The sequence below is a fragment of the Equus asinus genome, chromosome 15 (assembly GCF_041296235.1).
Source record: "Equus asinus isolate D_3611 breed Donkey chromosome 15, EquAss-T2T_v2, whole genome shotgun sequence".
Taxonomy (NCBI): Eukaryota; Metazoa; Chordata; class Mammalia; order Perissodactyla; family Equidae; genus Equus; species Equus asinus.
The window spans coordinates 11,979,707-12,051,795 of NC_091804.1; positions in this window are offsets into that span (position 1 = coordinate 11,979,707).

Genomic DNA, 72,089 nt, shown 5'->3' on the forward strand with positions numbered 1-72,089 from the left:
CAACTGATGCAGCCCGGAAGTTACACGCAGCATTTCCACTCACATTTCATTGGCCAAACAAGTTTCATGGTCATGCCTAACAAGAAGGGGGCAGGAAACTGAGATCATCTCATGTGCCCAGACAGGGAATGGAACTTAAAATATTGGTAAGCTACCATAGTAACAAAGGCAAAGCCTGAATTAAATCAATGAGACTTCACCTGCTTTTAAAGCCATTGCATGAAAAATTACTAATATAAATCCATTATCTGAGAAGGGAAGCTCAGAGATGGTTTAGTTCATTTAAATTTAAGCCCTTCTTTAATAAAATAATCTTGCGGTTACTCCTCATGTAACTCTTGTATATGAATTATGCTTATTGACTCACTTGATTTGCTGATTCTGTTGAGGTCAAATCTCCGTGACAAGAGGTCCTCTGGAAAAGGACTGGGCATTCCCCATCTCCTAGGATGAGGACCATCTGTTAACCTCATTCATGGTGCCTCACCCATTTGACAAAAATAAAACTCTGTTGAAAAATATTCTCAATTTTCTAACTTTCTGGGGCTTTTCTCCAAGGGCATAGCACGTTGTTAATAGTTAACATGCTGTTTTGTTAGGAGCAACAGAAGGTCCCTTCTCCAGTCCCACTCAAGTGAAGTTCTAGAAAAACTGGCCTTGGAGCACTCAGCAAATTTTGTCAGCCTCATAATTCCTTCTTTGAGTGATACCTGAACATCTCATGTTATCTTAGTTCAAGGACAAGCAGCTAATAGGCATAAGTTGATTCAATTTATTTAAAATGAGCTGCATGAATGACCTGAATGGGATGTCCTACTTACTGAAGGAGAAGCTTGCTGCATTTTCCTGCTCCCAGCACTGCCCAGAGAGCTGTTGCCTGCAGGCGGGGGGACAGAACAGGGGAAGCTGGAGAGAAAATGAGTTAATGCCTTCGCTGATGATTCTGAAAGAGCCTCCTGGTCTGAAACTGATAACATGAGGTGAGATCAGTTGAAGGGTTTCAGTACACTGTATAAGGGGGCAGTAAAGAAAGGTCAGGTCAAAGCAATCAGCAGAATTTACTCAAACATCTGTAGCTTCTTAGGGCTTTTAATGAGAATTTCCATATTAACATTTGGTTTTACCAGAGTACTGCATAATTTTCTACTCAATTTACCCCTGACAGGTTACAGACATAACAGCATTCTTATCAAATTGACTTTCCATAATGTAGAAAGACACAGAAGTTTCACGATATTCTTTGTCGAGTAAGGGAGAGAGGATGAGAGAGAAAATAACTTTAAGGCAAGGAAGCCAAAACCAGCTCCTTTGAATATTTATCACACTTTTATTTTTTTCATGAATTTTTAATATTCATCAAAAATACATTAACTGTTCTGTTTCACTTCAGCCTGGGGATCATTTACAAAACAGACAGCAGTGTTCAGATCCAAACAGTAAGTCTCTACCTCAGCAACAGAAATTAATTGGGTTTAGGAAATAAGCCCATTAGCTCACTCATGAACTGAGAGTGCAGATTCAGTTTCTAGAAGTTTTCTTGCCGAAAGAAATTCAAAAGAAATTCAGGAATCATCTGAAGAATGGAGCATTGTAGCATTGTGTCAAAATGGAGGACCTGAGTTCTGGGGTTCTATAGACTAAACACTGTTGATTTTTGGTTACCAAATAATTTATTTTTTATATTATGAAAACTTTGCAGTGGAATCAGGAATGGTCATCTATACCTCCTTCCTAAAGGAAGAGGGAACTATGCTGATAGGCTAGGTCTGAGTTGCATGCGCTACCACTATTACTGGAGATAGAGCTTCATCGAAAATATCCGGATAGAAAATGTTGACGTGCTTCCCCAAGGAACCAGTCCATTGGGCCCCTTATTGCTAGAGCTGGGAAATAATATATTTCAGGTAGGATCTCTACCCGCAATGGTTGTCCTTCTTCTCTCAAGTTGATCTGGTTCAATTTAGTTTTTATTTAGGAATACCTCAGTATGAAATAAGCTGATGCTGGAGCTCCAGCCACAGAAATTCTGAAATAATTGGCCTGAGGAGGGTCCATGAAATTTGGGGCTGAAGTCATCTTATTCTTTTGTCAAGAAGACCCCAAAGAATAAAAGCAGCTGACAACTCAAAGAGACACAAAACAAACAAAAAAATCCACATATAATGTTCATCAAAACATTAAACAAAAATTAGACATGATGGCATACATAATACGAGAATTGGATGAACTTGCCGATTGGTACTTTCTTCCTCAAGTGGTCCAGGAGGTCATCACATTAGACCTGTGGTCCTAGCCACCACCTGGCCCTGCATAGAATCATATTTCGACAGTCAAAGTTAGACAAAAGGTATTTGCTAATTTCTCACTTTTAAAATTAATCTATAGAGAACGTATTGAAGATGTAATTTCGGTTCAAGAAGAGAAAGTAAATAATGCTAAGCTTGACAATATGAAAGCAAATATACATGTGAAAGAAAATGAAACAGAAAAGCAGAAGGAAGAGTGGGCAGATATTGTGCTAAAGCTGACATCAATAAAGGTATGATAAAGGCAAGCAATAGAGCTAAGACAATAAAACTACCATAGATGGGAAATGGGAGTAAAGTGAGTTAAACCCCCATCTTTCATAACAGCGAGTCAACAGACTTCATGTAAAGTTAATAAGTCAAGAAATAATAGATATGTTATGTAAAGTTAAAGAAGTAACCAACAGGGGGACAGAAAATAGAAACAGGAGTTGGGACAAGAGAGGGAAGAAATGTATCATAAGCTCTTAACCATTCTTTCAATTTTAAAGCCACATGCTTGCAATTTTTTGAAAAAGTAAAGAGTAAAGAAAGAAGTAAAGAAACGATTGGGAAACACACATTACATTGATTTACAGCACAGCCAAGAGAGAGAACATCCATTTCTAACTGTGACAGCGCAGAGAGCAGAGGGTAGAAAGCAGGTTCCACAAGCACACACCTGTGGCCCACCCTGGGGGGGCAGAGAAGGGAAGGGAGCAGGGATGGGCAGTGTAGACTAAAGGAGGGTCACAGCCTGGAACTCTGGCTTTGCCACTCGAGTTATGAGCTTCAGCATCCCCCAGGAAGGCATTTACAACACAGACATTTGGAAACCCAGACAGATACACCCAGAGTTGATCTTGGTGCAGCTGTGTTCTATTACAGTTAATTCTGCATAATCAGAAAGACATGAATCACACATGCAGATCAAGTAATCCTCATAATTAAAGAAAAATAAGCTGGGGATAAACAAGAGGGCTGGCCCTCCTGAGGGTGTGAACAAGGGTCCAATGTCAGTGCTTCTCCTTGAGAGAACTGGCTGGGAAGCGCTCAGAAAGGTGAAACCAGCTCAGAAAATATGGAGGTTGGGAAGCCTTCCAAGAACTTTCTCAGCCTGGGGTTCTTAACCTAGATAGAAGGTAGGGGTCCCTGTACTGGGATGGAAAAAAATATCTATTTATGTTCACTAACCTCTATCCGAAATTTAGCATTTCCTTTGGCTATGAATGAAGGCAACCAACCATAAGAGCAGAAGCAGTCTTGAAACCCATACATATTACAGGTAATTATATATTGCTTCCCTGTTGCTGCAGATGTCTCAAAATAGGGTTTGCACTCATTATTTCTTCAATGTTACAGTAGTTCTCAGATCACTGCTAGGTCTTATTATTTAATGCGTTAACAAATAAGTGCATATGTTCCTCTGACCCAGATACATTTTTAATATTTTTACTACTCAGTTTCAATAAATGCGGTTTCTTTTGTAACTGTATGTATTTTATTGTAAGTATTTAAAAATTAATTCTGAGCAGAAGTTTATAGGCTTCACCAGACTTCCCATGGGGTCCATGACACACAAAAGTTAAGACTCTCTGGAGTCCTGCTGTATTAGTTTTCTATTTCTATGCAAAGATATTACCACAAACTCAGAGCCTCAGACACCACAATTTATTATCACCCAGTCTCTGCAGGTCAGGAGTCAGGGCACAGTTTAGCTAGATCCTCTGCTCAGGGTCTCTCAAGACTGAAATCAAGATGTTGACTGAGCTGGAGTTCTCATCTGGAGCTCCGCTCCTCTTCCAAGTTCGTTCAGGCTGTTGGCAGAATTCCATTCTTTGGGACTGTTGTAGGTCTGAGGCTCTCAGCTCCTCAAGGCTGTGTGCTGTTTCCCACCAGGTGTAGTTCTCTCTACAACATGGGAGTTTGTTTCCTTCTAGGCCAGAAGGAGCTAAATTTTCTCTAACTTCTATTTTCAGCCTATAATCCCTCTTTTAAGGCTCAACTGATTAGGTCAGGCCCACCAAAAATAATCTTCCTTTTGATCACTGTAGTGTCAACTAGGGAGAAAATAAGCCTAGCAAGGAGAACTCTTAGGTTTCACTACCTACCACTGGCAGTTCACTTTAAGAATTTTATCCCCTTAAAATCCTTGCTTCTTCCAGCTGATAGCCATCCTCTAATGAAGGTCACATTGACCTGTAAATACTATACTGTGAACAAGTATAGCAGCCACTGGGGAGGGCAAGAGCAGCAGGCAGGCACAGGATGCCGGAGGAAGGGGGACGCTAAAAGGCTAGAGAAACCTTGAAAAGCAGGAGTGGGGTTCATAGTCCCAGATGTTCCCTACTTAGTGGTTGTGCATAAGGCCTGTACGTGACTCTAGTCTGCCCCCCAAAACATGCTGGGGAAATACTGAAGGCCCCAGAGGCTGACTTTGCATTTGGCTCCTCCACACCGTGATGACTCAGCAACAGAGGAAGTCCGTTTCAGATGACACAGGCAGAGCTGCAGGAGAACTGGATGCTGATCTGACAGCTGGCAGGCTTGGGTGGGGTGACAGCACCCATATTCTCCCAGCAAGGAAACCACCCACCACTCCACACTATCCGGGCAGCCAAGAGAAGAATTTCAATGTTTTATTCCTCAATAAACCTTATTTAGACTAAAATTTGAGTGTCATTGCTGCAGTCATAAATCTTCAGACTGAAAAAAATTAAAAGTACAACCACATTTAGCCACCACTGAAGAATCAAGCCAGTGTATTGAAGCCCCTATTTCTTGGGAACCCACTCTAGGCAGGACAAAACCCCCTCGAAACTCTGCAGTGTGCCAGCTGCTCCCTGACCTCAGCTTTGCCCTAACAAGGAGCAAACACAGTAAGTCAGAATGATTCCAATCTATTTTTCATCGAGCAATGACATACTATTTAAACTGGCTTTTGTCCTTCTAAAGGAAGTGAAAAGGTGATTCTAAATTTAGAATCTGTCCTAAAGATGTGGAATTGATAGAGGCCCAAGTAGGGGGTTGCCTTTTTTAGAAGCCTATAGAGTGATCAGACTTTAGGCCATATGTCTTTTTTAAATATCATCTCATTCTAAAATGCAATGACTCTTTTTCAGAGCATCAAGTCAGACCTGGGTGAAGTCTTTCCTCTTTAGAAACCCTTTGCTGAGTTTTGAGTATTATCAGGCATATTAGGACTGTTCAGCAAAGAACTGAAGGCCCTGGAGGGTCGTGTTGAGGAGAGAGAGCTAAGAAGCCTTGGACTGTGGCTAAACAAAAGATACACACACACAAAAAAAGTGGGGGTATTGACAAATAAATAGGTATTTCTCACGTTGTTAATCTTTTCTTTCCCTTGGATCCTGCTGGCCATCTGATGAGCTGATGGACCCTTCTTTAGGTCAATGCTTTTATTTTTTTATTTTTATGTTTTCTTTCTTTTTCTTCTCCCCAAAGCCTCCCTCCCCACCCCCAGTACATAGTTGTATATTCTAATTGTAGGTCCTTCTGTTTGTGCTATGTGGGACGCCGCCTCAGCATGGCTTGATGAGTGGTGCTAGGTCCATGCCCAGGATCCGAACCAGTGAAACCCTGGGTCACAGAAGTGGAGCATGCAAACTTAACCACTTGGCCATGGGGCCGGCCTCTCAGGTCAATGTTTTTACATGCAGAAAGTGAAATGCACAGGAATACGAAGTAAAAACTGAATTATACTGAAATTTAGTAACTTAAATATAAAAAAAATCAATTTGTGATATAGTAATATTTGTGTTTCTTTATTAGCATATTAAATAACAAGAACTAGTGGAAAGTCTAATAATAGAATTTAAAAGTCATGACTAGAATAAATGACATTTTAAGATAGGTGGAACAATTGCATTGTGATATTAAAATAATTATAATTTCTATTGAAGTCAAAGATCCAGGTACTGTTAACACTATTGCAGTTGGCTGCCTATATATATAATTGAAGAGAATGCTAAATTTCAGGGAAATAAAGATATTTGACTTTTTTTTTTCCCCTTACAAATTTATGGGCCTTCCTTCCAACTACCCAATTTGGGTATGTGGACTACAGTCCAAGAACCAATGAAAATTACCTGTAGATTAAATAATTCATGTCAAGAAAATCCAATCTTCTTTTTCATTGACTAGATTAAGCTGATAATTACTAAGCCCCATTATCTTTTCTGCAGTTTCAAAGAGTTTGAGAACAATGAAGAAAAATAGAATCTTTCGTAGAATTTTAAAACCATACTAGACTAGTGAAAGGGTAGAAAACCCTGTTTAATTTTAATTCTGCCTCTATGGAGTCAAGAATGTGCACAAAATGCAAATGTATGCAACTAATTTTCACATTAGCATATTGACCCAGGAGCATTGGCACTGGAAACAAAATACAAATAAGAATCAGAGCATGGTTTTTAAGCATCAGGAGGCATGAGGATGTTGGCTTGCTGCCTGGAGCTCAGAGCGGACCTCTCGCAATTTTGTCTATGACACAAGAGCAGATTTTTTGCCCCCGACCTACTGTTGCTTTCCAGGCAAAGACCTTTTCTCCAGAGAGAAATTCACAGCTAACCTCCATATGGAAGAGATCCAGGTTATATTTCCCTCTGAGTAATTAAGTCCATTTCATCTTATCATACTTGAGAAAATACCCAAATACAAAAATACACATTTATAATCACTTTTGAAGTAGAGTTTATCATTCCCATTAAAGAAGATACTTTGCTTTATGAAATAATTCCCTATAGTGTTATTATTCAAGGAACTCAATGAATGGCCACCTTGTGCCAGGAACTCTGCTAGGTTTTGAAGGTAGAAGCATGAGTAGGGAAGATACTTTGTCCTAGAGGGACTCACTATTTGGTGAAAATTCCTTGAAATTGGACTTCATCTGTGCTCATTATTGTTTTAAAACTCTTTACTCTTGTTAGAGACACTGTGTCCATGGGGCAGGAGAACTTGAAGGCAGAGCTTTGTAAGCCGTGATTAATGGCAGTGACCAGAAATAAAGATTAAGCCTCCTTGAATTCCAAGAGTGGTAGGTAAGAAAGCCAGGTTATTTTCTCTCAAGGCAGCAGTGATACCAGACAGCTAAGACCATGCCCCTATGGTCACTTTTTGAGGACAGGGGTTTTTAGAAGGGACACAGAGCCACAAGGAACTCTAACAGTGGAGAAGAATGAAGCCAGGAAGATAGTGGGCCTCCCTTCCCTCCACATGGGACAGTGAGTCGACACCTTCAGTGCATTTGGTGTGACTGGATTTCTCCTAGAAGCTAGAGAAAGAATGGGATATTGCACTTAGACAAGGAAGGGCCTATAGGGGAGCAGAATTTGCTACCCTAAAAAGAAATGTGCCTCTTTGGCTTGAGTATTTTTAAGAAAAAAAGACCAAGGAAGAAACTTTGACCTTCCCCCAAATGCCTAAAATAATTTGAGATAGAAGGCCTGTTCCAGGAAGGAGCTCTCACCATAGGTAACTACAGTATGATATGAACCAAGTGTGCTAGACAGGTAGGAACTTAGCAAGGCCCATTTGATCAAAGTCCTCTCCACATCTCATTGTCTCTGCAAGGCATGGCAAACATTTGTTCACCAAACATCTGCTTTTCCATCTCCATGTGAATTATCTTCCTTCCCTTCGAAGTCCCAAACCACTGCCCCCAACATCCTCCTTTGTCTTTACCTAAAGATGGTATTTAAGGTGGTGGCTTCAGCCATTCTGGTTCTCAGTTTTCCTGGGTTTCTCCCCTGTATACATGTTATTAAATTTGTTTGATTTTCCCCTGTTGTTCTGTCTCATGTTAATTCTTACACCAGCCAGAAGAACCTGGAAGGGTAGAAGAATATTTCTTTCTCACCTCCAGGCAAAACCAACCTGCTTAAACAGCCACAGGGTGGGAGATACAGAGGGTCACGCCAATGTGAAAAATGCACAGAAGCCACGGGCAGGGGGGTTCAAAACCTCATTTCCTGAATACTTTGGAGGGAAGAGAAGTTTCAGGGAATGTCAGGGTCACATAAGAAGTCGACCCGTGTGCACTTGTTCAGGAACACCACTCTTGTGTAACGTGAAGTTCACCTTGAATGAAGATGTTAAATACATGATCCAGAAATAAACTCTTAACAAAAGGATTGAAACCATAGAATTGACAGTTGTGCAACAGACTGTGAAAGATAGAAACCGATGTGTGAATGTGTGTCTTATATCCTCACACCATGGGAGTATTTGGCTCATCATGTGCTAGGAGTCAGCGACTTTCTTTTCTGATAATATGAATCACTCTGCCAAGTTCTATCCCTAGTGAAATGGCTTGGTTGGGAGGATCTCCCCAAGGAGAAACTGCTGTGGATTTTATGCCCCTAGCAATTTGTGGTAGAAGATAGGCTCTCGGTCTGTGGTCAGTGTCCCAGGTCTCTAGAACCTCAAAGAATATTGCAGAGTTTAAGAGAAGATGCTCATGGATTCAGAGTGCCAAGGTCATAGCCAGGGGACACCTGGGCCACAGAAGTACTTGGACAATTTATAAGGTGGAGAGAGACAGGATGCCTGACCATATCACAAATTTAGTCTGCCTGATGCTGTGAGTTCCAAGTGCCAAAACACATGAGGTCTGCTATATGATATTCATACACACACACACACACACACACACACACATTTCTGACTTTTTCTTTAAACATAAGAAACCCCAGTTAGGCAGAGGAAATCAAAAACTTGTGGGAAAAGAAAATGATGAAGTGTGTTATAGGCCTTAGCAAAGAAGAAAGGAAAAATCTATTTTAAGACCTTGAATTAACATTAACAGAAGGCAGAGGGGGAGAAAATATAAGAGCAGCAGCAGCAGCAGATAAGAACATCGTGGGGGGTGCTTCACAGCCCCTGCTGGTCCTCCCTCCAGATTTCTCCTGATCCTTATGTGAAAGGATGCCTGTATAGGAAGAGACTAGGGAGCAGTGGTTGGGGGCTAGGAATGGGGATTTTAGAATTTTCCTTGAAATTACATGTTCCCAGCACAAATGTTTTCTTTAGATTTTATGTTGCAGATTGTCTTCTCTTGCATCCCCTGGAAACGGACCCTGAGTCAGGGAGTTGCACTCAGAGGGTTTTCTGGGGCGTGCTCTCTCAGGAGATACCCGTAAGGAAGTGGGAAAGGTAGGACTGGACAGAGAGAAAATCTGACCCCCAGTGCAGTTACACCAGCGGCCTTGTCGACCCTACAGGGAGCTCTGGAGCTGGGATGATCTTCTGAGTTGTCCCGATTGAGGCAAAGGGGTCAGGCCCTTGTGTCCCTGTATTAGTAAGTCATTGCAGCAGCTGGCTAGCCTTAAGCAAGGCAGTCTCTTGAGGCCAAGGACAATTTCCAGGGAGGCCCTATTGTGAGCCCTCAAAAGCTGAAATTCCTGACAGCTGAGGTTGGGGGTATTGCCCTGAAGAGGGGATCTAAGTGGTGCTCCATAATATCTACCATACAGATCAATAAAAACAGAAGCATGCTGATGGAAATTATGGAGACTTAAAGGCCCTGCTCACCACCTTCCTCCTCCTCAGATTCTTGGGTAGGGTCCTCACGTGAGCCAGGCTGGAAGCAGTCAGTGCCTGGTTTACCCCCAGCACATCTCCAATGTGATTGACCATCATCACTCCCCTTGGCCATCAGCAGTTACCCAGTTGCATCACCAACTGCTTCTTCCCACTCCTGTATCCGCAGCTAAATGATTCTGATCACCAATTTTCAATGTGTTGAAAGAGGTTTTCCCACACCAACGAGCAATTGTTGGACACCAGCTGGGTGTCCTAAAATTCAACTCAATTCTGATACTATCTACTTGAGATAGCATGTTTCCACAGGTTAAAGGTTCAGTCCTACAAGACTGCCTCCTCCTCTATTTCAGCTGCCAGTGGCAAGTCTAGGTTGTCATGCTTCTGACCAGCTGCCTATAGAAGGCAGGGTCCAGAAAACCCCTCCTTGCATTGGATTAATTTGCTAGAGTGGCTAACAGAACTCAGAGAAACATTTTGCTTAATATATCATCAGTTTATTATAAAAGGATATAACTCAGGAACAGCCAGATGGAAGAGGTGCACACGGCAAGGTATGGGAAAAGGATGCAGAGTTTCCATGCCCTCTCCAGGCACGCCACTCTCCTCCAAATCTCCACATTGATCACCAACTCAGAAGCTCTCCAAACCCCGTCATCATTCTGGGTTTTTATGGAGACTTTATTACGTTGGCACATTAAGTTATTGGCCATTGGCAATTGATCCAACCTCCAGCCCCTCTCCACTTCCTGGAGGTTAGAGAGTAGGACAGAAATTTCCAACCTTCTAATCACATGATTTGTTCTCCTGGCAACCAGCCCCCATCCTTACATGAGATCCAAAAGTCACTTCATTAACATAAAAAGAGACATCTTTATTATTCTTATCATAGGAAATTCCAAGGGTTTTAAGAGTTCTGTGCCAGAAATGAGGACAAAGACCAAACATATATTTCTTATTATGAATCACAATATCACACTAACCCTTAAGGGCATGGCTAGATTCCCTTTTGTTCCAAATGAAACTGTTAGTCTTCTACAATCAGAAGTTTATACCAGAAGGGTCTCAGAGATCTGCTGCATATCCTTAGTTTTTCAGCTTGGAGAGCTGAAGGGAATTGGTAAAGGCCGTTTGCAAGGATTGACGTCAGCTTCCCACCACTGTGGGAAATGAATAGAGAAGAGAAAGCAAGAAAGAACCTTAAGTGGGAACAAAAATTTGGACCCTTTAGAGACTCTGAATACTCTGAGGGGCTGGGGAGGGATGCAGCTCAGCTACTGCTTGAGAAGGTCACACACTCTGACCCTAATTCCTTTCCCTTTAACCCAGTTTTGTGACTTGCGCCCCAGTGGGGAGAAATCTAAAACATTTTTATTATCCACATGTGTGTGAATCAGCCATTTCTTGATTGCTTGTCAGTCAGCTAGAGCTAGAATGACTGCATCCCTGTTTGCCTTAAACAGTCTCATTTAACCCTTGGGATCCTGGCTTCACTATTACAACTATGTCCTTTTACTCCTCAAAGAGGCCTTGCCTGGTCAATATGGTTTCCTGTGCTATAGCCAAGTGGTGTTTTTAAGTACTACAGCTTCCTAGCTCTACTTCCCACACCACTTTTCCCATATTTAGTCTGGGGAGGCTCCTCCACGTTCTCCTCTCCTGCTTGGGCACAGAGCCACATCATATTCGCCAGTCTCCCTTGCACATGTGTCTGAGTTCTGCTTAATGGAATGCAGGTGGAAGTGAGGTCACCACTTCCAGAACAGGCCCATAAAATTTGTCTTAGCACAAGCCTCACTGTCTTTTCCTGGAGTAGAGAGGATGCTGAGGACCTAGAGAAGGGAGGAGCCACAAGACAGAAGGAGTCTGCATCTTTGATTGACTGTCTGATGCCTACAAAACCACAATGGACTTAAGTGAGCATGAAATAATCTTTTATTGTTTTAAGCCACTGACATTTGAGGTTAATTGCTATAGCAATTGGACTTTACAATTCTTACACTTCTCTCTCAGATTCCAATCTTCAATCTTGGCCTGGTTGTCCTAGAAGCAGAGCCTGAGCCAGGCATTCAGGCACACGTGGTTCATTGAGGAAGGGCTCTCAGAAGAGGAGAGGGAAGGAGAAGAGAGCAGGGGAAGGAGCTGAATAAGGATGTGGTCTCCACTGGAGTCTAGCATTGGCCCAATCCATGAAGACTTCTGAAGCGCTATTGAATTGTGCGCTCTTAGAGCATGGGAATTGGCCTTTCTATCCCCCTATCAATTCATCATTGGCTATAAGGTGCCTCCTGGAGGGTTGGGAGGAGAAGACATTAGTGGATGTGAGTGTTGAGGGTAATTCTTCAGTTGGGGCATGAGGGTTTGGGAGCAAATCTATGGGACATTGTTGGTCAATACCTACAGCATCTGAGGATGAGTGCATCTGCCTGGTAAAGGGGATCTGGGCAGGGAATCACTGATATTCACCTACCTGCTTTAAAAAATTATTGTGAACCTATGTCAATGTGGCTTTAATTCTCAGTTTGGTTCCCCCAAAATAAATGTTTTGACTAAGAATTAAGAACACCTGAGGAGAATTAAAGGAAAACATTTTTAAATCAATCAATAGAGTTTTTAGTTGCAAGCAGCCAAAAATGATTCTGATTAACTCAGCAGAATAGGGATTTATTAGCAAGGCAGATTATTGGCAAGATGGATTTTTATTATCAAATACCTCCAAGTTTCTGGGAAGTATGGAGAATGTAGCTTGCAAAAATGGTAGGAATCAAGGAAGGGTGGGCAGAAAGAAACACAGCCCAAGTTCACAACATCTAAACAGGATGCTAGCATGGCACCGTTAACACTGGACACTGTATTGCCATCATCTCTAACATTACCCACTATTTAATGTATGTGGGAAATGCCTTATATGGGGTTCTACCCATTTGATTTTAGGATTGACAATAAGAGACAGTTCAATGCTTAGGAAGTGTTATCCAGAAGCTGGGCAGAGTACTCTGTCCAAAAGCATAAACACTTCTGCCTATTCTTTCACCATCATATCTTTGTGTCTTTGACCCTTGAAGTCTTTGGAACATCAACAGACCCCTCTAAAAATGGAAATACCCTTAACATTTTTTTCGTAACACCTCACCTGTCAGCTAGCTCCTTAGTTACAACTATGTTCAAGTTAGCTGGAGATAAGCCAGTGATGATTTGGGGTATCATGAATCCAGAGGGAAAAAGAAATGCTGATGGAGGAAGACACACTTAACTCCACTCTGTTTTCGGGACCTATTGACCATGTTGGATTTCCCTGCTGGAGTCCTGGTATTACCTCTAAATTGATAACAGATTTTCACAGAAGGTGCTCTCATTTCAGAACTCATAGCCCATCAGCCATCTTTAGAAAGCAGTACATTCATACTGCATAGCAAAACTGGGCCCTACATCTGACTCCAGTACAAAATCCACAGCAGGTTAGGATTCTCAACACCAGGAAACTCAACTGATGGGCTTATTTTGTTCACGTAGAGTTCTTAATAAATTGTATTTTAGCTAGTGTGGTAGATTGCAAAAATGACCTTCCTGTATCCAGGCCCTTTGTCTGGATATGATTTTCCAGCTCCTTCCATTGAGATGCAGAATCTACTTCCCCTCCCTCTGAATCTTGCTGGCTTTGAGACTTGTTCTGATCAATAGTATGCGGCAGAAAAGACAGCATGGCAGTTCCGAGTCTTGGCTTGAAAGGATATGAATGCTTCTACTCTATCCTGGAACTCTGCCCTGGCTTGCCTGCTGGGATAAGAGACATGCAGAGAAAAAAATGAGCTATCCCAGTGAAGATCATTTTGAAATAGCCAGCCTTAGCCAAACTGGTTGCTGACCACAGTCGAATATGTGATCCCAGCCAAGACCAGAAGAACTACCCTGCTGAGCCCAGCCCATCACCAACCTGTAGAATCATGAGCTAACAAAACGATTGTTGTTTAAGCCACTAAGCAAAGGGATGCTTTGTTGAGCCACAAAAAACTGACTACTACAGAGAGTGAATTAGCTGTTGCCAAATGGGCAAGGCCAGAGAATAAAGATATTCAAAGCCTGGGTGATCACACTCCTGTGTGTCTGTCCAGAGACTTTATCCTCTGTTTAATATTCCTTATGCACCAAGGCCGTGGAGAGGCATCTGAGTCTCAATCATTTGGCGTGCACTGATTGTGTGATCATGAATCACTGCCATTTCCAGGAGAACCTGATAATACCCAATGGCTGCTCACTTCCAATTCTGAAAGAGCTAAGAGAAGAAAAAAAAAAATGGGCCTCAAAATATTTGCAGTAATCACTGGCTGCATAATTAAAATAGAAATCTGTCATCTATAGCCAGGGGTGAAGCAGGTAAAATTAAACATAAACTGTCATAAAAATAATTAAAAACTAGACTTTTAAATTAAAAGATGACTTTTAATAATTAGTTAACATTTGCTATTGTTCTAAACAGACATGCTGTTAACCTTTAACATTTTGCTCATGCAGTCCTTTCTAAGAATTTTAATTATGCCTGAGGGGAAGTGAAAAGCTATCCACTTATTAATTTATTAAGTGTCTATTCTATATAAGGTGGGCCTTCATGGGATGCTTCAAAGTATAGTTTTTGCTCTCAAAGATATGATAATTCAGAAGGGGAGATTAGTGCTCCAAAATATCGCATGATTATTGATTTTTAATTAGTTGACATAAGGAAAAGGCTCTCTCAAAGAGGTGGCCTCTGAGCCACTTGAAGATATGGAGCAAGAGACTGGTATTTAGAACCCATGAGGGCCACACAACGTTAAAAGCAAAGCAACTGATGAGAATCTTCAGAACTACATTCTTACCAGTGCATTGGGTTACAGCAACTCTCAAGAAAGAAGGGGAATGTCAATAATCTTGGTTTGGAAAGCAGCCCATATTCACCCCTCTAGAAGTGCAACAGAGTTTCCTCAGGCAAATAAACTTCCTTCTTAGAGCCACAAATTCTAGCAGCCGAAGAATGAGAATCCAAGTACCAGGCAACTCTGATGAGAGAGTGCTTCTACAGGAAGACCAGGAATCTGACTTTTTACAATCCCAGCTGTCCCAAGTCACAAAAGCCTCTGCCAGTCACCTTTGCTATGGATGTCCTTGGCTGTCTCTGTGGGTGCCCATTCTCCCTCCCTGTGTTGAGTATTTCCAATACATTATATGTTTGTTTGGCATTACAGCACCAGCATGGCTTTCAGAGGGTGTTCGATTGGGCTACCTCGTTGGGGTTAAGAACTGGCTTTGGACAATGGACAAATGTTTCCCTCTTCACTGAGAGAATAGAAGCACCCAGCTCCTACCAGCACATCTCCCACCTACCTGCCTCTGTGCTGTTCTAGATCATGTGGATGTGCCTTCCTTCTAGATCATGTGGATGAAAGGTCTATACTCCTAGATAAAGCACACCCCTCCCTTTCTACACAGAACCTATTCTCAACACTCAAGGCCATCAGTTCGGCAACTTTCCCCTTCTCCTGTATTATTACTTTTTCTTGCTGTAATAGGTCTCAGGATTATGTTTCTCCCATTTATAAAGAAAATGATTCTCCCTTAATCTCCCATCAGCTTCCAGCAGATAAACAAGCAAACAAAAATCCTTTACTCTCTCCTTTCATAGAACTCCTTGGAAGAGTGATCTATACTCACTATCATCAGTTTCTCCTGTCCCGTTCTCTATTAAACCCATTTTGACAAGCTTTGCCCCTCATTCAAATTAATCTGTTCTCACAAGGTCATCAAGGACCTGCAAGTTGCTCAACCTAACAATGTGTTCTTATCTTACTCGACACGTTGGCAGCATTGGACACAGTTGAAAACTCCCTCCTCCTTGAGAACATTTCTTCACTTAATTTCCATGGCATCACACTCTCATTGTTTCTTATACTCTAGCCATTTATTCTAAGTCTCTATTGCTAATTCCTCACCTTCTTCTTGGCTATGGAAATTAGAAGTGCCACGGGGCTCAGGCCTTGGCTTTTGTCACTATTTTATCTAAACTCAGTCCTTGGGTGATCTCATCCACTCTCCTGGCCCTGAATAACTTCAGACAGACATACAAGCATACAAAGGAGACTCTAAAATTCATCTTTCCAGCCTGGACCTCTCCTTTCCTCATCTCACTATTTGACAGCCTGCTTGACCTTTCCACTTAAATAGGCGCCTGAAACATAATGGGTCCCAAACAGAGCCCTGATCTTCCTTTTTCACATGCTCCTCACAGAATCTTTCCCGTCTCAGGTAATTGAAATTGTTTTTTTCCAGTTGACTGGGCCAAAATACTTGCCATCGTCCCTAACACTATTTTTCCCATACTGCTAATCTGATCTGTCAGCAAACTTGAGTCAATTTCAAAATATTTCCAGAATCCAACCAATTCAGTGACTTATCACCACATCTACTGCTAAGACCCTGTCTAAGCCACCATTGTCTATCACTTGGAATATTGTGATGGCCTCTTAACTTGTCTCCCCCTACCTCCCACCAGTCCATTCCCAGTAGGTTAGCCAGAGTGACACAGTAAAAAGTGTAAGCAGATCATATCACTCTTTCTGGAAATCTTCCAATGGATGTTCATCTCATTCAGACTTAAACGACTTAAAAGGTTTCACTGGCATCAAACAGTCTGAGCTCACTTCATTGGTCTTCTCTTCCTCACTCACTTGGCTCAGTCACACAGACCCTCTTTCTGTTCTTCGAACATGACAGGTAGAGCCTAACATAAGCCTTTGTAGTTGCTTTTTTCCTCTGCTTTTCCTCAGCTATCTTCATGGATGTCTCTCACATTTCCTTTAAGTAATTTACTCAACCACCATCTTGTTTTTCAAGGTCTTCCTTCCTAGTTGGTCATCTAAAATCTCAACCACTATCTATACCTTTATTCTTTCTAACACCCTTCCTTTACTTTACTTTCTCCTTCGCAGTTATATCCAACTAAAGTCTTACATATTTTATGTATCAATCCTTTTTCTATAGAATTTAAGTTACACAAAGTTGAGGATTTCAGTATGATCACTGCTTGTATTGATTGCATTTATTGTTACCAGTTAATTGCCTTTTTCTGAATCTATGCCCTTTGTTATGTGCTTTGAAGTTTATTCCAAGAAAGGTTGATTATACTTCTCTGCCCTGTTTCTGTTGGGCTTGTCCAAAAGACTTGCTTTGATCAATGAAATGTAGGCAGAAGTGATAGTGTGCTGGTGCCTAGGCTTTAAGAGGCATTGGATGTTTCCACTTGCCCTTCTTGTACTTCTGCCACTGTTATGAGAAGTGAATGCCTCGCATTGCCACTGGTCCCAGGAGGAAATGGGCTATATGTAGTAGACTTATGCAACCTGTACAACCTGTAGGTTGGAATCTCACTCAGCTGAGCCCAAGCTCGATCAGTCAGACCCTAGCCACCTGATACATGCACCAAAGAGAAATAAATACATATTGTGTATGTCACTGAGATTCTGCTATTGTTATGCACCAATAGCTGACTAATATTCTGTTATGTCCACAGATCCTGGCACATACCAAGTACTTAATAAATAATTCAGGAATAAATGACCACATAAAAGAAGTATAAATCATTTTATCTGTGAGAGTCATTAGTGTTTGCCAAATAGTCTGCCTTTGTACCTTCTAGCAGAGAGCATAGGGCTATAGGACTTGTTCTGATCAATAAGTTATGAACTGAAGTGACACTGTGTCACTTCCAGGCTACAGCATCTAATTGCAAGACATTCTAAAGCTCTATTTGTCCCTTTGGCATGGTGAGAAGCAGTGTTGGCAATTGATCCATGTGTAAGAGCAATGAGCAGAACCTGCTGCTGACCTACAATAGACATATAATGTGCATGAGAAGTAAACTGTTGGTGTTGTTAACCACTGAGACTTGGGTTTTGTTTGTTACTGTAGCCTTGCCGATGTCTTATCTCAACAAAACTGTATGCAAATATGACATATGTTTAGAGTCATCTTAAATAATTTTAATTGGCATGGGGTTAATGTCCTTATGTCTTTGTTTTATGAGATAGAAAGTTTCTAACATAAGTTTTCACTCTAGGGGAACTTGGGTTGAGATCTGGAAATACTCACATATTGGATCTGTGACGTTAGATCAATCATTAACCCACTCTGGCCTCATTTCTTTATTTGACAAATAGGACTAATAATATCCCCCTCAGAGGTTATTCTTGTCAGTCATTCACACACCCGGCATTTATTGAGGATTTACTCAGCTCAGATTTTGAGCTGAAGGAGCTTGATGTCCAGGAAGGGACAAGTCATAGACGCATATGGCTGCATTACCAGGCACTGCGTGTGGTAAGTGTGAGGAGAGCCTTAGAACAAGGATATGAGAATGCTGAAGAAGAGAGATGACATCCGGCAGCAGGAGCAGGAAGACACCATGCATGACTCAGTAGCAATTATCTAAGCCAGAGAAAAGCATAACTTGGAGTCTGGTTTCCAGGCAAACTTCATTCTCAATATTTAGCTCTCTGGCCCATTAATCTGCTCTCTTTCACTTCTTTGCAAAAGTTTACTTCTTGTTCATGAGTTTGTTGTTTGTGCTGTTGAGTCAATTCCTACTCCTAGCGCCCCTGTGGACAGCAGAGCAGAACCTGCCTAGTCTTTTTGTACCATCCTCTCACCTTCTGGCACTATAGAAGACAATGCTCTGCTGCTGTTCATACGGTTTTCCTGGCCAATTTTTTTGAAAGTGAGTGGCCAGGTCCTTCCTCCTAGTCTGTCTTAGTCTGGAAGTTCCGCTAAAACCTCTCTGCAGGTGCCCCTGCTGGTATGTGAAATACCAGTGGCATAGCTTTCATCATCACAGCAACATGCAGCTGTCATAGTAGGACAACTGAAAGATGGGTGCTGTGGTCCCCTGACTGGAAAATGAACCAGGGCTGCAGCAGTGAGAGCACTGGATCTAACCACTGGAGAACCAGGGCTGGCTTATTCAAGAGTACCTAACCCTTTAAACACGAGTTTGCTGTCCTGGATAGCACCATGGCCCTAGAAAAGATGATTTTTGTGACTTTTACATTCCTGCAGAACCTTTCCAGGCCATCATAGCTCCCTGAACTCTCCTTCATTGAGGTCATTGCAATCTTCAGTTATTAATTCTGTGCTTATTTCAATAACAATCACCTTACTCAATAAACTGGATGTTCCATGAGAACAAAGTCTGTATTACACACCCAGCACATAGCACACTGTCTTACATGTAGTAAGAGCTCAATAAACAATTGGTGAATGAATGAATAAACGAGTATCAGGTTTCTCATCTCTATTGTGTCACTCTACCCAAATAACCACTAAAGTTAGGTTCAATAATGTTGTTGAATCTGAATGCTTAGAAAGGAAAATGATCCAAGTAAAATGAATTTACTTCAAATATAACCCAAACTTTCCTACTCAGAAGCCTCCACATTTTAAAAGAAGACCCATAAAGAGAAGGCTATTAAGCCAAATGAAAGACTATCTAATGGTGGAATTTCCAACTAGAGGGATATTTAATATAAAAGAGACAGGAGAGTATTTTGAAGCATTTTCACATTCATTGTCATGCTGCTTTTCAAATTACACCATCTGCGTAATTGTTTACTCATAAGGTTGACCAAGAGTAAGAGAATAGGGAAGCAAAGAAGCATTTAAAACAATACATAATTTTTCCTAAGTCAGGATAATTTTTATTCATTCTATGCTCATTAAAAGTAAGGAACTAATTAAATTAAGTGTGTGCTAGAAATTATAATAACTACCCTTTGAAACGTAAATGCTTGGGCTCAGAAGAACTATTAAAAAACAGGGCCAAAAAAGTCTTTAATGCATTCTGATATAGCCAAACATTTTAGGTTGTGCTTTTCATGTCACTTTATTTGGAAATACTTCACCATAATGTGTCATACCAAAATAACTTAGCCAAGAATATCTCTTTTTTTTTCTTTAGCAAGAATGAACTGCAAAACATTATGTGCTTGGATATAAAGCTGAAATCGTAGAACTCAAGAAGCAATTCCTCATCATAAATGCTAACTCTGTAAAGAGTATAAAAGAGTAACAAGTCTGTAAAGAGTGTGGGTTTCCATCTGAATGTTGAGATGCTGAACCAAATTTTATAAATACTTGGTTTGGATTGGAAATCAACTCATTTAGCACTGTGTCAATGGCACTAAAAACTGCATGTTTCTTATTTTATACATATCATCTGCTCAATTTGCCTTTAATTTACTGTATAAGTAGTGTGACCTCATTTCATGGAGTTGAAGACAACCTCAGATTCATTCAGAAGCGATAATTACGGATTGCAAAAGGATAACATAATGAGAAGATCCCGTTTGCATAAAATTGCTATTTGAATGTTGGATGCTCGTGTTGGCTTTATCAGGGTTTGACACTTCTGCCAGACTTAGCTATGGCTTCAGTGGGAAACAAAACTTGATGTGAGTGCTGAAAATGTTGACGCCTATAAGATTCACAAGGACGGGCAGCTCAGCTGACGTAACAACTTATCTTTCTGCGAATATCATTATCACGGGCCTGCCAACGTGCTAAGTGTTTATGAGGATTATTTCAATTCAGTCTTAAAAACATCCCTATGAGGTCAGTATTATTCTTATTATTTCCATTTGACAGAGTAAGAAAGTAACTTGCCCAAAGTCATACAATTAGAACACTGGGTCTGAATAAAGAGCCCAAATTCATCTTGTATTATCTCTTCTCTCTCTTTCATTCTCTTTCATCCATGTATTTATCCATCCATCTGTCCATTTCTCTTCGTCCTCATCCCTCTCTCCATCTGTCCATCCAACCATGTTCTTTCTCTGTATCTTCACATATCTCTGTCATTCTCTGTGTACTCCTTCTAGCTCGTCTTTCTCTGACTTGATCTCAGCCCTGTGAGTTTCTGTCTCTTTCATTCATTTCCTTTCTTTCAATCTCTCTAGCCTTATAAATATTATCCATCACCCATTTATATATCCATGTATATATTTGTCTTTATTTTTCCATCCATCTACCCAGTCATGCTTTCCATATTTCCAAATCCTTTTCTGAATTTGTCATATACTTTCTATTTTTCTGAGTCTTTCTCTTCCTCTCTCTTCCTCTCACTTTCTCTCTATTCTCCCACCACACCTCTCTCCTCTCTCTCTCTCTTACTTCAAAGTTGCTGTTCATCCAGGTACTTTAGGCGTGTCCTTATCCTCTGCCCCATCAAAGATCAGGAAATATGTCCCCACGTGTTAAAGGTATATGCGTTGCTAAGGCAATAAAACTTCTGTGTGTGCCTCAATCAAAAGTCAACCCTGTTGCTACTTGATGAAAGACAAAGTATTGAAGAAAATTATTCATGAGTCTCTCACATTTCTACACATTTTATGAGTGAGGCACTAACTGCCCTTTATTCCAGATTATCTTTTCAAGGATGTTTGTATTCTGAGAAGCCTTAGAAGACAAAGATTGTGTCTCCCTATGAAGCTAAGGATGGGTTTGCTGCCATCCTTGGAAGATAGAGACAGTATCTCTTTCTGGAGGAAAAGGCAAGCATCCTTCCATCCAGGATAAATAAAATAATGTCTCCTGTGAGCAAAGGCAGAGCATACCTGCCCAATATTCAATTCAGTTTTCTGAAGCTTAAGGTTCCTCTCTTGTAATGCAACCTACTACATGTACAAGCATCTATTTGGGCCCATCCGTGTAGCCACTGTTGGATTTGAGGGTTAGGAGAACTGACACAAATGTGCTGATGCTGATGCTGCTTACTGTGCCCTGAGTAATCTAGTCTCCTGTGTCTGACACAGTCTCCTGTATTCTGCAGTCATTCACGAAAGTGTGGCAGGCCAACGCCCTAGCTTCCAAGTGACTAACATCTCAGCCCCTTCACAGTCTTGCCTCAAAGCTGTACCTTTGTTCATCCTATCACATGGCGGCACCACACTGGTCATCAAAAGGTTTTTTATAGCTTGAAAGGAGAATGTTTTAACTAAATTCTTCCAGCCTCCTATTGTCCACTAGAAAATGGCACCTATTTCAAGAGCAAAGGCAGGTATCCCTTGTTCTATCTCCTATTTTAATGAAGAAGAAACCCATTTCCACCCATGCCCTTCACAATGCCTTCCCCTCTACACTTAATTTGGTAGGGTAGTTCGTCTCTTGAGTGGGGCTGGCCATGCTCAAGCTTTGCCATCTTTCCAAAGCCAATGAAACGAAAGGATCACCTCTCTGTGTGCCTGGAAGGGCTGAGTCAGGGGGAGTATGACTGTATTGGGTGCCTTTGGTGCCCCAGCTCACATCCTCTCAGCCTCACCTCTGATCCCAGCTGTGGTTGCAGCCGGCAGGTCCTTCCAGGTCTCAGCTTACTTCACACCCACCGTGTCTCATCTCATTTATGCTCTGTGAGACTTTGCTTTCCTATGCTGCAGCTTCTCGAATGTCCCAAAAGCCAGCAACAGTCCACTTGTCAGGAACAAATTGACTTCCTGGAAGTGCAGGGCTGGCAGTGCCCCAGCGACAGCCCTTAAACATGGGAGCAGGGGGGCTGAGGGATAAATATTTTTTCCAGTTGATTCTTAGGTGGAAAATTCTGACAGACATCTATATGCTGTTTAGAAAGTCCCAGAAAGGATCAAATCCAAGTTGCCAAAAGCAGTGACCTCAACAAAATGCACCTTCATATTGCCTTTTTCTTCCTTTCTTCACTCTCCTTTGTTTCTCCTTTCTCATGTCTGGGATCATCTCACGAATAAACTACCTGTACACAAGTCCTCGCCTCAGGTTCTACTTCCGGGGGAAATGCAAGCTAATCTAATGGTAGAGCAGAAAGACCAAGGCCTCTGGAGCCGGATGGACTTGAGTCTGTCTATCAGCTCTGCTACTTTCTACCTGGGAGATCTTGAACAAGTCACAACTTCTCCGAGCTTCAGCTTCTTCATTTGTAAGATGGGAAAGAGAATACTTACCTTGCACAGGTGGGGGATATTGATTACGGATAAAAACCATGCAGTCCTTAGCACAGGGTCAGTCAGCATCAGCCCTCAACAAATAGCAGCAATTACTGTTATTACAGCCTGAGTAAATCGCAGGGGCACCCTGGAAACTAGAGGTGCAGAAATCGTGATGTTCTGACTTCTGTAACTGTCCAGGGACAGCTAAGCTGCAGGACTCTATCACTTTAAGGATCCAGAACCACACAAATTATTTACAAATCACTGTTCATAAAAATGATTGCACTATTGCACCATAAATAGCTTCTGGATGTCATAAACTTATTCGTGCCTATGTGGAGAGAGATTACATTTGAAGAATTAAGCCATGTTGTTGTTTTTCTTATTATTGATCCTTTCTACCCTTTGTTCTTTCCTTTATCCAGTCAGCTAATCATTGTGCATTTGTAGCCTCAGGGAAGGGATGACCCAGCAGAAATGTAGAAGTTAAAGAAAAAAAAGATTCCATTCTTGTTTATTTATTTATTTAATTTAATAAACCTAGGACAGAGGCCACAGCCTTAGGAGAAAGTGGTCCCTCCATCTTAAATCGTAAGGAATTCTCAGCACGTAAGGAAAGTTAGGGAGAGTGGAGGTTCAGACGGAGAGTGTGGAGAACTCCTGCAGGTAAGAATAGAGGCAGGATCCAGAGATGGCCCAGCCTCCCCCTGAGTGCCACGTGGGTGAGCCCCATCTCTTGCATCCCTAGTTGCTGTGTGAGATGCTGGTCAAATTCCGCAAACAGCCAGGCACATTGCAGTAAACGCTGTGCGTTTCCTCTGATGGGGAACTGTGTTAGTTGTTCTTCCTGTTGTCACCCACTAAAGCCCTCTCTTCAATACAGTTTGATTTTCAAATGAGCTCCTGAAACTGCTGAGTCAACATCCAGCTTACCCCATGCACAAAATCCCCTTTTCATAATTCCAAGACACCTAGAAGACCCTAAATGAAGGGTGGGCCCAAGTGTGGAGATTCGAGAGGATTACTTCTTTGGCATGACTGTCAGAGCAGACGTCTACCCCAGACCAGAACAGTGCTAAGTCAAACCCCATGGGACATGCATTATTTAGCAAAATATGCAGCCTATTGAAGGAATTCAGAACACACCACTCCAAAATTTGCCGCTCTGGCATACTGACTATTTTGAACTAAAGGCACTTGAAAAACAGCAAATACCAGAAAAACACTCTGAACTTCCTTCTATTTCTTAAAAGTGGGAGATGAAATTTCCATGTGAAAGATGTCCTCCCTATACTAGAAGGAAAGTAGCATTCTTATCAAGGGACAGAAGTTGAGATCCAGAGAATTCTATACAAACAGACCTTGTTAAAATCATTCTTATCTTCCTGCAGCCACCCTACAAAGTTTAGCTAGTTTTCCACAATTGCCTCTCTTTATTCAACCTAACACAAATGCATGTAGGTTTCACCATTTCTTTGGTTCATTTCTTATGAAGCCTCCAGTGTTATGTAAAACCTGTATCAAATAAGTGTGTCTGCTTTTCTTCTGTTGATCTGTCTATGTCAACCTAACATTCAGGCCCAGCTGGAAAAAAAAATGAAGAAAGTAAAGGTAAAATGTTGCCTCCCCTATAACGTCCTACATGTTTATCTGGTTTATGCTATGCACACTCACTAGTCTCTCAGGATCCTGGAGAGAAAAGGTCCACAAACTCGTGGGTTCTAGCCCCAAAGAAGGCCATCCCTATAAGATACAAATCACGAACTGACCTTCAAATACACCCTCCCACTTAAACCCAGAGTGTCATTTTGGAAGATCCCTACATTACAGTCACTGATGAATTAGACAAATGGGTATCTGGGAGCACTCAAGGAGGTACATCTGGCTGGAAGTGGGCCCTACCACTAGGGAGTAGTAGGTTTCCACCAGTGGCCGAGTAGTAAGATGGCTTGATTGTGAACAGAAGCCTCAGGACTCCCGAGATTCTTACACTCAGCAGGGAATGGGGGTTTGGCATAGCAGATAGGGCAAAAGCTGACAGCAGCAATCTTCTCTTTCCCAATTTCATGGCATTTCTCTCCCAGTTTCAGAGGTTAAAAGTCTGAAGTCAAGGTGTCAGCAGGGCCGTGCTCCCTCTGAGACTCTGGGTAGGATCCTTCCTTGCCTCTTCCTGGCCTTTGGTCGTGGCTGTTGATCCTTGGAGTTTCTTGGCTTACAGTGGCATCACTCCAATCTCTGCTTCTGTCATCACACGGTGTTCTCCCTTTGTGCCTCTGTGTCCAAATTTTCCTCTTCTTGTAAGGATATCAGTTATACTGGAATGAGAGCCCGCTTCACTCCAGTATGACCTCATCTTAACTAATTACATCTGCAATGAACTTCTTTCCAAATGTCACATCCTGGGGTACTAGGGGTTAAGACTTCAACATATGTTTTGGAGGGGACACAAGTCAACCCATAACAGTCTTCTTTGAGATTCTGTGTTCTACCTTCTGCTCTTGTCCCTGATTCACAGCTTTAACCAGCACATCCACATAGTTCCAAAATTATGCAATTTTTCCCAAATTTTATTATTTTGTAACAACGTTTTCTTGGACTAAAACAAGCAGCTCCAAATGCCTAAAAGATATCCCCATTTAAATGTCCCGTGAACACAATAACCCAAACTTTCCTAAGACAACATCCAATGTGAGAAAACTTACAGCCATAAACTATAACCACCAAACAACCATCCCTACTCACATGGACCCCTGCAGCAGCCTCCCATCTAATCTCCCTATTTCCACTCTGCCTTTGCCTCCTTCTCTCATGGTAGCCAACAGTAAACCTTTTACTGCAGAAACCATAGCATTTCACTCTACAAAACCCTGTGGCTTCCAACTGCACTTAGGGGAAAGAAATCAAGCTCCTTCAAGACTGCATGTTTTTCCGAAACTTCTGTTCATATCATGTTCCTCATCTCTCACCCTCAGTGGCTCCAGTCTATCTGTTTCATAGCAGTATTCCCAGTACCTAGAATAGTGTTTGGCATGTAGTAACTGCTCAGCAGATGTGTTGCAAAAAATACTTAACACTAGTAAGTTAAATTAAGCTCATTCTATTGCCCCCACATTCATCATGCAGGCTCTCCTTGAGGTTGTCTCCTTCACCATCTCAGCTATTTAGTCCGCTGTCTATTCGGCAATAGCTCCTATGTAGCACTGATAGACTTTTCTTGTGCTTTTACACTATCACTCCTGTTGCTGGAACTGCCAGTGCCCTCTCTGAGTGCTCAGTTCCAAGGAAACCGTCTGCAGGGAGCTCCTCCAAAATCATCTCTCAGAAGCCAAGGTGCCCTGCTTCTATGAGGCCTTCCATTGCAAAGGTGTCTCTCCTCACCTCTGTGCTATGCTTTGTCGTCAAACCCCCAAACAGCATTTCGTGCACTTCACCTGCCTTGGAATCCCTCTGTTATAGCTCTTCTCCATAAGTCAAGGGCTGGGCAGTTACCATGCTGTCTTTTATCAGTGCTTCTCAGTAGGTCCAGGGATTTGTTGCTTTTTGTTTTAATTTTTAATTCTAATCTATCACTGTCTGATCTTATTGTAAAATATGATAAAAAATGAATTACTAGAAAAATGAAACGTCTCTTGGATTCCGCCGCAGTGTCAAATTGCTGTGAAGTTTCCCAAGTGTCACATTTGCTGTCTGCATTTACCTTGTGGGTAGGTAAGCAGCAGTTCGTGGGTCAGCACCAGGGCACAGAGCACACTTTGGGAAGCTGTGGCGGACCACCTTCCTCCTTCCACCAACCTCTGCACCCCAAGCCTTCCCCTCGTAAGCTCTATTCCTCCATGAACCTCAACTCAGCAAAAGGAGTCCTGCAAGACTGTGGCCCTCCAAATCATCATTTGTGCTCATGGACATGTTGAGTCCACCCTGGATCTCTGTCTCCAGCATATGTTCAAACTCAAATCTCTCTGCTCACATGTTTGCTCTTTCTTTCAAGCTATCAACTCTGTAAAGGCAATTGATAGTATCTCATTCGTTGATGGGAAACCATGGCCTCATATACACATCTTCCTTTCTTTTTTCCCAGCACAACCATTAACTGGTCAGGACCCAGTGATTCAAGTCCGTCAATGTTTTCTTGCCTCTTCTGTTTTCTTTCTAGCCCCTTAGACACACTCCTAGCTGAGGCCCACATTGTCTCCCAACCAAACTATTGCAGTTACCTCTAAATTGGCCTTTCTGCTTGCTGCTTTCCTTGTTCTCCAACCCATCACCTACCCATAGTACGTCTAGAAACATATTTCTAAACCAGAGCTCTGATAAGTGTCCCATATCTTCTCAAAAGTCTTTAGTAGTTTCACAGGCCCTACAATGTAAAAGCCTGTGGTTCTTGGATACACATCAAAGCCCCCCATAGTGGATGATAGTAATGCCTTTCCCATAGGTCTTCGCCTACCCCAGGAGCTTGCAGGGAGTGCCAGGGAGTTAACACCCACAGGAAGAGTGCAACTAATGAGGGGCAAGACTTGGTGGACAAATACCTCAGCCCTCTAACTCCTCAGTGGGACAGCTCTCAGATTAACCCCCAGAGGGGATTAAGCCCACAGTGGTAACCAGTGCCTTGTGAAGCCATACTGGAGCCTGAGGCAGAAGAAATATGTACACTCCTATTTACAATGTTTAAATGTACATTTAAATGATTAATGGTTTTAATGAAATTATTATTGATGAGTTTGTTTCCATTAAAACCAGTAAAGTAAAATTATAATGAAATTTGGTTTTGATGTAAACAAAACATTTGATTTTAAAGTAATGGTATGAATTTTAATATACCTACTTTTCAATTATACAATATATTTTTCAGTTAATGTTCTGAAGAAAATTCATCATTTTAAAAAATACATAAAAATGCATTTTTATATATTTTTCTTTTTGCCTCAGGCTTCAATATGGCTCAACACAGCACTGTCAGATCCTCTCTTTGTTTAAAATTTTGATAATTTTTTTATCTTGAATCTTTTTCTGTTAATTTTGATATGTGAAAAGATATATCACTAAAATATTGTTCATTTTGATTACTGAGTGTTTGGCACCTCTTAAATTCTGTATCCGAGGGGCTTCCCTCGCCGGCCCCTGTCCTGGCCCTGGTGGTAATCTGCTGCCTCATTCCCTCAGTCTCCCTTTATTGGCTTCCCTCTCTTCCCTGCCTCACTCACCACTTCCTTCCCCGTACTTCCTGGGACCCTTTCCCAAATAGACTACCTGAAGTCTTTATTTTAGGATCTTCTGTTGGAGGAATCCAAATTAAGATAGCCTTTGAGGTCTAGCAACAATTGACTATTGCAAAAACACTTCCACCACTGTCCTTCAAACCTATAATTAGCCAATTCAGGGTATTTTCACCTCCTACCTTGATTAGCTGTAATAAAATATGTGAAAACCCTTTATCAAAAAGCACTATATAATCATGAGCAATTGTTATTAGCTTCTTTTTTGTCTATAAAACTCTCTTTCCCTAGAATTCCTTTATTCTATGTTCACCAGTGGAAAAAGTAGTCATGACACCACCCCAATGAAGGCATTGTTCCCACATCTCCTCACTCAGATTTGTCCCTTTTCTCTCTGTCCCCATATCTTAGTGGTAACCCCTATGATAGGCCTTATCTTATGCACCTCATATCCTGGGTATTTTGATACCTCTTATCTCTTCTATTAGACTGTCAGTCTGACAAAAATGGAAGCACAACCACTGCATCCTGCCTTGCAGTGGTGATTGCACATTAAATGTCTGGTGAATTGAATTAAATGAAGAATTCAGTAAATTCAAAACCAACTGCATTCAACAACAGAACCTTCACTTGGGTGAACAGGTGGAGACATACACAAATATACTCAAGGCAGAGCTATTAGGGAATATGATGTACCAGATTAGTTGGCTTGATTTGCGGCCGGGTGGTAGGTTCAGAAACATGCCTGCCCAGCAAGCTGGAGGTAGATTTGGCAAACAAGGGTATGTGAAAACTCTTGGCCTCACCCAACAACTCAAGGTTCTACCTTTGCTGTTACCAAACTCTCCCTGATGGAGTTGCTTGACTTGATATGCATCAGGTGAGAAATATTCCTAACAGGTGCCCTCAGTCAGGTGCAGAATGGGAGCATAAGAAAAAATAGCTGGCATCTGCTCTGATCCTGATCACAGCATTGATTTAAGCCCTGGTAAGCTCTTTTCAAAATCACCTGGCAGCAAATCTCAACACACCCACATATGCCATTCAGTTAGCATTTTATACAATCTCCATAAATTTCCAGGTTCTCCACACTGCTCTCTGCACAGCTGAATATTCCTTGGCCATGATTAAACTGCTCATGTCATCTTCTCCCCTACCTTGCCAACAATTCAGGGGGCACAGGCCCCAAACAAAATAACACTCTATACTTCCACCCCACAGCCTTTCTCTACCACCTAAGTCACATCAAGTTGTTCATCATAGTATTATGTATCATAGTGGAGAATTGAGAAGAAACCTAAATCACAGTGTAATGATTAAGTAAATTATTCCCTTTCCACAAGACTGTATATAGAAAAAATGACACTAATAGTAATATACTAATTGTAATAATTTAGATTATGCAAATATGGATGATTGTTTTCTCCCTTCCATTCATAATCCATTTTAATGCATTATGAATATGTATTCTGTCAAGAAATATATAAAATAATGATAAATTGTACACACATTTTTTTTCTTAAAGATTTTATTTTTTCCTTTTTCTCTCCAAAGCCCACCAGTACATAGTTGTATATTCTTCATTGCAGGTCCTTCTAGTTGTGGCATGTGGGACGCTGCCTCAGCGTGGCTTGATGAGCAGTGCCATGTCCACACCCAGGATTTGAACCAATGAAACACTGGGCCGCCTGCAGCAGAGCACGCCAACTTAACCACTCGGCCACAGGGCCAGCCCCAAATTGTACACACTTTTAAAAGATTACTCACATGGACATCCTAAATTGGGGAAAAATCATAAAAGATGGGCATTTGAGAGAGGGAAATTCTAGTCAGATTGTTTGCCTTGATAAAGACATTTATAAATTCTGAATGTGAGTGGTGTTGGTAGGTGTGTTTGTGTATATAGATGTGTATGTGTAACATCCAGTTGTAATGCTCATAAATGTTTAACAATTGGCTCTAATAAATCCCTTGATTTGTAGCATTTGCCTATTTCTGTGGTGTAAATATTCTCATTGTAGCCAAGGGTCGGGCAGAGATGCACATGATTGATGGCTCAAGGTTGCAGGAGCCTAGTGCATCACTGGTTTCATTTTCCCAGTGACTGCCTCTGTCAGCCAATGGCTAACCACCTAAAAGTGGCTCCTAGAAAACCATTACCTGTGGTTAATTTGAAACCTCTCGCCAAAGTTCACAGCTCTCTGACATGACAAACCCACCAGGATTGAAGACAGAATGAGCAGATGCGCATTGCTGGTCCACTCTCCTCGAGTCCCTCTTGTCCGCTGGACCACTGGAGCTTTATCAGGCTCTAAGGCCCAAAGATCAGATAGGAAACTCTGTGTGGGCTTTTTAAAGGAAAATAGCAAAGTTATGAAATATGTTAAATGTAAAAAACATGTTTCACACATGACAAGCAGGGAGGATAGTTCAAGATTTGTAAGTAAATATGAGAAAATCAAAATATCATTGGAAAATTGGTCAAGGAATGGCAGGGCTGGTAGGGCCCTTGAGGAATATCTAACTATCATCATATAGAAAAGGAAACTGAGGCCCAGAGATACAAAGTGACTGATTCAAAGTCAAATTTCAAATCAATGTATTCTGATTCCAAATAAATTGTTTTTGCAATTAATTTGGCACCATATAAAAATTCATGTGAACTCAAATTTTAGAGGATTATTATGATATGACATTTCAAGACAACAAGGACTCTAAGAATTTTTTTATATTTTTCCCAGTGAGTTTAGGGCAGAAATAAAGTTTTTTTTATGTTTTCTATAAGTTTTTATTCTAAGCAGAAAAGTTTTCAACACCTAACAGGAAAGCATTGATGTTCATTGTAAATGAAACTTGCTTCCACGCTTTTCTGTTCCCTGATGCAAACTAGAAGTTGGGCTGCCCCTGTTCACCTCTTTCCATTTCATCAAAGTGAGTGGCCTATGCACACAGCTGTAAGGGAGCTCCATCTTTGGCTTTGCTGCTGATGGTGATCTTTGGGGAATGGAATCTGGAAATGACTTCCTCAGGAGAACTGGAAGCTTGTTTTTGCTGTTACTGCCAGTAGGCTGCATCTTGTCACAAGTGACTACATTTCTGAGTGAAAACCTGAATACTCTGAAAGCTCATAAAACTATCCAGTTAAAAATAAAACAGTGGAAAGCCAAATTCATATCCATGCTTATATTCTCACCATCATATTTGTTAATTTTATGAGCATATCTTGGAGCGTGCAAACCAACCCACACACATCAGATACACTCCAAAAGTTTCTTGATTTGTCCATATAACTCAGGTTAGAATTTCAACTGAATATTTATCATTAGGAGAAAACAAATATCCATTATTGTACTGTGTCATAAGCTGGAATATAGATTCAGTCACAGGATGAAAATTAATAACTCATACTACAATGCAAGCAGTTTAAAAGAAAATAACTGGCTTGGCAATTAAAACATTGACATAACCCATTATTTACATACTATAAATTTAGCCAGAACCTAAGAAGCGTAGTTCTCTGGCTGATCTACAAAATCAGTAAACTTCTAATACTCACTATAAGTTTCTTCTGGGTTATTTTGGAGGGGAATTAGAAGGTGTCCAATAGACAGAGAATAATATTTTGAGAAAAATGGAAGGACAATTGCTGTAAAAGCTCTTGCTTCTGTGATTGACGTTTCTGCAATGGGGGTGTGAAATTGTAGAGAAACCACTCAGGTGCTACTCCATATTTATACAATGACAGAATTTGGACATCAGCATCATATTTAACAGAGTTCTTCAAAATGTCTTAAAAGCTATTTATTTATTTATTTATTTCCAGAGCTGGAGGATAGCTTGGGGAGAATCACTTGCCCACTCAGAGCGTGGTCTCAGATTCACAGCATCTTCATTATCTTGGGGACACCAGAAGCATAGGATCCTAAACCTACTGAATCACAGTCTGTATTTTACCAACATCCCAGGGGATTCAAATACATATGAAAGTTCAAGAAGCACTGGTCTTTCACACATAGGGCAACGGTAGAATTGTTCTAAGTTCTCATACCTGGTTAATTGATGATCAAAACTCATTCCAGAGTTCTTGAATTCCAGAACTATATCTTTCCGCTGCTTCCTTTTCTTCCTTTGGACACATTTTTAAGTAAAATGGGCAACTCTTTCCATACAACCACTTAATACTAATCCAGTTGCTAACATTGCCAATGCCAGGTTTGGCTGGATCTATTCTCTGCGATGATTTAAGTTTTGACATCCTTTTATGTTAATATAGTCCCAACTTTGACATGGCTACAATGGTTGGCAAAGTCAAAAGAAATGTATTTGTATTTGTCGCCAAAGATAAATCTGCCAAAGAGGACTGAACAAAGGCTTTCAGAGTATTTGTCAGTTTCTCCCCAACCACCATTCTAATCAGGAAGAAACAGAAATAGGCCTTGAAATAGATTCCATTCCTTGAACCAATGAAGTAAATGGAACTTAATTTCGAAAAGATGGCTAAGTAGAAACCAATAGAGGGAAGAAGCTTCAACTGATAACTTTCTGTGAATGGAAGATTCACAGCTGGTGAGAGTGATTTGGAACCAGATCATAGGAAAAATAGTTTATTTTCTGTCACCGTAAGAGGAATGATTTGGAGAATATGGCTTGCTTTTTCCTGTCTCTTAAATCGTATCAGTGAAGAACAATGGTCATTACACAGCAGGAAATGGGGAAGGGATGAACCAATACAGAAGATGAGTCATTGAAAAGCGGCAACGATCCACTTAGTGTCTCTGTTAAAGTTTGAAAACTAACACAAGAGGTTCACAGTTGACTGTGGCCACATAGAATTCTTCAGATTCCCATTTCCTACTAAGACCTTTTACATGATTAAGTCAAAAGGGAACATGAGAAGTCATTATCATTTGACAGATGAGGAAACTGAGGCTCAGAAGAGTTAAACAATTTTCTCAAGGTCATATGATAAGATGCAAAACCAGGATGAGGATCCTGTATTTCTGATTCTCTATCCAGTGCTCTGACGTGGCATAATATCCACATTTCCTGCCTAAATTTCAAGCTGGATTTCCCAAATGCAAGGAATCTTATGTTTTGTTTAACATATTCCTATAAGAGACTGTTCAATAAAAACAGAGAAAAATTTTTCAAGATCTTGGGGATGTGGGTTTGCTTTGGAGGAATCTATTCTCTGGAATTAAAATTTTTTCCATCCTTTTATGTTAACAGTATCCGGACTTAGAAATCTAGGTCAAGTGTGAGGAAGGTCAAGAGAAATCTGTTTGCGTCAGTTGGCAAAGAATAACGCATTTAGGGGGACTGGACAGGGGTCCTTGAAGTCTTGGGGCTTAATTAATATCTCAGTAGTACATGTGGCTTTGGTAGTGCTCCTGCTTCTGTTTCCTAACTTTAGGGAATGAGAATTTGGCCTCAAAGCTACAGACAGCTGTGAAATTGAATGCTCTAGTGGAGCATTTTAAATAGCACATTTGGCCCTTTGGAGGTAACTAAATGGGTTTCATTTCTACAGATTTATAGAACTTGCTCTTTTGCCCAAATTTCTACCTCTTCCGGCTGACTCACTCCCAGTACTTTTGAATTGAGCCTTTCATTACTCACACTGCCTACAGTCTGTAAGGTAAGCTGGGATTCACTTTACAGAAGGCTAGCAAAGTTTATTTCCTTTCAGATGTTAGAATTTTTATCCATCTCTTTTTCTTCCATAGCAACACATTGAAAAATACAAACCGTGGATAGTCTGGTCTTGCAACCTGGAAATAAAGGTATGGTCAAGAAATGGTTTTCAACCTTGGCTGAACATTAGAATCATCTGAGGAGCTTCAACTACCCTTCAAATCAGGCTATTTCCCAGTTCAATTTCAAGAGAACTGGCTGGCTGAGACCCAGGAATTGGCCATTCTTTAATCAACTCATTAGGTTGGTCCAATTTTAGCTCAGGCTGAAAATAAGAGGCTTAAAACGGCTCTTTTCAGACTTGAGTTAGCATTAGTATCACCTGGATGCTTGTTAAAACACAGATTCCTGGGTCCAACCTCTGGTTAGCAGATGACTGCCTCAGTGCTCCTCAAACTGTGGTCTTCAGCCAGCACAATGGCATCACCCAAGAGCTTGCTGGAAATGCAGATTCTTGGCTCCCACCCAAGACTGAGTTGCTGTGGGTAGAGCTCTTGAATCTTTAGGAATACTAGCTCTCCAAGTGCTACTGATGCTCACTAAAGTTTGTGTAACATTGGTCTAAAGAAGTTGGTAAGAATGCTATAACAATAATAACAGCTGAAAATAATATTTCAGCAATACTATTTCAGAAAACCCATTAACTGCCTGATTTTAATTTGATTCCATAAAACCCTGATAACTATACAAGGCCTGGTCCAATCCATTTGTGAGCTAATTCCTCTTCCTACCTTGTCCAACTGGATGAACCATCCTTATTCTCTCACAGACAGTCCCCATCGATGCTGAGGTCACCTCGGAAGGAGAGAACCCCTTATTGCTAAGCCAAGTCTCCATGAAAATTAATGCAATGATATGTCTGCTGAGGACCCGGATTCTCATTTTTCATCAAGGCTGGAGGAGGGGAGTTTAATTTGAAAGCAAAAGCCATGACAGCTCTGGGGGAAGTGTCCGGGATAAAAATGTATGTAGGAAGCCTCCTGTATTTCCTCCTGCTTCAATCATGAATGATGTTCTCACTCAATGCTCTAGCACGCTTCATGCGGCCCAGGCAGGGCTCCGGACACAAAACATGTTGAAGAAAGAGTTTCCAGCTGGACCGAAAGTTCAGTCCCATTGCCTAGCCCCTCTTCCTCCAACACTCTTCCCTGGATATAACAACTTGTTCACTTCTCTCTACTCCTCTTGTACTATGTGCCAGGTCCTCCAAGGCGCCTAAGCCCCTGCACTTTTTTTTCCTGTTCACCATTGTTTTCCATTGAGTAAACCTTGTTCTAGAGCTGAAACAGAACATCAAATTCACTATCAGTTCCAGAGGTGTCTTTCAGTATTATCCTTGGCCTTAAACAGTGTTATAATGCTCCTGTGAACTAGCCCCTTTTACCCAGTGAAACTGCCAAAAAGGTCTTGGATGCCTTTATGGTTGATACACAAATCATGACTTTCCAGCCTCTATCTATTTTGAACTCAGTGACAAAAGCCATGACTATCGCTTATGAGCACAAGTCAATTTTTTTTTCTTGCCTAATTAAAATGCTACCTCACTTGACAATATGAGATAAAAACAGTCACCAGTGTTTCATACACTTGATTGACATCAGGGAAATACTCTTGAAAATTAGACTAAATATTTTTACTTTGGGATTTTGAGTGGCAGGACCAGGAATTTGCCTTTTTCTAACAAAAGAGAGAAAGATAGACGGTAAAGCTGACCTAAGTCAAAACTCTCCATAGAGAGCAGCAAGCTGCTTCTGCTGGGTGTGGGTTGTGCATAATATTTTGTAATTTCTCACCCATCTTGGTTTATAGATGTGCAAGAGGAACAGAATGCCTCAGATCAGGAAAACTATGCAGATTAAATAACTGCAACAAAGGCTTAGAGCATTGCTAGTCTCCAGCTCGGGCTGTCCCCTTTGTTAGGAGTTTTAATATAACAGCCTTCCCCCTGAAAATTATATTAAAAAGATTGGGCTCACTTTGCACATGGATGTATGTCTTCCTTAGGAAGATGCTTTGTAACCAGGAAGCTGAATACTAATGCAGGGGTTGCTATGGTAAGCAACCTTTTCTGTTGAGCAGGAGAATAAATAGTTCTATGAATTCCTAAATCAATAGCCAGGACTAAACGGGAGACAACTAGGTATTTTAGCCCCTAAATATAGGTTTGGAGCTAGAAGATGGTATCTTCCTGGTAAAATTCTAATGTAATTATAGATGCTTCAGGAAATTTCGTGTTCACCTTTTGAAGCTGATTGTTGATATTCCCTTCAGAGTTTTTACATAACCCTCTAACGTTTGTTTAAAACGAAAAAAAACTGCTGATTTTTATAGCTGGAAAAAGGAGCTTGCAGAATTAGACCCTAATTAATGAATGCTTAATGAGCTAGAAGTGTTTAATGAACATTAAATAATAACAGTACAATAGGTAAGCATTTTTGAAAACTGAACCTGATCTAAACAAAGAGCTTTGTTTCATTTCCTGAGAAACATAACTATTCATATGCTGGGTAGTCTCCCCCTGCCCCTCTGGCCCTTTTCTACCTGGGGGCAAGGGGAATTTATCTTCATGGACTAACCAACAGGCTCCTTGCCCACTCTCCCCGGCTTCCAATCAGATTCATCCAATAGGAGGTACCATGGGAGATGGGAGGGAGATGGGAAAGTGGGGGTTGGCTCCCAGCTGCCAGGTTGCTGCAAACTGGATGAGATTCTCCACCTACAAGCCACAGCTCCTGGCTGCTGGGTGCTATTTTCTCCCCCAGCCCTTTCCATCCAAGGAGTGATAAAGAGCCCCTCACTATTGCTAGCCCCAGGGGCTTCAAAATTCCTCATTGGTACTTCTTAACGGTCCCAACAATTTTATAAACATATTCCTTTAACTTTCCTCAAATTCCCCATCTCAGTGTGCATCTCATTCTTTCTGGGGCCCTGCCTACTACTCTTAGAGAGTCTGTTTTTCATTAGGATGAGAAAATAAATATATTAAAAGCCATAACTAAATTTTTATTTAAACATATATTTTTACGCATATATTTTAGGATATTTAGGATACAACTATGCCATTGGCCTATTTTAATGCCAAATTATCCACCTCTCTGTTGATATAATTGACAAGGTCAAAAATATTCACTCTTTCATCTTCTTATGAATCACTTTGACTCATAATTTGTATCTTGTTTACATACTGTTTCCTGCGTGTCTTCCATGTCTTTTACACCAAATTGGAAACTCTGTGAAGCAAGCTTTTAGATTGCTTTTGTACTCTCCTGGGCAGAGATAGACAGGAAAGAACATAAAAATTCCACCTGTTATTAAGGAAAGTGCTATGGTAAAGTTTTCCTCTGTGCATTTTGTCTTTTATTCCCATTGGTCACTTCCCTCTGATAGAGATGCCCTTTGGAGGGAGGCCTCCCACTCAACGTTTTTTCTCTCTACTCAAGAGTCTCTTGGATAAATGTATTGGCTGTGCCCAACAAGTAGACACTGAGAAAAAAATCTCTCTTTGACTCTCACAGTGGGCAGGTACCTTATCTTGGAGCCATAGGAATGATGAGGTATGACTTTTAAACAGAAGTAGGAGTGTCTTTTTCTATGTCTCTCTCTGCCTTTCTCTTTCCCTCAAGAGCTCTGTCCTCCCTTAAATCCAAGATTGTGCCTCCCTCCACAGAGAGATAGGCTCGTTAACATCAGGGTGAAAACAGTGCCACCTCTTGCCCTGGCAGAGCACTTGTCTTATTAGCATAGCCTTTGAACAAGGCTTGTCCCTCTCTGTGGGACTCTAAATGATAAATGACTCTGTCACCAGGACTCTAAAGGAATAACCATTTTCCAGACCCATTATCCACTCCCACGAGAATATTGGGCGATAGTATGTTGGGACATTTTCCCTGTGCATGACAGTATTGGTACGAAGAACTTCCCTCTCTTACCACTCTATGAGTAATATGCTGGATACAGCCCCAGGGAGATAAAGAAGTTAGTGCAGCTTTCAAAACTACCTAATTTGCAACCGAAGAACAGCCTAGGCCCAGAGAGGAATAGGCTTGTTAAGTTTTGAGTGGAAAATCACCAGGTTATAAGTGAAATGCAGCCACATGCACCTATGATGAAGTCTACACCACTCTCTAATCAAATTCTTAGAATAGAAGCTGAAAGTGTCTAATAAACATAAACATATACAGATCCTGTGACCCAGCAAATCTACTCATAGGTGTTTACCCAAAAGAAATGTACCCATAGGTTCAACAAAAATTATGTGGCAGAACGCTCATAGCAGCTTTATTGCTAATGGCTAAAAACTAGAAGATTTCAACTTGTTAATAAATAGTAGAATAGATAAATAAATAAATACTGCACAGCAATAAGAAGTAATGATCTACAGCTATTTGTAAAAATATTAATGTATCTCACAAACATAGTATTAAGTGAATGAAGCAAGACACAAGAGTACATACTACATGACTCCATTTATCCAAAGGATAGAAACAGGAAAAACTAATCTATGTTAATCAACGTCAGGATAGTACCTACCTTTAGGGGCACAGTGACTGGAAGGGAGTTTGAGGGGGGCTTCCATCATGATGGTAATATTCTGTTTCTTGACTAGGTTAAGTTTATAGTTCAATAAATTTTCCTAAAATTAACACCACTCATGGAAAGAAAGGGTGGCCAGGAGTCCAACAGATTTAATGCAGAATCATTAATCTATTGTCAAGGAGCCTTTAATCTTCCCTTAGAATAGGGACAGAGCTGGATTAATGAAAGTTCCATCCAGACAGCTGTCCAAGGTGCCATTTTATAAGGAATGCTAATATAAGCCTGCCAGGGGATAGAAGATATAGAAAATTGTACTTGCCAGAATTCCTTCCAGAGATGACATTGCACTTGTTTACAAAGCATCCTTTGGCAATCAGTTAAATTTCATAGGATACCCCAGAAAACAATTGCAAAGACCTTTAGCATAGCTTGTTTAAGAACAGTAGTTGGTTGAATAAAGTGGCCACAAATCTTTAATAATTCTGTGATAATTTGGTTTATCATTCAGCAACTATTTTTTCTCCTCTGTTTCCTTCTGTGGACAGAGAATGCATCCAGGTCTGTTGATGTTGAACTTGGCCATGTGGCCTGCTTTGGCCAGTGGAATATTATCAGATGTTCTAAATCAAAGCCTGCATTTGCAAAGAGAACTTGAGTTGCCTGTCCAATGCAACAATGCAATGCAAACAATGAACAGTCAAAGGACACTAACCACTTAAGGAAGCTATTATCATCTCTGTTTCATAGACTAAGATTCCAGATTCTTCATTTTTAACAAGCTCCCAGGCAGTGCTGATGTTGCAGGTTGATGTACTCAGATTGAGTACAAGGTGTTGCATCTCAATGTCTTCATCTATAAAATGGGCATCACATTATCTACCATAGGGTTGTTTTGGGGCCCATTCAAATACTGTGTCTATGCCACCTAGCACTATGCACAATTAATGGTCATTTCTCTTATTACTTCCTATTCAATCTCAGACCATAAAAGAGGTGAGTAAATACATGTGGCTAAGTTTTGTGCAAAAATTTAAGATATAGAATAAATGGATTTGAGATCAATACATCTTAGTCACTCACTAGCTGTGCAAACTTGGGTAGGTCATTTAACTTCTGTGAATTCCAGTATTCTTATCTTCAAAAGGAGATACTGATGTCTACTCATCAAGATTATGAAGATTAAATAACGTCTGTTCCTGGTACAAGGTAGGCTCTTGAAATTTATTGTTTGAATTCAAATATGATTCAAATTAAGTATATCTAAGGGTTCTATGACACCCAAAGGTACTGAATTTTGGATGCCAAGAGGCAGTGGCCTGAGGGCATCCAGTGAGCAACTGTTTATGCCATGGAGAAACTTGACAGGATGTTGGTAAATGTCTGAAAATGCCAGGTGCAGTTAGAGAATAAGATTCCTTTAAAAACACAAATCTGGGAGTGACATTAGCATCATGGCAGAGTGAGGTCTCACAGAAATCTCTCCCCTCCAATATAAAACAAAAAAAATTCTGTAAACTAACAGAGGACATCCAAATACAAGAAAAAAAACATCGGACAGACCCAAGCAGCCATATGAAAGAAGGTGTAGAGACCAGAGACCCCCTCAGAGGAGGTGGAATGGGGTAAAAGAAATCTTCACTCTCTCCCCTTAAAGACTGCGATCTGGGACCATGGGAAGCCTCCAAGAGGGAAGGAGGGGACAGTCATTTGCAGGAACATCAAGGATTCCCAAGGGCCCTCGCAGCCTAGAGGGAAGCCATCTATCATGGTGAAAGCTTTCATGGGGGGTAACCTTATCAAGCCAACAACCCAGGAGAGCAGAAGGAGAAAACCCTGAGAGCATGAAGGAGAAAGCGTCCCTCACCCCAGCCACTCAGGACAGCTATAGCCCCTGGGATTTCAGCTGAAAGCAGAGGGCTCAGAATATGTGGTTCTCGACCCCCACCCAGTGGTGACAGACAATAGCTGTGACCAAATGACACCAGGACGTGAAACAGCAGAACTCCCTCTAGCAAGATCAAATAGTGTATTAGATCTCCAGACCAGAGAGAAAATGACAAGTACCCAGAAATCAGTCCTGAAGACACAGAAATAAGTAATCTAAATGACAAAGAATTCAAAATAACTATGATCAAAAAACTCAATGAGGTACAAGAGAATATAGAGAAACAGTTCAATGAGTTCAGGAGCTACTTCACAAAACAGATTGTAACTGTAAAGAAGAATCAATCAGAAATATTAGAGATGAAAGACACAATGGAAGAAACAAACAAAAAAAAATGTGAATTCCCTGACCACTCAAGTAGGTACTATAGAGTAGCATATCAGCATAATTGAAGATAAACATGCTGAAATGCTCCAGGTACAGGAGGACAGAGAACTAAGACTAAAAGGAAATGAAGAAATTCTCTGAGAAATATCTGTCTCAATTAGGAAATGCAACGTTAGAATTATAGGTATTACAGAAGAAGAGAAGGAGAACGGAGTAGAAACCTTGTTCAAAGAAATAATAACAGAAAACTTCCCAAAGCTGGGGAAGGAAATCCATGTGGAGGAGGCTGCCAGAACTCCTAAATATGTCAATGTAAAAAGACCTACTGCAAGGCATATAGTAGTAAAACTGGCAAAATCGAATGACAAAGATGGAATACTAAGGGCAGCAAGGCAGAAGAAAATAACCTACAAAGGAATCCCCATCAGGCTTTCAGAGGATTTCTTTGAAGAAACCATACAGGCTAACAGAGACTGGAGTGACTTATTCGAATCATTGAAGGACAAAAACTCTTTCAGCCAAGAATACTCTATCCAGCGAAAATATCCTTCAGATATGATGGAGAAATAAAAGCTTTCCCAGACAAACATAAGCTAAGGGAGTTCATAGCCACAAGACTCCCCCTAAAAGAAATCCTCAAGAAGGCCTTCATACCTGAAAAAGAAAAGGAGTTGGAGAAAGGTGTTACAAAGCATGGAGCTAAATAGGTAGACAGAATCAGAGCAGGATAGCAAATACTCAAGTACAGCATTAAAGACAAAGGGAAGAAAACACCAAAACAAAGATAATCTTGTCATTTTAACCACAAACATAATGCAAGATGGAATAAGATGTGAGAAAAACAACTTAGGATGGGAAGAGGAAAGGGATGAATTGGTTTAGTCTAAGGAAATTAGAGGTAGTCAGAAAAAGGACTATCTTATCCATGAGACCTTGAATATAAACCTCTGGGTAACAATTAAACAAAAAAGCAGAAAAGAGACACAAATAATAAATAAGGAGAAAATAAAGAAACACAACATAAAAAACTACATAACTTGATTGGTAGACCAAAATACATAGGAGGAGAAATAAAGGAAATGCAGGAGAATGGGAAAACAAGTGATAAAATGGCAGCATTAAGCCCTCATATATCAATAATCACCCTAAACGGAAGTGGATTGAATTCTCCAATAAAAAGACACATAGTGGCAAGATGGATTAAAGAACAGGACCCAACAATATGCTGCCTCCAGGAAACACATCTCAGCCCCAATAACAAACACAGGCTCAGAGTGAAGGAATGGAAGATGATACTCCAAGCTAATGGCAAACAAAAGAAAGCAGATGTCACAATACTTATCTTAGACAAAGTAGATTTCAAGATAAGACAGGTAAAGAGAGACAAAGAGGGGCAGTATATAATCATCACAGAGACTCTCCATCAAGAAGAAATAACACTTATAAATATCTATGCACTGAACAGAGGAGCACCAAAGTACATAAAGCAACTATTAACAAACCTAAAAGAAGACATTAATAATAACACAGAATAGTAGGGGACCTCAACACTCCACTCACATCAACGGACAGATCAGCCAGACAGAAAATCAACAAGGAAACAGTGGAATTAAATGAAAAGCTAGACAGTTGGACATAATAGACATATAGAACACTCCATCCAAAAACAGCAGAATACACATTCTTTTCAAGTGTGCACAGAACATTCTCAAGAATAGATCATATGTTGGGAAACAAAGCAAGCCTCAATAAATTTAAGAAGATTGACCTAATAACAAGCATCTTTTCCAAACACAATGCTATAAAACTAGAAATTAATTACAAGAAAAAACTGAGAAAAGGACAAAGATGTGGAAACTAAACAAGATGCTATTGAAGAACCAATGGATCATTGAAGAAATTAAAGGAGAAAACAAAAAACATCTGGAGAAAAATGAAAATGAAAACATACCATACCAACTCATATGAGATGCAGCAAAAACCATATTAAGAGGGAAATTCACCGCACTATAGGCTCACCTTACCAAACAAGAAAGAACCCAAATAAGAAATCTCAAACTACATCTAATTGAATTAGAAAAAGAAGAACAAACAAAGGCCAAAGTCAGCATAAGGACATAAATAATAAAAATCATAGCAGAAATAAATGCTATTGAAACAAAAAAGGCAGTAGAAAGGATCAATGAAACAAACAGCTGCTTCTTTGAGAAGATAAATAAAATTGACAAGCCCCTAACCAGGCTTACAAAGAAAAAAAGAGAGAAAGCTCAGATAAATGAAATTAGAAATGAAAGAGGAGAAATAACAACAGATACCAAAAAAACACAATGGATTATAAGAGAATACTACAAAAAACTATATGCCAACAAAACGGACAATCTAGAGGAAGTGGATAAATTCTTAGACTCTTACAACCTCCCAAAGCTGAATCAAGAAGAAATAGATAATCTGAATAGATCATTCACAACTAAAGAGATTGAAATAGTAATCAAAAGCATCCAAAAGAATAAAACCCCAGCACCAGTTGGCTTCCCTTGGGAATTCAGCCAAACATTCAAAGAGGAGTTAATATCTATCCTTCTCAAGCTATTCCAAAAGATTAAGGAAGATGGAATGCTTCCTAACACATTCTATGAGGCCAACATCACTCTGATACCAAAGCCTGAAAAGGACAACACAAAAAAGGAAAACTACAGGCCACTATCACTGACAGGTATAGATGCAAAAACCCTCAACAAAATTTTGGCAACCTGAATACAGCAATACATCACAAAGATCATGCATCATGATCAAGTGGGATTTATTCCAGGGACGCAGGGAGGGTTCAACATCCACAAATCAATCAATGTGATGCACCACATTAACAAAATGAGGAATAAAAAGCACATGATCATCTCAATAGATACAGAGAAAGCACTTGACAAGATCCACCAGCCATTTATGATAAAAAATCTGAACAAAATGGGGATAGAAGGAAATTACCCCAACATGATAAAGGCCATGTATGACAAACCCACAGTCAACATCATACTCAATGGGGAAAATCTGAATGCCAACCCTCTGAGAACAAGAAGAAGACAAGGATGCCCACTGTCACCAGTCTTCTTCAACATAGTACTGGAGGTTTTGGCCAGAGCAATTAGGCAAGAGAAAGGAATAAAAGGAATCCAAATGGGGAGTGAAGAAGTGAAACTCTCACTGTTTGCAGACAACATGATCTTATATATAGAAAACCCCAAAGAATCCATCAGAAAACTATTAGAAATAATTAACAACTACAGTGAAGTTGCAGAGTACAAAATCAACTTACAAAAATCAGTTGCATTTCTGTACTCTAATGACGAACTTACAGAAAGAGAACTCAAGAATACAATTCCATTTACAATAAAAAAAAAAAAAGATCAGGGGCTGGCCCTGTGGCCGAGTGGTTAAGTTCGCGCGCTCCGCTGCAGGCGGCCCAGTGTTTCGTTGGTTCGAATCCTGGGCGCGGACATGGCACTGCTCATCAGACCACGCTGAGGCAGCGTCCCACATGCCACAACTAGAAGGACCCACAACGAAGAATATACCAAACAACTATGTACGGGGGGCTTTGGGGAGAAAAAGGAAAAAATAAAATCTTTAAAAAAAAAATAAGAATAAAGTACCTAGGTATAAATTTAACTAAGGAGAGAATGGACTTACACAATGAAAACTACAAGACATTATTGAAAGAAATTGATAATGACATAAAGAGATGGAAAGAGATTCCATGAACATGGATTGGAAGAATAAACATAGTTAAAATGTCCATACTACCCAAAGCAATCTGCCGATTCAATGCAATCCCAATCAGAATCCCATTGGCATTCTTCACTGAAATAGAGCAAAGAATCCTAAAATTCTTATGGGGCAACATAAGACCCCGAATTGCTAAAGCAATACTAAGAAAAAAGAACAAAGCTGGAGGCATCACAATCCCTGACTTCAAAATGTACTGCAAAGCCATAGTGATCAAAATGGGATAGTACCGGTACAAAAACAGACACACCGATCAATGGAACAGAAGTGAAAGCCCAGAAATAAAACCACACATATACAGATAGCCAATCTTCGACAAAGGTGCCAAGAAACTACAATGGAGAAAAGACAGTCTCTTCAATAAATTGTGTTAGGAAAACTGGACAGCCACATGCAAAAGAATGAAGGTAGACCATTATCTCGCACCATACACAAAAATAAACTCAAAATGGATCAAAGACTTGAAGATAAGTCCTGAAACCATAAAACTCCTGGAAGATAATATAGGTAGTGCACTCTTTGACATAGAACTTCAAAGGATCTTTTGGAATATCATGTCTTCTCAGACAAGGGAAACAAAAGAAAAAACAAACAAGTGGGAGTTCATCAGACTAAAGAGCTTCTGCAAGGCAAAAGAAGCTAGGATCAAAACCAAAAGACAATCCACCAATTGGGAGAAAATTTTTGCAAATCTTATATCTGATAAGAGGTTAATCCCCATAGTATATAAGGAACTCACACGACTGAACAATAGAAAAACAAACAGCCCGATCAAAAAATGGGCAGAAGATATGAGCAGACATTTTGGGCAGAGGATATGAACAGACATTTTTCCAAAGAAGAAATACAGATGGCCAAAAAACGCATGAAAAGATGTTCACCATCACTAATCATCAGGGAAATACAAATCAAAACTACACTATGATACCACTGTATGCCTGTTAAAATGGCTATAATCACTAAGGCTAAAAATAATAAATGTTGGAGAGGGTGTGGAGAAAAGGGAACCCTCATACACTGCTGGTGAGAATGCAAACTGGTGCAGCCACTATGGAAAACAGTATGGAGATTCCTCAGAAAACTAAAAATAGAACTACCTTATGACCCAGCTATCCTACTACTGGGTGTCTACCCAAACAACATGAAATCAACAATCCAAAGTAACATATGCACCCCTATGTTCATCACAGCACTATTCACAATAGACAAGACATGGAAACTATCCAAGTGCCCAGCAACTGATGATTGGATAAAGAAGATGTGATATATATATATATATCATATATATATCTCATATGTATATGTATATGTGTACATATACACCATATATATAATATATATACATATGTATATATCATATGTATGTATGTATATGTATATATATGTATCATATACTATATATATACACATACATATCATATATATACAAATACATATATATACATATATATATATAAAATGGAATACTACCCAGTCAGAAAAAAAGACGAATACATCCCATTTTCAACAACATGGAAAGACCTGGAGGGAATTTTGCTTAGCAAAATAAGCCGGACTAAGAAAGGCAAACACTAGATGATTTCACTCATATGTGGGATATAAACAAGCACATGGACAAACAAAACAGTTCAGTAGAAGAGGGGTGAGGGGTGGGCACAGGGGGTGAAGGGGAGAACATATGTGGTGACAGACAAGAAATAATGTACAACTGAAATTTCACAATGATGTAAACTATTATGAACTCAAATAAAAAATTAAAAAAAAAAACCCCACAAATGTGGTCATGCCACCTCCTAATTCAAAACCCTTCAAAGTCATCCTGCCACACTTAGAAGAAAATCTCAAATTCTCAACAAGCCTTACATGGTCCAGCAACTGACCATTACTCCAAACACATACCACTATCTTTGCTCACTTCATTCCAGCCTCTTGGCTTTCTCTCAAAACACCAAGCACATTTCTGCTCCAGGTCCTTTGTATATGCTGTTTCTCATCACGGAACACTCTTAAACCAGGTAGCTATATGGTTTATTCTTCATAGATGTCATTTCATTTTTGTCTCCAATTTCAAATATCACTCTCACTCCTGCCACATTACTTTCTGCCCTCTTATCCTACTTTATTTATCCTCATGGCTCTCATCACTAACTGACATTAAATTGAATACATTTTTTGTTTTCATATTTTCTGACTCCACCATGAGACTCTAAGGTTCTTTCTCTTTAATTCACTTATGTATCCTCAGCTGACATATAATAGATGCTTAATAAATATTGAGTAGATAAGTGAAAATGCTACACCATGAAATTCCTATCTGATACATAGGAAGGGATGTGTGGATATGTCAGTTGTCAATATTGAGGTTTTGCCTGACGAGGTTGTCAGCGTGATTACGTTCATTTATGTGCCCAATATTTATTAAGCAGCTTCTACCTGCCAGATGCTCTTCTAGGACCTGGGATACATCAGTGAAAGTTGCAGGTTGGATTGCCTGGGAAATACACTCTGAGATGGAGATTAGTGTGGAAGAATGTTTTGGGGGAGTGTTTTTGAGGTTGACACCTGTGAAGATGAGGAAAATAAGATTGAGAAGAGAGAAACCGATCCATGGATCAGTTGCAGCAGAGTCCTTAGCCCATCCCCCATGGAGCTGGAGAAACTGGATGCCCTTCAGAGTTATCCCAGATTGAGGTAAGGAATTTCAGCCTCTGTACTTTTGTATCCATCAGTCATTGGACTATCCCTGGGGAAGGACATAACGCTGGGCAAGATACAGCTCTTCAGCAGAGCACAATTCCAAGAGAAGTAATCTCTTGAGTTGTCACCCTCCATCAATCCCAGGATCTGGGGGAATGAGTGCTTTAGTCCTGAAGGGGCGGTGGGGTGGGCAGGGCAGCACACACTGGCATCTACTACAGGGGACAAAATGAATAAAGAGTCTGTCTTTAAGGAGCTTACATTCTAGTGTGGGAGAAATAGGCAAGCAACAATAAAGTAAATAATCTGTACAGCATATTAGAAAGTGATAAATGTCAAGGAGGGGGTGGTACACAGTGGAGCAGGATGGGGAAGAATTAAGTACCAGAATGAAGGAGAGGGGCAGAATTAAATTGAAAATGATAGGCTTTATTGAGCAGGCTTGAAGGAGATAAGAAATTTAGCTTAGCAGAAATGTCTGGAGGGAAGAGAATTCTAATAGATGCAACAGCTGTTGCAAAGGCCATAAAATGGGAGCAGGTTTGGCCTGTTCATGATACTGTACTCCCAAGACCCTTGACAAATAGAAGCAAACAAAGTTTAGTCACCAGAAAAAAAAAAAATAGCCACCTGTGTGCTTTAAATGACAAAAAAATTGAAAATATGTCTTTTCCCCCTGACTCTGTCTATAAGGTTTTAAAAGGAACTTTTCTAATCCAAGCTGTAGCTGCAGTTGAGCCATTCTGGAAGAACCGGAATGGGGCTGATTTGCTCCATGTCTTCCCCATCTGCAGGGAGAGGAAGTATGTAAACAGCCCCTGACCACCCTCCTGGCTGACAACTGTCCACCTTTAGCACATTTTTTCCCCTCTATGAGTTCTTTGAGGGGCACTACTCTGAAACTGAACGACATCTTACTTGGGAGAAGTAGATAGCAGCAAGATGGCAAGAGTTCTACTCTGATGAGCAGAGCCAATACATATTGCATTCAGACTTTGTTCCAGGGACAACCAAGGTAGGTATGGCTCTGCTTGGCTTTATGTTTGCAACTAGAGAAACGCTGCCACGCTGGAATTCGTGGCTGAGCTGAGCACCTTTGTCAAGTCTCTGGCAAAATAGCCAATTTGGAAATAAGTTCTTCCCATATTCTGCAAAGAAGCATAGACCACATTTTGTGCAAGGATGTTTTTTTGTAACTAGGAGCATAGCAAGGGCACTCACTGAACAGGTGTACTATCTTCCGAGGAGCACATTTGGGGATGCATGATGGATGGATTCATAGATGGTTTCCTGTTACTGCTACTGACAGAAGGAGGCAAGGTGCCTGAAATGAACTCTGCCCAGACTGTTTACTAGGAATCAGCTTGTAAATTTCAGCGAGTTTTTCAAGATGTTAGATGAAAGTCATCTGAAATTGATCAATTCTTTACATTGATGGTCTAGGTACTTGGAGGAGTCTATCTTGGAGACCAAGCAGGAGAAAAATAGGGGCTTTTATCAGTACCAGATCAAATAGAATCATAACCATCTTACATTTAGAAAGGATCAGATGTTTTATCAGAGCCCTGGACTAAGAGCAACACCTGTTGGGGGCTGGTTTTAAGCCCAGACCATTCACTAGGCCAGCTCCAATGAGTTTTACTTGAGGCATGCAGTGAGGAGCAGTGTGGTGCAGTAGGATGGGCTAGAATTAGCATTTAGATTTCTCTGCATTTTAGTTTCATCCCCACCACTTACCAGATGTACAATGCTGGAGAAAGCTTTTAGCCCCTCTGAGATTTGATGACTTCATTTGCCATATATAACAAGGATATAGAGAGCATCAAAGAAATTTAGGGATATATATATACATATATGTATCCACCATCTTGAATCAGCTTCATTAGAAGCAAAGCCTGAATTGAGGATTCATGTACAGATAATTTATTGAGATGGCACTTTCAAGAGAAACTTGGAAGAAAGTGAGGGAAGCTGGTAGGGCAGGGCCTTTAGTGCAGGAAGGTGAAAGGTCTCCCCATGCCTTAAGCTTGGCAGAACTCCTGGCCTATCATCTTTTATCCTCCCAGCCCCTAGCTGCCATGCCCCCTACTCAACAGGCCCTTCCTACATGCTTGTTCTACTGATTTAAGTTAGAAGTGGAGGAAATCAGCCTCTGTAAGGTGCATGTTCAAATTTGGTGTTAATTTGGTGTAATAATTTAGTGCAATCCCAAAAGATAACCAACTTAAAGTCCAAGGAAAGTTTAGTACTAGGTGCCTCTGGCCCAATTCTTTCCTTGGTTCAATCCAATTCAGGGATTGTTTATGAGGTCTAACTCAATTCAATTATGATACTCAGAAATGGGGTAGTAATATAAAACCAGAACATGCTACCAATCCCAATATCAAAGAGTTTATAATCTTGTTTTAAAATCAGAGTCCATTCTATCCTTCCCCCAGCCTCTGGCAACTACAATCTTCTTCTGTAATTATGAATTTGCCTGTATTTCATTTAAAAGGAATTAGACAATATGTGACCTTTTGTGTCTGTCTTCTTTCATGCAGCATAATGTTTTCAAAGTTCATCTAACTTGTGGCATGTATCAGTATTTCGTTTCTTTTTATGGCCAAATAATATTTCATACTACAATTTGTTTATCCGTGCATCAACTGATGGACATTTGGGTTGTTTCTACCTTTTGGCTACTATGAATAATGCTGCTATAAACATTCACAGTCATGTATAAGTTTTTATGTGAACAAGTGTTTTAATTTCTCTTGAGTATATAGCTAGTAGAATTTCTGGGCCATATGGCAAGTCTAGGTTTAATTTTTTGGAGAAGAGCCAACTGTTTCCATAGCAGTTATACAATTATCCATTCCCACCAGTAATGTGTGAGGATTCCTGTTTCTCCACATCCTCACTACCACTTATTTTCCTTTTATTATTCTTATTACCATGTATCCTAGTGTATATGAAGTGGTATCCCACTGTGATTTTCACTTATATTTCCCTTAATAACCAATGAAGTTGAACATCTTTTCATGTGCTTGAGGCCATTTGTATATATTCTTTGGGGAAATGTTCATTCAAGTCCATTTCTCATTTTTTAATTGTAGTATTTGTCTTTTTATTGTTAACTTGTAAGTTTTCTTTATATAGTTGGAAAACTAAACCTTTATTAGATGTATTATATGGAAATATTTTCTTCCATTCTGTACATTGTCTTTTCATTTCATTGATAATGCCCTTTGATGCTCAAAAGTTTTCATTTTTATGAAGTCCAATTTCTCTATTTTTTTCTTTTTTTGCTGGTAACTAGTCTGTTTCTAGAAAGTTGTGATTTCATCTAGATTATCTAATCTTTGGTGTACAATGTTTATAGTATTCTCTTATAAAACCTTTTAATTTCTGTGAAGTTAGCAGTAATATCCCCAATTTCACTGCTAATTTTAATAACTTGAGTTTTCTCTCTTCTTTCTTAGTCAGTCTAGCCAAAGGTTTGTCAATTTTGTTCATCTTTTCAAAGAGCCAACTTTTGGTTCTATTGATTCTATTGTTTTTCTATTCTCTATTTCACTTATTTTGCTGTAATATTTATTACTTCATTCCTTCTTCTGGTCTTGGATTTAGTTACTTTTTATAGTTCTTTAAGGTGTAAAGTTAAGTGGTTTATTTGAGGTCTTTCTTCTTTTTTAATGTATGTATTGGCAGCTATAAATTTCCTCTCAGCACTTCTTTTGCTGCATTGCATGGCATGCTGTGTTTTTGTTCTCATTGTCTCAAAGTATTGTCTAATTTCCCTGATGAATTGGTTGTTTAAGAATGTGTTGTTTAACAGATATTGGGAGAAGTCTAGAGGAACACAATGAGCACGTCAGCAAAGAACTGGAAGATATTTTAAAAAAACAATCAGAAATGAAGAATACAATACTAGAAATGAGAAATTCACCACAGGGAGTCAATAGCAGAGTAGAGGATGTGGAAGAACAGATCAGTGAACTAGGTGAAAGACTAGAGGAAATCACCCAAGCAGAACAGAAAAAAGAAAAAAGAATTAGACAGAATGAGAACAGCCTAAGGGAACTCTGGGACAATATCAAGCATGCTAACATTCAGATTATAGGTGTCCCAGAAGGAGAAGAGAGAGCCAAAGGGACAGAAAATTTATTTGAAGAAATAGTAGATGAAAATTTTCCTAATTTGAGGAAGGAAACAGACATCTAAGTTCAGGAAGCACAGAGAGCTCCAAACAAGATAAGCCCAAAGAGGCCCACACCAAGACATATTATAATTAAAATGTCCAAAATTAAAGATAAAGAGAGAATCCTAAAAGCAGTGAGAAGGCCACAAGTGACATATAAAGGGAAGCCCATCAGGCTATCAGCAGACTTCTCAGCTGAGACCCTACAGGTGAGAAGAGAATGGCACAACATATTTAAAGTGCTAAAAGGAAAAAACCTACAGCCAAGAATACTCTATCCATCAAGGTTGTCATTCAGATTGGAAGGAGAGCTAAAGATCTTCCCAGACAAGCAAAAGTTAAAGCAGTTTATCACCAAGAAACCAGTTCTACAAAAAATGTTGAAGGGACTTATTTAAGTGGGAAAGCAATGACCACAAATAGAGATAAAAAAAATTTATTATCAAAACACAAAACAACAACAACAAAAAACAGGCAATGAAATCACTTCTAAAGGTAGAAATATAGTAAAGGTAGCAGATTAACTACCTGTGAAGATGATATGCAGGTTAAAAGCCTAATTTACTAAAATCACCTATTTCAATGATAAGAGGGTAATGGATGGACACACATTAAACAAGAGACTATATATGATTTGAAAAACATAAAATGTTGGAGGAGGGGAGTGAAAAAGTAGAGCTTTTGGAAAGAGGTTAAGCTAAAGAGTCTATCAACTTGATATAGACTATTATATACATAGAATATTAAATAGGATCCTCATGGTAATCACAAATTGGAAACATATAATAAGCAAGCAAAAAAGTAAGACAAAAGAAATCAAACATATTACTAAAGATAGCCATTAAACCACAAGGGAAGAGGGCAAGAGAAAAAGAAAGGAACAGAGAAGAACTACTAAAACACCCAGAAAAAAAGTAACAAAATGGCAATAAATACATATTTATCAATAGCCACTTTAAACATCAATGGACTAAATGATCCAATCAAATGCCATAGGTTGGCCAATTGGATAAAAAAAACAAGACCCATGTATATGCTGCGTGCAAGAGACACACTTCAGACCTAAAGACACTCACAAACTGAAAGTGAAAGGATGGAAAAAGATATTCCATGCAAATAGCAAAGAAAGGAAAGCAGGGGTAGCCATACTTATATCAGACAAAATAGACTTTAAAATAAAAACTGTAACAAGAGACAAAGATGGGCACTACATAATGATAAAGGGAATAATCCAACAAGAAAATATAACCCTTGTAAATATTTATGCACCCAACATAGGAGCATTAAATATATAAAGCAATTATTAACAGACATAAAAGGAGAGATAGACTGTAACACAATAATAGTAGGGGACTTTAACACTCCACTTACACCAATGGATGGATCACCCAAACAGATCAACAAGGAAACAATGGCCTTAAAGGACACATTAGACCAGATGGGCTTAGCAGACACATATAGAAGATTCCATCCAAAAACCACAGAGTACACATTCTTTTCAAATGTACATGGAACCTTCTCCAGCATTGATCACATATTAGGCCACAAAACAAGTCTCAATAAATTTAAGAAGATCGAAATAATACCATGCATCTTTTCTGACCACAAAGGTATGAAACTAGAAATCATCTACAGGAAGAAAACCAGAAAAGCCACAAAAATGTGGAGATTAAACAAAATGATACTGTACAATGATTTGGTCAATGAACAAACCAAAGGAGAAATCAAAAAATTCCTGGAGACAAGTGAAAATGAAAATACAACATGCCAAAATCTGTGGGATACAGCAAAAGTGGTTCTAAGAGAGAAGTTTAGAGCAATTCAGGCCTACCTCAACAAAGAAGAAAAATCCCAAATAGATAATCTAAAAGTGCATGTAAAGGTACTGGAAAAAGAACTATAAACAAAGCCCAAAATCAGCAGACGGAAGGAAATAATAAAAATCAGAACAGAAATAAATGAAATAAAGAGTAAAAAAAAAAGTAGAAAAAATTAATGAAGCTGAGAGCTGATTATTTGAAAAGATAAACAAAATTGACAAGCCTTTAGGTAGACTCACCAAAAAAAAGAGAGAAGGCTCAAATAAATAAAATCAGAAATGAAAGAGGAGAGATTACAACAGACACCAGAGAAATACAAAAGATTATAAGAGAATACTATGAAAAGCTATATGCCAACAAATTGGATAATCTGGAAGAAATGGATAAATTCTCAGAAAGATACAACCTTCCAAAACTGGACCAAGACAAAGTAGAAAATTTTAATAGACCAATCATCAGTAAGGAGATCTAAACAGCAATAAAAAACCTTCCAAAAAATAGAAGTCCAGGACCAGATGGCTTTCCTGATGAACTTTACCAAACATTCAAAGAAGATTTAATATCGATCCTTCTCAAACTCTTCCAAAAAATTGAAGAGGAGAGGAGGCTTCCTAACTCATTCTATGAAGCCAACATTATCCTGATACCAAAACCAGACAAGGACAACACAAAAAAAGAAAATTACAGGCTAATATCACTGATGAACATCAATGCAAAAATCCTCAACAAAATACTAGCAAATCAAATACAACAATACATTAAAAAGATCATACATCATGATCAAGTGGGTGTCATTTCAGGGATGCAGGGATGGTTCAACATCCTCAAATCTATAAACGTGGTACATAACATTCACAAAATGAAGAGTAAAAATCACATGATTATTTCAATAGATGCAGAGAAAGCATTTGACAAGATACAGCATCCATTTATGCTAAAAACTCTAAATAAAATGGGTATAGAAGGAAAATGCCTCAACATAATAAAGACAATCTAGGACAAACCCACAGCTAATATCATTCTCAATGGAGAAAAACTGAAAGCTATCCCTTTAAACAGGAGCCAGACAAGGATGCCTACTATCACCACTCTTATTTAACATAGTATTGGAAGTCCTAGCCAGAGAAATCAGGCAAGAAAAAGAAATAAAAGGGATCCACACTGGAAAAGAAGAAGTGAAACTGTCACTCTTTGTAGATGACATAATTTTATAGGTATAAAACCCTAAATAATCCAATAAAAAACTTTTAGAAACAATAAAGGAATACAGTCAAGTCGCAGGATACAAAATCAACATACAAAATCGGTTGCATTTCTACACACTAACAACGAAGTCACAGAAAGAGAAATTAAGAATACAATCCCATTTACAATTGCGAAAAAAGAATAAAATACCTAAGAATAAGCTTAGCCAAAGAGGTGAAAGATCTGTATACCAAAAACTATAAAACATTGTTGAAAGAAATTGAGGAAGACACAAAGAAATGGAAAGATATTCCATGCTCCTGGATTGGAAGAATTAACATAGTTAAAATGTCCATACTTTCTAAATCAATCTACAGATTCAACACAATCCCTATCAAAGTTCCAACCACATTTTTCACAGAAATAGAACAAAGAATCCTAAAATTTATATGGAACAAGAAAAGACCCCAAATAGCCAAAGGATTCCTGAGAAAAAAAGAACACAGCTGGAGGTATCACACTCCCTGCTTTCAAAATATACTACAAAACCATAGTAACCAAAACAGCATGGTACTGACACAAAAACAGACACACAGATCAAGGGAACAGAATCGAGAGCCCAGAAATACACCCACACATTTATGGACAGCTAATATTCAACACAGGTGCCAAGAGCACACGATGGAGACAGGAGTCTCTTCAATAAATGGTGTTGGGAAGACTGGACAGCCACATGCAAAAGAATGAAAGTAGACCATTACCTTACATCATGCACAAAAATCAACTCAAAATGGATTAAAGACTTGGATGTAAGACCTGAAACCATGAAACTTCTAGAAGAAAACATAGACACTATGCTCTTTGACATCAATTGTAGCAGCATATATTCAAGTCCCATGTCTGACTGGGCAAGGGAAACAAAAGAAAAAATGAACAAATGGGACTACATCAAACTAAAAATCTTCTGCACAGCAAAGGAAACCATCAACAAAATGAAAAGACAACCTAACAATTGGGAGAAGATATTTGAGAACCATATATCAGATAAAGGGTTAATATCCAAAATATACAAAGAACTCACACAGCTCAACAACAAAAAACCCAACAACCCAATTAAAAAACAGGCAAAATATCTAAACAGAGATTTCTCCAAAGAAAATATACGGATGGCCAACAGGCACATGAAAAGATGCTCAACATCATTACCTATCAGGGAAATGTAAATCAAAACTACGATGAGGTATCACCTCACACCAGTCAGAATGACCATAATTAACAAGACAGGAAGCAACAAATGTTGGAGAGGATGTGGAGAGAAGGGAACCCTTGTTCACTGCTGGTGGCAGTGCAAACTGGTGCAGCCACTATGGAAAGCAGTATGGAGTATCCTCTGAAAATTAAGAATTGATCTACCATATGATCCAGCTATCCCACTGCTCGGTATTTATCCAAAGAACTTGAAAACACAAAGGCATAAAGATACATGCACCCCTATGTTCATTGCAGCATTATACACCATAGCCAAGACTTGAAAGCAAGCTAAGTGCCCATCAAGGGACCAATGGGTAAAGAAGATGTGGTATTTATACACAATGGAATACAACTCAGCCATAAGAAATGATTAAATCTGGCCATTTGTGACAACATGGATGGACCTGAGGGCATTATGCTGAGTGAAATAAGACAGAGGGAGAAAGTCAAATACTGTATGATTTCACTCATAAGTAGAAGATAAAAACAATGACAAACAAACACATAGTAATGGAGAATGGATTGGTGGTTACCATGGGGAAGAGGGGTGGGCAAAAGGGGTGATTAGGCTCACATGTGAAGGGATGGACTATAATTAGTTTTTGGGTGGTGAACATGATGTAATCTACACAGAATTCGAAATATATTATGACGTACATTCGAAAGCTATATAATGTTCTAACCCAATGTTACTGCAATTAGAAAAAAAAAGAATGTGTTGTTTAATTTCCACATATTTGCAAGTTTTCCAGTTTTCCTTCCATTCCTGATTTCTAGCTTAATTGCTGGAGAATATACTTTGTATGACTCCTGTCCTTTCAAATTCATTGAGACCTGTTTTATGGCCTAAAACATGGTCTATCCTGGTGAATGTTCCACATGCACTTGAGAAGAATTGCATTCTGCAGTTGTTGAGTAGAGTGTTTTGTTTATGTTTGTTGGGTGTAATTGCTTTATAGTGTTGTTCAGGTCCTCTATCTTCTTATCAATCTTTGGTTTAGATGTTCTATCCATTACTGAAAGTAAAGTATCGAAGTCTCCAAATATTATTGTAAATCTGTCTATTTCTCCCTTCAATTCTGTCAACATTTTCTTCACATATTTTGGGACTCTGCTGTTTGGTGAATATATGTTTATAATTATCATATCTTCTTCACGAATTAAGCCTTTTATCAAATAATATCCTCTCTTCTCTGGTAACAATTTTTGACATTTATTTTATATAATATTATAGCTATCTCAGTTCTCTTTTGCTTACTATTCGCATGGAAAATCATTTTCCACTGTTTCACTTTCAACTTATTTGTGTCTTTGGGTTTAAATGGAGTCTCTTATAAGCAGCATATAGTTGGATTATTTTTTTAATCCACTTTGCCAAATTCTATGTTTTAATTGGTGAGTTTAATCCATTTACATTTTAAGTGATTACTGATAATGCATGACTTAGTTATGCCATTTTGCTACTTGTTTTCTATATGTCTTACATATGTGTTATACCTCAATTCCTCCAAATCTTCTTTTGTTTTTTTACTGATATTTTGTAGTGAACTACAGTGATTCCCTCTTCATTTCTTTTTTTTCCCTATATTTTTAAATTATTTTCTTAGTAGTTACTATGGAGATTCCAGTTAACACCCCAAATTTGTACCAGTCTAGTTTGAATTGATACAAACTTAACTTCAATAGCATATATTACCTGTTCTCCTTTTCTGCTCCAGACCCCCTTTATACTGTTGCACAAATTGCATCTTTATATAATGTGTGACTATTAACACAAGTATATTATTACTGTTCGATGTATTTGTCTTTTAAGTCAGATAGGAAACAAAAAGAAAAATTATAAACCAAAAAATACAATAATATGTCTTTTATATTTTTCTGTATTGTTACCTTTGCCAGATCTTTATTTCTTCATGTTGCTTTGAGTTGCCATCTAGCGTTTTTGTGTCACAACTTACATCTTCATATATTGTGTGGCTATTAACATAGTTAATAGTTATTTTTTATGCTTTTGTCTTTTAAATCTTATACCAGAATTAAAAGTGAAATTACAAACCAAAATTCTAATAATACAGGTGTTTATATTTGCCCATATATATACCTTTACTGGAAAACTTTATATTGTCATATACTTTGATTTACTGTCAACTGTCCTTTGTTTCAACTTGAAGGACTCCTTTTAACATTTTTCATAGGACAGGTCTACTGGCAACAAATTCCCTTAGCTTTTGTTTATCTGAGAATGTCATAATTTCTCATTCTCCATTTTTGATGAATAGTTTTACTGGATAAGGAATTTTTGTTTGACAGTTCTTTTTTATTTTTCATTCAGTGCTTTAAATATATTGCCACTGCCTTCTGGCCTGCAAGGTTTCTGCTGAGAAATTGGCTGTTATTCTTATTGAGGATCCCTTGTATGTGACAGGTCACTTCTCTCCTGCTGCTTTCAAGATTTTGTCTTTGTCTTCCAATAGTTTAATTATAGTGTGTCTTTGTGTGTATCTCTTTGAATTTAGCTTGGAGTTCAGTGAACTTCTTGGATGTACGGGTTCATCTATTTCATCATATTTGGGAAATTTTGGGTGTTTATTTCTTCACATATTCTTTCTGCTCTTTTTCTCTTCTCCTTTTAGAAATCTTATAATATTCATGTCGGTATGCTTAATGGTGTACCATAGGTCACTTAGGCTCTGTTCATTTTTCTTTATTCATTTTTCTTTCTGCTCCTCAATCTGGGTAATTTCAAGTTGCCCTGTCTTTGAGTTCACTGATTCTTTTGCCTGCCTGTTCAAATCAGTTGTTGAATTCTACTGAGTTTTTCATTTCAGCTATTGTGTTTTTCAATCCATAATTTCTATTTGGTTCCATTTTATAATTTCTATATTTTTATTGCTATTCCCTATTTGTTCGTGCATTGTTCTCCTGGTTGCCTTCAGTTCTTTTAGTTCCTTCTATTGATGCTACCTGAGAAGTCACATTAGCCCGATGTGTTTGATGGGCTCTTTGGACAGGCTCTTTGCTGGTCCCAGTGAACCACCAGGCAAATCAAAGCACACGGCCTCAATTTTTGGAGGAATTAGGAGGTACAGCACAAAGCTGTACCAGGAATGCAGGCTGCTGACCCCATGCTTTCTTGCCACAGGGCTAGGAGATGAGGGATGGTTGCTGCTATGTGAAACGCTGAAATTTATCAGCCTCTTTCTTCATCCTCTGGACATTATAAGTATTTGACTAGATGCTGGAATTTCAAAACAGTTGATTCTATTAGTTATTGCCAGTTCAATAGTTGTTTTGATGGAGAGATTGATTCCTGTAGCTTTCTACTCTGATATCTTTTGTGTCACTCAATATATTTCAATATTTGGTAAACCAAATTCTTTATGCTTCTTCTAGTATCAGATTTTCTCTAGCCACTTTCCCTTATTAATTTTTTCAGGTAAATGTTAGAATAATTTTTGTCAATTCTTAAAAATAAAGAAAAAAATTATAATTGGATTTTCTTTGTAAATTGAATTGAAATTATTGTTATTTTTTTTTTTTAGCAAGATTAGCCCTGAGCTAACTATTGCCAATCCTCCTCTTTTTGCTGAGGAAGACTGGCCCTGAGCTAACATCCATGCCCATCTTCCTCTACTTTATACATGGGACGCCTACCACAGCATGGTTTTTGCCAAGCGGTGCCATGTCGGCACCCAGGATCCGAACCAGCGAACCCCAGGCTGTTGAGAAGCAAAATGTGTGAACTTAACCACTGCACCACCAGGCCAGCCCCAGAATTATTGTTAATTTTAGGAAAATTGGCTTAATTTCAAGATTATGTCTCTATCCACATAAGATATAGTTCTCTGTTTATTCAAGCTTTCTTCTAAAACCTAGTATAGAGTTATATTTATTAGACAAGACCTGTCCATTTATTGTGATATTTGTTCTTTATTGTTTTATATTTGAGAAATATTAGTGTTCACAATATTGCTATTATGAATGTAATTATTTTCTGTATTACAACTTCCAAAGGGTTATTATTATATAAGAAAAGTATATTTGGTTATTTATTTCATTATTGACTACACTGAATTCTTCCACTAATTCTAATTGTTGTTGCTTTTCTTAAGATTTCTTGAATGTATAATCACATAATTTGCAAATAATAATAATTATTTCATTTCTATTTCCAGTATTTATATCCTGTATATTTTCAGAACAATTGTAAAGAATAGTGATGATTGCACTTGAATTACTGATTGCACTATTGTCCTTCTTTTGTTTCCAGTTTAAATGAGAAAGTGCCTAGTGTTTCAATATTAATCATGATGCTGGCTATTACTGTATATAAATACATATATAAACCTATCTATATATACACATATAAATATATGGAAATTACATTTTAACAAATATTTTTCTATTATTGTATTACTAAAACTATTATATGTCTTAGATATAATTTGAATTACACTATGTGCCTTTTTTGACTGTATTGAGATAATTGTAACTTTCTTGTTTTTTTCATTGACTTATTAGTATAGTAAACCTGTGAATATACTTCTGAAAATTTAGACTTTCTGCATTTTGAGCATCATCCTCCTTTGTGGTGTCATTCAATATATTTTAATATTTGGTAAACCAAATTCTTTATGCTTCTTCTATTGTCTGATTTTCTCTAGCCACATTCACATATTCAGTTTTAGATGTTTAACTACTGCATTCACTACAGGATTATTTTATTATTTAGATTTTAAATGTAGTAATTTAAATTTTCTTGGAAAATCATCCATTTTAACCAAGTTTTCTTATTAGCATAAAGCTATGCAAATACATTAATAATTCTCTAAAATTTAATATTTTCCTTTAATCATAATTTATTTTGTGGCTACAAAGATAAGTTCACATAGGAACATTATAATCATACACATGTTATATATTATACAGATATATACTAGTATTATATATATTTCATTCACCTCTCAAAAAATACCTTTCATTATAATTTTATAATTTATCTATTACTATTTTTTAACCTATTTAAAAATATTAAGTGATGGGTACTCAGACATGTCACCAAAAGCACTATCTATTACAAGAATCAATACATTAAACTTCATTAAAATTTAAGAATTTTGTTTTGCAAAATGCCTTGCTAAGATGATAAAAAGAGAAGAAATAGACTGAGAGAAATTATTTGCAAATCACATATCTGACAAAGGACTTGGATCCAGAATATGCTGAGTTTTGTAAACTCAACAGTAAGAAAAGAAACAATCTGAATAGCAATGGGCAAAAGTATTTAAATATTTCACCAAAGAGAATATAGAGATGGCAGATATACATGTGAAAGGATGTTCAACATCACTGGCCATTAGTGAGATGCAAATTAAAGCTGTAATAGATATCACTATATACCAATTAGAAAGACTAAACAGTGTTAATTCCTAATGTTGGTAAGGATATGGAACAACTGGATCTCTCATACGTTGGTAGTGGAAGTATAAAATGGAACCACCACTCTGGAAAACAGTTTGGCAGCTTCTTATAAAGTTAAACATACACTTAATACTTGACCCAGCAATCACATTCTTGGTATTTTTCTTAATATCATGAAAACATACGTTCGTGCAAAATTTGTACAGAATGTTCATAACGGCCTCATTTGTAACTGCCAAAATTTGGAGACAACCCAAATATCCTTTGGGTTGGCTGCATGGATGAACAGTGGTATGGCCATACAATGGAATACTTCTCAGCAATAAAAAGGAATGAACTATTGATGTATGCAACAACTTAGATGGATCTCAAAGCTATTACACTGAGTTAAAAAAAGAGAAAAGCCAATCTGGAAGGATTATATGCTGTGCCATTATATATATGTATATGTGCATATGTATATATCTCTCAAAGTAACAAAATTATAGTAAGAAATAATAGATCAATGCTTGGTAAGGGATAACATGAGAGATTTTCTTTTTAGTGATTGAACAGTTTTGTATCCTGAGTATGTGATGGTTACTCAAACCAAAACATGTGACAAAACTTCACACAAAAAGTTTTCATACATACAAGAGTGCGTGTAAAAACTAGTGATTCCAAATAAGGTGTGTACCATATTTAATAGAACTGTATCGATGCCAATTTCCTATTTTTAACGTGTTCTGTGATTATGGGAGATATTTTTCCCAAAAATTAATCTGATTGCATGGAACCACACACACCCACACACATGAATGTATATATTCTGCTGAAATCTGACTAAGCTCTGTGTGTTATAATAATGCCAACGTCCTGGATTTTGTATTGTACTAGAGTTACGCAGACGTTACCATTGGGGGAAACTGGTTGAAGAGCAAATATGACCTCCGTATCAATTTTTTTGAACTCTGATGAATCTGTAATTAAATAAAAGGTGTAAAAATATTGATTTCATTATTCTGTTTGTGAATACTACTGCTTAAAGAACACCCTAGTTTCAGCTCTTACATATAAAGAGCTTGGAAATTGTCATTCCCATTTTCAGAAGAAAAAGCTAGACAAACTGAAAACCCATGGCTTTTCTTATACCCGCCAGAGAACTGTGGTTGCAGGATCAACCTCTCCCCTGACATCTGGAGAGACAGGCAAACCCAGAGAGGTGCAACTGAGATCTGCTTACTTGGAATAAAGCTGCTGGAGCCACATACTGATAGGAACTGTTCAATGTGAATTTTCATGAATTCCTGGAGTCTGAGTATGGACAAGCATGAGAGTAAGAAACCATGAAGGCTGCTGTGTTAGGGGGCCCCCACACATTTGTGGGCTTTGCTTCCAGGAACCCCACTAGGTTCTCACAGTGAAGATCTAAGACAGACCCCCTCATGGTTCTGGCTGAAGGGAAGAACAATCATTTGAAATATGCCCAGAACCTTCTCCACAATGAAAGCCTGTGCTCCAGGATAAAAAACACTTTGCCAGTACATTATTTCATCTGGGAGAAGGGCATTTCTCCCACCCCAGACTCCTCTAGCCCTTCCATCTCACCTAAGAGAGGAAAAACATAGTCAATAGGGGGTGGGCTTCAAGGCAATCAACTGGGAATGTAGTAGCCAGGTAAGGGAGTAGAAAGCAAAGAGTGGGGAAAAAGGTTATTCCACTGGAGAAACACTTGTGAAGGCCATGGCCTAGAGACATAGGCCCTCTAAAAGACTGAGGTTTAACTATAATATTATAGAACACTTCCCTATGCCACACTTTACCACAACATCAACAGGGATCCAGAATAACAGTGGATTACAGCTGGAAGAGATGACACAGTCTCCTCTGAAGAGGAATACTGAAGGAAACCCAAAGTCAAAGGGAGACAAAAAGGACACTAGACGAATTTAAGGTCTTTAGTACCTATAGCAAACATTAAACATAGTCCAACTCTTAGTCAGATTAATGTAAAACCTCACAGTAAATGCCAACGTACCTCAGTTCCTACTACCTAATAGAACATGTCCATCTTTCAACAAAAAATTACACGGTATGCCAATAGGCAACACACAGATTTTGTGGTTATTTGTTACGCAGCATTTTACAGTAGCAAGCTGACTAATAAAGAAATGATCTTCTTTAAATATCATCGAAATTATTCTGTGCCTCATTTATGGCATGTGAAGATATTTATGGCATGAGGTTGAAATCCCAGGGCCCCCGTCACTGAGCTCTAGAATCCATCACTAAGTTGGACTTGAGACCACACCTCCCATGGGCTGCTCCCACCAATGACTGAGCATATCACAGCTTATACTAAGGCAGGTACATTTCTAGAAGACACAGGACTTCTCGGGTGACTGGCTTTGGCTCAAGGGTGCCCTGATGGCCTTGCTGAAACTTAGACTTCAAAATAATCTAGGAAGCTTTCACCCCATCTTCCTTCACTCTCACTTTTTCCCCAGGTCAGATGTGCATTGTGGTCTGACCCCTCTCCCAGCTTTTCCCAGCTCCTGCCTCATTTTTTCTCACAGGTGTTTCTCCTAAAAAAAATCCTCTGTGTTTAATCCTTTCTTCGTATCTCTTTCCTAGGACACCTGGACTAGCATAGTCTCTTATCCCTTCACTACTCCAGACTTATAAACAGTGTTCCCTGGTGGGCACTTTTAAATCACAGATATCCATAGAGAGAAATTGTCTGTATTCTTTAGATTTATTTTTCTAGGAACACAGAGAAATTCAGAGAACTTTCTTAAAAGCCCTCTCAGGGTTTGTTTATAATCACTTGAGGTTCAAGCTGAAATGTCCTTTTAAAAATCAATGTCACATCCTTTACTACAAACTGGCATCACAATTCAAAGAAAAGGAAAGGTAGAGTCTGTTCGTAAGATTCTGTGTGATAGCCACACACTTCACGGATCCTTAAACAAGGCAGGCAAGATGAAATTTAATTATGAATCTTAAACACACTGAGGTTTTGTGGACACATGGCCCCTGAATTAGCTTATGAAGTGACTGGGTTAATAGGACACAGTTGGATCTTTGCAATTATATAGCTCTGACCTTGGTTTTATTTCCCTGAGGTCTGAGGGATTTGGAGGCTAGCAACAGATTTTAAATAGATTAAGTGGCATGTGTGTTGTGTATATATCTGTAAAGTAGGCCAGTTGCATATTCTTTACTTTCATAATAGCGTGTATATGTGGTTCAAGAATTGTCTCTTTTGTGTATTCAATTGTGAAGCCCACACCCCAGCTAAAACTCACAACAGAGCCGAAATCATAATTTCCTTGAAGCTATTAAATACTTATGGAAAACGAATGATGTATTGAAGCCAATTTTCAATTTGAGACTCTGGGAGTTTTGTATTCTCAGGGACAGTTAAGATCCTTTTTAGTGTCATGTGTCCAAAAATACCCTTGAGGAAAAAGCTCCTTGATATTGGTTTGGCAACAAATTTTCAGCTATGACACCAAAAGCACAGGCAATAAAAGCAAAAAGAAACACTAGGACTACATCAAACTAAAAATCCTCTGCACAGCAAAGGAAACAATCAGAAAAATTAAAAGGCAACCTAGAGAATGGGAGAAAATATTTGTAAACCATATATCTGATAAGGGGTTAATTTCCCAAATACATAAGGAATTCATACAACTCAATAGAAAAAACCAACTAACCTGATTAAAGATGGGCAAAGGATCTGAATAGACATGTTTCCAAAGAAGACATATAAATGGCCAACAGATACATGAAAAGATGCTCAACATCACTAATTGCCAGGGAAATGCAAATGGAATCCACAGTGAGATATTACCTCAAACCTGTTAGGATTGCTATTATTTAAAACACAATAGATAACAAGTGTTGGCAAGGATATGGAGAAAAGCGAACCTGGTGCAGTGTTGGTGGAATGTAAATTGGTACGGCCACAACGTGAAACAGTGTGGAGGTTCCTCAAAACACTAAAAATAAAGCTACCATATGACCCAGAAATCTGACTTTTAAGTATATATCCAAAGGAGTTGAAATCAGGATCTCAAAGAGATATCTGCATTCCTATGTTCACTGCAGCATTATTTCCATGAGCCAAGATATGGAAACAACCTAATGTCCATTGACGGATGAACAGATAAAGAAAACATGATATATACATGTAATAGAGTATTATTTAGTTGTGAAAAAGAAGGACATTCTGCCATTGGCAACTACATGGGTAGACCTGGAGGACATTACGCTAATTGCAATAAGCCAGATACAGATAGACAAGTACTGTATGGTCTCACTTATACGTAGAATCTAAAATAGCCAAACTCATAGAAGCAGAAAGTGGAACGGTGGTTATCAGGGACTGGAGGAAGGGGAAAGTGGAGAGATGTTGGTCAAGTTTCAGTTTTGCAAGATAAATAAGTTCTGGAGATCTAACACATAGCATGGTGACTATAGGTGACAAGACTATGTACTTGAAATTTGCTAAGGAGGTCAATCTTAAGTATTCTCACCACCAAAAAAAGAAAAAAATCTATATGAGATAATGGATATGCTAATTAGCTGCATTGTGGTGATTATTTCACAATGTATATGCACGTCAAATCATCAAGTTGTACACTTTAAATATATACAATAAAAAAATAATACCCTTGAAGTCAAACTTGCTTGGGTCAAGCTGGAGATGAGGTAAAAAGGACACAACATTTCTAAACAAGTAAATTACCCAAAAGTCATTTGAATTTATGTGGGCGAATGAATCAAAGCACTTCGGCATGTTCACACTCAGGCACCCACACAGCTGACAACACCTGGCTGAGAAGCCATCAGTCCACGCTGGTTGTTCTCACAGGTACAACTAATCTGCTGTAAGACCTATTAAATCAGGCTTTGGACAACAGGCTATTCATCAAAATTGCTAGAAAGAAAAAAGTCCATGGAAAAATGGTTAATCCTTTGTTTCTGTAGAGAAAGAACCTTAGTTGGAAAGGTAGAAAACATTTTTGAAAGGAAGATATTTGAACTGCCACTATCTTATAAGAATAATAAGTAAAAGATCTTCATTAAAATGAGTCTTTGTACCACACCAGAAAATGTGGAATATACGCTTTTCTCATAAAGAAGGGGAGTGCCTCTTTAGTCAGAACTCAATTCTGCATTTCCTTGATTTACACATGGAAAGAATTCCAATTCTCTATTTTGTACTGGCTGGCATGTGAACCTCTAGCTGGCTCAAGGAATTCTGATGAAATGAAGGACAATGACACCTTGAAAGGTGGTGACAGTGTATCCACTTGAAAAGTAATTGCTCCTGGCTTCACACACAGTAACTTCGAGATAGAAAATACATTCAGCATAGCAAATGCCAAGAATGCTTCGAATCCAACTCGAGTCCCTCCCTTATAGTTTTGGGGAAGCAAGTGGGATAAGAATAATGCCAAAAAGCATTGTTTATCTTATCAAAATTTAGTGTTTAAATGTTCTGTGTTCTCATCTTTCTTTCTGTTTCTCTCCCTCTTCCTCTCTCTCTCACATTCTCTATTTTTCTAATGCTTTGCTACTTTTTTATGTAGGGCTTCCACCCAAAACTATTAACTGAATTTATTTTTCAAAGACTAATTAGTCTTTTTAAATGTAAAGTTCTGGAGACATTCTGTCTTTTTTAATGTTTTTAATTTAATTTAATTAACTTTTGATAGGTTGCAAAGAACTAACTCAACTGGACTCATTTTAATTTTTTTTTTTGAGGAAGATTAGCCCTGAGCTAACTACTGCCAATCCTCCTCTTTTTTCTGAGGAAGACTGGCCCTGAGCTAACCTCCATGCCCATCTTCCTCCACTTTATATGTGGGATGCCTACCACAGCATGGCTTTTGCCAAGCAGTGCCATGTCTGCACCCGGGATCTGAACCAGCAAACCCCGGGCTGCTGAAGCGGAATGTGCAAAATTAACTGCTGTGCCACTGGGCCAGCCCCTCATTTTAATTTTTTTATATGTAATGTTTGATGCATACAAAAGAATATATGTTACATATATGCAAAATATGTAGCATAGCACTAACAACCCAGGAAACTTCCCCCATGTTATTTTCAGCTATTATTAATATTGATGCATTCATTTCCTCCCTGTCTGCCCTATAGCCCTGTCTCCCCTCAACCCTTGAAGTAACCATTATTCTAAATTTTGTTTTTTGTGATTAGTTTGTCTCTTTAGTACATAGCCCTAAATGTATTGTTCAGTTTAGCTTGGTTTTGTTTGTTTCATGAGGAAGACTGCCACTGAACTAACATCTGTGCCTATCTTACTCTATTTTCTGTGAGATGCTGCCACAGCTGGTTTGACAAGTAGTGCTAGGTCCACGCCCAGGTTCCGAACCTGTGAACCCTGGGCTGCTGAAGTGGAGCACTCGAACTTAACCACTGCGCCCCTGGGCCAGGACCTGTTTAGTTTTGATTTTATTAAAAAGGTATCATACTGCACACAGTTTTTGTGGTACTGGCTTTTTTCCCTCAATAGCATTCTTATTTTTCAATGCATCTATTGGTTGCAAGGACTACACTCCATTCATTTTCACTACTGTCTAATACTCTACTGTACAAATATGTCATAATCATTGTGCTGTCCCTGGATTAATGGACTGGATATGAAATCTTTTTCACATATCTTCTTTCAGTTTATGGCATATCTTTTCATTTTCCCCATGGTATCCTTGATAGCCAGTTTTTATTTTTATTTATTTTTTAATTTTAATTTTAATTTTTTTGAGGAAGATTAGCCCTGAGCTAACATCTGCTGTCAATCCTCCTCTTTTTGCTGAGGAAGACTGGCCCTGAGCTAACATCCGTGCCCATCTTCCTCTACTTTATATGTGGGACGCCTGCCACAACATGGCATGCCAAGTGGTGCCATGTCTGCACCAGGGATCCAAACCGGTGAACCCCGGGCCACCGAAGCAGAATATGTGCACTTAACTGCTGCACCACTGGGCCGGCCCCAACCAGTTCTTAATTTTAATGTAGTCAAATGCATCAATTTTTTTTGTGTGTTTGTACTTGTGACTTATTTAAGATAACCTTCCTTCCCCGAGGTTATAGACATAGTCTTCTTGCTATTTTAGTTTGCCTTTTAAATTTGTCTTCAATCTATCAGAAATATATTTTTTGTGGAGGCTATTTCATTAGGTGAATACAAGTTTAGAATTTTATATCTTCCTGTTTTAAACTTTTTTATCATTATACAAAAACCCTTTCTACCGCAACCTTGTTTTTGTCTTGCAGTCTTTTTTGATTTATTTTAATATAATTATACCAGACTTCTTTTGGTTCATATTTGCTTTGTATATTTTCCCTATATTTTTACACTCAAATTTTCCATGCCCTTGTGTGTTGGGTGTATCTCTTATAAAAAGCATGTAGATGGATTTGTTTTAGTATAATTTGACCAAATTTCAAGGATTGGACATTATCAATGAAATTTAACCTTTCAGCTGGAACTCTTTTCTTATTTCATGTAAGTAAAGGTACAGAGGGTGTTATCTTGTAAAAATTATTAAAATTTGAATTGAATTGATTGATAGATTGAATTCTATCACATAAGTGATTATTACCATAAAGATGAATCAGCAGTTTTAAAAGAAGTTAATTTTATCCCCAGCCTGATTCGTTCAGAACAGCTTGTGGGGACACAGCCCTAAGTATACATGATGTTTCCCGGATCATCTCAATTCTTATGAAGAAAAATCTTCCAAGGAGAAACAAAAATGGCTCTATCAAAGCTTATAATAACACATTCTACAATACGTTCTGTTGGACATAATCTAAGCAGAGTGAATACCTAGTTATCTAATCACATTTATTTTTTATTGCATTTAGCAATTCAGCAAGGGAAATGCCCAGGTGCAACTAGAGAGGACTTTGAAAGGGGTCCCCCAACCCATCCTCCCCCTCTTACCAGGGAAGGAAGTATTTTCTCCCATTAGGAAGATCATTGAAGCCACCGTTACAGTTCTGAAGGTCTGAGCCCAGGGAAGAAAGTAAGAGATTATCCACAGGGAAGCAAGGGCTTCGTGTGCTTGTCAGTTGTAAAAGAAGTCTTCCGATCTTGGATGGGATCTTCAAATAAGTGGATGTCACAAGCTATCGGCTAATTTAGGATGGGCTCAGCTGGATTGACTTGGCTCTACTCTCCATGTCCTTCATTCTCCAGCAGGCTTGCCTAGACATGTTCACACAGACACTACAGAGAGCAAGAGATGCAACCCCAATATGCAAGCACTCTTTAAGCCTCTTCTTGCATCATCCTTGCTAACATCCCATTGACCTTTTAAAATAAGTCATATAATCTAAGTGAGCTTAGAGCCAGACTAGGAAGGCACTATAATAGTATAAAGCAGAGGGTGAGGATACTGGTGGGGGGGAGTGTTGGGGCCATTAATTCAATCAATCTACCACACAGACAAATTTCCCTCTCTGAGTCAGAAATGCAGGATATGAGCAAAATAGCAAGACTGTTTCAGAGAAGGCTGACAGGGAGACATTTTCCCCACGGAAAGGCAAGTTTCAGCTGAGGCAGATCTCTGAAGGACAAGCTCGTCCTTTAGCCTGGGTCCCTCCCCAATCTTCGCTGGCTTTTTGAATAGCCAGAGCATCTGATTGCCGTGAATCAATTTTTACAAGGGGGAAGAAGCAACCACAAAGAAGTAGACATGTTTGTCCAACATTGCATTTATGGCAGGAAGCAAGATGATAAAGTAACAAAGCCCATAAAGGGATAGTATATTTCTTCTCAAGGATAGAGAGAGCTTTTGGACAAAAGACCAGTCCCTTGTAACTGCTATGAGGGAAGTGTTGATCCCTGATTTACATAAACTGTGGGCATCTCCTTTGAATTTTAGAAAAACTGCAGATTGAGAAATACAGATCCATTGAGAGGGAACAGGTAGATTTCTGAGGCACAACAACAAAGTACTAAGGAGCCTTGATTTGGGATAATAAAATGCATTCATAATTTCCATATATTATATTTCAAGACATTCCTTTATTGTTTATCATGTGTGTCTATGTGTGTGCACATGTGTGATAGTCACACTACAAACTTGATGTATAATTTTAGTTTATTTGGGTTGGTTCCACAGTGTTATATTAATGCACATTTTTGCGTTCACTGCTAGGAAACAGGGCAATAAATCTTAGGAGATTCAGACCTAATCTGTATTGCCATACCAGAATGAAAAGCTAGATTTCTGCACGTATTTTAAGCTGTCTCCTGCCTTAATGCATTGTGTCATGTTCTTAGCAGTTTCTCCCATAGAAGATAGGCTCTCAATGTGCATGTCAGCTTGGGGGGAATCTTGCTCCTATGTATTAGCTGCTGACTCCCTTAATCCTGTTAGAATTTAATTTCCCTTGATTGAATGTGGTGTTATCACCAGGTGCTGAGTGGCCCTTTCCTATCAGTATATATAAATCCTGTTAGTCATTCCCAGACTGCAGATGTTCCAGAGTCTTCTGAGGTCAGACTCTTCTGAAGAAACATTTGCTCTCAGGTTCATCTGATACAGAAAGTGAAAGTCAAACCTTTGGACACAAATGTCTTATTTTTGTGTGTCTGGCTGAGTTGCGGGACTGAGGCATCTCTGTTGATGGCCTGTGAGAGTCCCTGTAGTTTTCAGTCACTTCTGCATTAAATAACAAGTTCAAAGCCTTAAAAATCTTTTGATTAAATTGTAAGGTGGCCATAAATTAGCAAGATATTGACCCGTAAATATCTGTATGGTTTTCAATTCTTCCAATTTTACCAAACAAAGCATTTCCTTTTTATATGTGTGACCTGCTTTAACTGCTTGTCCCGGGCAACTCTGCCCAGCAGTTGCTGAGATTTGTAATGAAATCGATTCTCAGTGATCCCAGTGTCTTGGGTTCCCTGTGAGAGAGTCTTCCCACTCCCAGCTTCCTCTTTCTGCGTCTCATCTGTTGGCCATTTCCTGCTAATTACCTTCCTTCACCAAACGAAGGGAAGCCAATTCTGTTCACAGTCAGTTTTGCTACTTGTTAGCACTTCTAATTATTTTTTCAAAAATTTGATTTAAGAAGAAATTATTGGATAAATTGAGGTGTTGGGGCATCTGTGGATTTCAGGCATTAATTAAAATAAATCCACTTCATTACTAACAAATGAGTTTGGTATATATACTGATAATTTTTTAAAGCTACAATTTAACTATTTCACTGACATCAGTTTGGTTTACTAAATGTCGTCTAAATATTCTGCAGCATGCTGTGATTTAAGATAATTCAGATAAAGATGTTGCCCTCAAAGCAATGAGTTTGCTGTCAGATTTTTTCAAGGATCTCAAAATCAAAAGCATTCAGGTCAGCTTTACAAAAGAACTGGGACAGGTGACAATGTGCAGATCCTAGGCCCCAGCTACAGAGGGGGAAACCAGCTTTATTAAGCATGGTCATTGTTTCTATGCAGGAATGTTGGTCCACTGCTGTCAGAATTTCTGATTTTTCAAGAGGAACAAGGATTTTAGATTTTTACCCAACATCTCATAATCTATAAATGTTAACCTTCATGCTATATTTATGTGATTTTTCTACTACCTTTACCATATGTGTACCTTGCCAGTGAGATTTATTCTTTCATATATATTCTTTTTTAAAAAAATATTTTATTGAGGTCACATTGGTTTATAACATTGTGTGAATTGCAGGTGTACATCAGTATATTTCAACTTCTGTATAGACTGCCTCATGCTCACCACCAAAAGTCTAGTTTCCATCCATGATACACATGTGCTCCTTTATCCTCTTAGCCCTTCCCCCATCCCTTTCCCCTCCGGTAACCACCAAGCTGTTCTATCTATCTGTTTGTTTGTTTGTTTATCTTCTACATATGAGTGAATCATACAGTATTTGTCTATGTCTGACTTATTTCATAATACTCTCAAAGTGCATCCATGTTGTCGCCAACGGCACAATTTTGTCTTTTTCTATGGCTGAGTAATATTACATTGTATATATATATATGTATACATACATATGTATACCTATATACATATATATACATATATATACATACATATATGTATATACCACATCATCTTTATCCATTCATCTGTTGACTGGCACTTGGGTTGCTTCCAAGTCTTAGCTATTGTGAATAATGCTGCAATGAACACAGGGGCGCAAATATCTTCTTGCATTA